The 72,089-nt window shown below is 38.7% G+C and overlaps 3 protein-coding genes and 3 pseudogenes across 3 annotated transcripts; all 6 read left to right on the top strand.

Annotated features, from left to right (window-relative positions):
* The first annotated feature begins 19,356 nt into the window (after window positions 1–19,356).
* LOC131761606 (interferon alpha-2-like) lies at window positions 19,357–19,859 on the top strand (annotated as a pseudogene).
* A 4,922-nt stretch (window positions 19,860–24,781) lies between these two features.
* Window positions 24,782–25,351, top strand: LOC131760810 (interferon alpha-1-like). Its single transcript, XM_067041415.1, has one exon. The coding sequence runs from the start codon at window positions 24,782–24,784 to the stop codon at window positions 25,349–25,351; it is 570 nt and encodes a 189-aa protein (XP_066897516.1).
* A 4,006-nt stretch (window positions 25,352–29,357) lies between these two features.
* Window positions 29,358–29,883, top strand: LOC131760809 (interferon omega-2-like; annotated as a pseudogene).
* A 7,286-nt stretch (window positions 29,884–37,169) lies between these two features.
* LOC131761264 (interferon alpha-1-like) lies at window positions 37,170–37,871 on the top strand. Its single transcript, XM_059071789.2, has one exon. It carries the CDS (start codon window positions 37,302–37,304, stop codon window positions 37,869–37,871), a length of 570 nt encoding a protein of 189 aa, XP_058927772.1. The 5' UTR covers window positions 37,170–37,301.
* Window positions 37,872–49,988: 12,117 nt separating this feature from the next.
* On the top strand, window positions 49,989–50,591 carry LOC131760933 (interferon omega-1-like). The gene has a single exon (XM_059071069.2). The coding sequence runs from the start codon at window positions 50,004–50,006 to the stop codon at window positions 50,589–50,591; it is 588 nt and encodes a 195-aa protein (XP_058927052.1). The 5' UTR covers window positions 49,989–50,003.
* Window positions 50,592–67,771: 17,180 nt separating this feature from the next.
* On the top strand, window positions 67,772–67,895 carry LOC131762071 (U2 spliceosomal RNA; annotated as a pseudogene).
* The last annotated feature ends 4,194 nt before the right edge of the window (window positions 67,896–72,089 follow it).

The raw sequence follows: 72,089 nt of genomic DNA, 5'->3' as shown, positions 1-72,089 counted from the left end.
TTTTAGTTTTTTATGGAACCTCCATACTGTTCTCCATAGTGGCTGTACCAACTTACATTCCTACCAACAGCGTAGGAGGGTTCCCTTTTCTCCATATCCTCTCCAGCATTTATTGTTTGTAGATTTTTTGATGATGGCCATTGTGACCGGTGTGATGTGATACCTCATTGTAGTTTTGATTTGCATTTCTCCAATAATTAATGATGTTGAGCATCTTTTCATGTGTTTGTTGGGCATCTGTATGTCTTTTTTGGAGAAATGTCTATTTAGATCTTCCTCCCACTTTTTGATTGGGTTGTTTTGTTTTTTGTTTTTGATACATTGAGCTGCATGAGCTGTTTGTATATTTTGGAGATTAATCCCTTGTTGGTTGCTTTGTTTGCAAATATCTTCTCCCATTCTGAGGATTTTTAGTTTTGTTTATGTTTTCCTTTGCTATGCAAAAGCTTTTAAGTTTACTTAGATCCCATTTGTTTATTTTTGTTTTAATTTTCATTACTCTAGGAGGTGGATCAAAAAAGATCTTGCTGCGATTTATGTCGAAGAGTATTCTGCCTATGTTTTCCTCAAAGAGTTCTACAGTGTCCGGCCTTACATTTAGGTCTTTGATCCATTTTGAGTTTACTTTTTTTTTTTTTTTTTTTTTTTTTTTTTTTTTTTTTTTTTTTTTTTTTTTTATGCGGGCCTCTCACTGTTGTGGCCTCTCCCGTTGCGGAGCACAGGCTCCGGACGCGCAGGCCTAGCGGCCATGGCTCACGGGCTTAGTTGCTCCGCGGCATGTGGGATCTTCCCGGACCAGGGCACGAACCCGTGTCTCCTACATCAGCAGGCGGATTCTCAACCACTGCGCCACCAGGGAAGCCCTTGAGTTTACTTTTGTGTATGGTGTTGGGGAGTATGGTTCTTATTTTCCAATTTGTATTCCTTTTATTTCTTTTTCTTCTCTGATTGCTGTGTCTAGGACTGCTAAAATTATTTGGAATAACAGTGGCAAGAGTGGATATCCTTGTCTTGTTCCTAATCTGAGAGGAAATGCTTTCAGTTTTTCACCATTGAGAATGATGTTTGCTGTGGGTTTGTCATACATGGCCTTTATTATGTTGAGGTAGGTTCCCTCTATGCCCACTTTCTGGAGAGTTTTTATCATAAATGGGTGTTGAATTTTGCCAAAAGCTTTTTCTTCATCTCTTGAGATGATCATATGGTTTTTATTCTTTACTTTGTTAATATGGTGTATCACATTGATTGACTTGAGTATATTGAAGAATCTTTTTGCATCCCTGGGATAAATCCCACTTGATCATGGTGTGTGAACCTTTACATTTGTTGTTGGATTCTGTTTGCTAGTATTTTGTTGAGGATTTTTGTGTCTATGTTCATCAGTGATATTGGCCTGTAATTTTCTTTTTTTGTGATATCTTTGTCTGGTTTTGGTATCAAGGTGATAGTGGCCTCATAGAATGAGCTTGGGAGCATTCCTTCCTCTGCAATATTTTGGGAGAGTTTGAGAAGGATAGGTGTTAGCTCTTCTCTAAATGTTTGATAGAATTCACGTGTGAAGCCATCTGGTCTTAGACTTTTGTTTGTTGGAAGAATTTTGTTTGTTTGTTTATTTTTTTTTGGCTGCATTGGGTCTTCATTGCTGTGTGGGGGCTTTCTCTAGTTGCAGCAAGTGGGGGCTCCTCTTCCTTGAGGTGCGCGGGCTTCTCATTTCAGTGGTTTCTCCTGTTACAGAGCATGGACTCTAGGCACACAGGCTTCAGTAGTTGCAGCATGCAGGCTGTAGAGTACGTGGACTTCAGTAGTTGCAGCGCACGAGCTCTAGGGTGCACGGTCTTCAGCAGTCATGGCGCATGGGCTCAGTAGTTGTGGTTCGTGGGCTCTAGTGCACAGGCTCAGTAGTTGTGGTGCACCAGTTTAGTTGCTCCACAGCATGTGGAATCTGCCAGGACCAGGGATCAAACTCATGTCCTCTGCATTGGCAGGCTGATTCTTAACCACTGTGCCACCAGGGAAGTCCCTGTTGGAAGATTGTTAATCACAGTTTCAATTTCATTACTTGTGATTGGTCTCTTCATATTTTCTATTTCTTCCTGGTTCAGTCTTAGAAGGTTGTACCTTTCTAAGAATTTATCCATTTCTTTCAGGTAGTCCATATTATTGGCATACAGCTGTTTGTAGTATTCTCTTATGATCCTTTGTCTTCCTGCAGTGTCAGTTGCAACTTCTTTTTCATTTCTAATTTAACTCATTTGAGTCCTCTCCCTTTTTTTCTTGATGAGTCTGGCTAAAGGTTTATCAGTTTTGTTTATCTTCTCTAGGAACCAGCTTTTAGTTTCATTGATCTTTGTTATTGTTTTCTTCATTTCTATTTCATTTATTTCTGTTCTGATCTTTATGATTTCTTTCCTTCTACTAGCTTTGGGTTTTGTTTGTTCTTCTTTCTCTAGTTGCTTTAGGTATAAGGTTAGGTTGCTTATGTGAGATTTTTCTTATTTCTTGACGTGGGATTGTATTGCTATAAACTTCCCTCTAAGAACTGCTTTTGCTTCATCTCATTGGTTTTGGGTCATCATGTTTTCATTATCATTTGTTTCTAGGTATTTTTTGATTTCCTCTTTGATTTCTTCAGTGATCCATTGGTTATTCAGTAGTGTATTGTTTAGCCTCCATGTGTTCATGCTTTTTACTGTTTTTTTTCCTGTAATTGATTTCTTTCTTTCTTTTTTTTTTTTTTTTTTTTTGTGGTACGCAGGTCTCTCACTGTTGTGGCCTCTCCCATTGCGGAGCACAGGCTCTGGATGCACAGGCTCAGCGGCCATGGCTCATGGGCCCAGCTGCTCCACAGCATGTGGGATCTTCCCAGACCGGGGCATGAACCCATGTCCCCTGCATCGGCAGGCGGATTCTCAACCACTGCGCCACCAAGGAAGCCCTCTTTTTCTTTTAATACATCTTTATTGGAGTATAATTGGTTCACAATACCATGTGAGTTTCTGTTGCACAACAAAGTGATTCAGCCATATGCATACACATGTCCCCATATCCCCTCCCTCTTGAGCCTCCCTCCCATCCTCCCTATCCCACCCCTCTAGGTCATCGCAAAGCACCAAGCCAATCTCCCTGTGCTATGCTGCTGTTTCCCACCAGCCAACTATTTTATGTTCAGTAGTGTATATACGTCGATGCTACTCTCACTTTGCCCAGCTTCGCTCTCCCACCCTGTGTCATCAAGTCCATTCTCTATGTCTACCTCTTTATTCCTGCCCTGCAACTAGGTTCATCAGTACCATTTTTTTTTAGATGCCATATATATGCGTTAGCATACAGTATTTTTCTCTTTCTGACTTACTTTACTCTGTATGACAGACTCTAGGTCCATCCACCTCACTATGAATAACTCAATTGCATTTCCTTTTAGGGCTGAGTAATATTCCATTGTATATATGTGCCACATCTTCTTTATCCATTCATCTGTCAATGGATATTTAGGTTAGTTCCATGTCCTGGCTAGTGTAAATAGTGCTGCAATGAACATTGTGGACCATGTCTCTTTTTGAATTATGGTTTTCTCAGGGTATATGCCCAGTAGTGGGATTGCTGGGTCATATGGTAGTTCTATTTTTAGTTTTTTAAGGAACCTACATACTGTTTTCCATAGTGGTTGTATCAATTTACATTCCCACCAGCAGTGTAGGAGGGTTCCCCCTGTAATTGATTTCTAATCTCATAGCATTGTGGTCAGAAAAGATGCTTGATATGATTTCAATTTTCTTAAATTTACCAAGGCTTGATTTATGACCCAAGATGTGGTCTATCCTGGAGAATGGTCCATGAGCACTTGAGAAGAAAGTGTATTCTGCTGCTTTCAGATGGAATGTCCTATAAAAATTAATTCTATCTGGTCTAATGTGTTACTTAAGGCTTGTGTTTCCTTACTAATTTTCTGTCTGGATGATCTTTCCATTGGTGAAGTGGGGTGTTAAAGTCCCCCACCATTATTGTGTTACTGTCAACTTCCCCTTTTTTGGCTGTTAGCCTTTGCCTTATGTATTGAGGTGCTCCTATGTTGGGTACATAAATACTTATAATTGTTATATCTTCTTCTTGGATTGATCCATTGATCATTATGTAGTGTCCTTCCTTGTCTCTTGTAAGAGTCTTTACTTTAAAGTCTATTTTGTCTGACATGAGTATTGCTACTCCAGCTTTCTTTTGATTTCCATTAGCATGGAATATCTTCTGCTCTGTGGCAGAGATTACCACCATTCTGTCTTCCAGGTCACTTATCTGTTTTTCTGCCCCAATTATTCTGCTATTGATTCCTTCTAGTGTATTTTTCAATTTGGCAATTGTCTTGTTTATCTCTGTTTGTATGTTATTTAGTTCTTCTATGTCTTTGTTAAACTTTTCTTTTATGTTCTTGATCCGTGCCTCCATTCTGTTTCAGAGATTTTGGATCACCTTTACTGTCAAGACTCTGAATTCTTTTTCAGATAGATTGCTTATCTCTTCTTCATTTAGTTGTTCTTGTTTTTATCTTGCTCCTTCATCTGCAACATATTTCTTTGTCGCCTCATTCTGTCAAATTTACTGTGTTGTGGTCCCCTTTCCACAGGTTGCAGGACTGCTGTTCCTCTTGCTTCTGGAGTCTTCCCCCTGATGGGTGAGTTTGGTCCAGAGGCTTTGTGCTGTTATCCCCTTGATGGGGGTTTGATTGGTGTTGTGGTGATCAGATCCTGCCCTAGATATGGAGCAGGGCCTCCTCTTTGCTTTGTGGTTGTCACTGCCTTGTCAGGGGTGAGGTCTGCTCCCTAGTTGTTGGAGTAGAGGTCCCCAGATCTGTTTCTTAGCTATGATTCTGATCTGTGGTATGAGGTAGGTGGGATTGGAGTACTCCCACTTGGAGGGAAGCCACTGAGTTTTCCTCCTTTGGAGCTGTTCACCTGTGAATGTGTTCTGTTGTGTCCCCTTTTGCCTGTTGTGTGGGCTCACAAAGTATATTGTTGTTGGCACCGCTCTCAGTCCCGCCTTAACTGTGAGTATGCCAGAAATTGGCCCTGGTGACTCTTAGGCATTGGTTTCACCTGTCCACTGGAGCAGGTCCACTGAGGTTAGGTCCCAGTACTATAGTGGTCATGCACCTGGACCCGCTGTGGGAGCCATGGAGGCAGCTCAAACTCTGGTCTGCCCCTACCCCCAGTGTGTACATGCCCACAGAGCCCACAGCTGCTAACTCCAGACTCATCCTAGCTGCAGGAACACTTGTTGTCCCTTCAGATGTTTTGCAGGTGCTGAATTTAGGAAGCTGGCAGTGGAAGTGTAACTCTGCAGTTCACACAGCCACGAGGAGAGATTTCAGCTCTTCTTCTTTAGTCATATAGCCCCTGGGGCTCAGCTGTGGTTTCAGTCCCTCCTCTGGGCTAATTTCCTAGTGGGAGGAGCTATCTATGCCCTCCTGGGACAGCAGGGTGGGTCCTGGCACCCACTGGCAGATTTCCTAGTAGTGAAGGGTTTCTGTGTGCTCCCGGGATGGCAGGGCAGATCCTGGCACCTGCTGATGAATTTCCTAGTGGGGGGAGCTATGTGTACCTCCCAGGGCAGTGGGGCAGGTCCTAGCACCCACTGACAGATTTCCTAGTAGGGAGAGCTATCCATGCGCTCCTGGGACAGCAGGGTGGGTTCCAGTACCCACTGATGGATTTCCCAGTTGTGGAAGCTTTCTGCACCTTGTCGGGACAGTGGGGGCAGGTTCGGGCACCCACTGACAGCTCTCCTAGCAGGGAGAGCTATCTGTCCCCTCACGGGACAGTCAGGTGGGTTCTGGCACCCAATGATAGATTACCCAGTCACGAAAACTATCCGTGCCCTTGGACAGCGGGCAGGTCCTGGGCCCAGTGGCAGAATTCCCAGTGGCTGGATCTGTCTGTCAGTGGGGACAGCTTATGTGGTCCAATGGCAAAATTCCCAGTGGGGGAACCTATCTGCACCATTCTGGGTCAGTGGAGTGGGTCCTGCGACCCACTGGCAGAATTTCCAGTTTGGGGAACTGTCTGCACCCTTCCAGGTCAGCAGGGGCAGGGCCTGGAAGAGGCAGCCAGTGCCAGCCTCTGAAGCCCAAGATGGTGGCAGAAATTCACTCCCATTCCCAGAGCTCCTGTAGGCGAAGTCCTATTGCCTGCAAGTGCTCACAGGGAAAGGAGCTTTTATGTTGGTCCTGCCCCTCTCCTCATGCCTCTCCCGATAATGGTGCCTTGCCTCTCTGGAGGGCCCAGGCTTCTTCCTAATACACCCTCAGTTGCCACAGCCTGAACTGTTCAGGCTGTTTCCACACCTAATCCTGGTCCTCTCCCTGGGACTGAGCTTTGTAGTGTGAGCTTCAGCATCCGATCCCCACCCTCACCAACAGAGGAGTATTTCAGGTTGGGGAGCACAGGGTGGTGGTGCCAACTCTCTGTGTAGGTTACTCTCTGTTTTGCCTTCCACAGACCAGTTGCTGCTCTACCCTTTTTAGGCTCCAAAACTCCCCCCTCCATCCAGTCTAATTTCTCCGCTGGTGAGGAGCCTTCCGAAGGTTCAGGAATCTTTCCTCCTTCACAGCTCCCTGTCTGGGGCACACGTCCCATCCTGATTCTTTCTTTTTCTTTTTCCTCTTGTCCTACCCGGTCTTTTCAGACATCTGAGGTCTTCTGTTGGTGCTCAGTAGCTGTTCTGTGTGAATTGTTCCACTTGCAGATGTATTTTTAACGTTCCTGTGGAGGACGTTGAACTCTGCTTCCTACTCCTCCACCATCTTGATCCCCCTCTCAACTTGTTATAAAGAAAATTAACCTATTTGATTCTAGGACCTAAATTATCTTCATCTATTTTCCTGTTATTCTTTAATAGGCCAGTAATAAGACATTATAACATTTACAATTAATACACTTAAATGTAATTAATACATTTAACTTACACTTAATACAGGAAAAATATTCTTAAGACAGTTGGCAATTTACCTTTTTTACTAGTAAACCCACATATACTTTAGTCCAAAAGTGGGTGTGTAGGGACTTCCCTGGTGGCACAGTGGTTAAGAATCCGTCTGACAATGCAGGGGACACATGTTCGATCCCTGGTCTGGGAAGATCCCAGATGCCACAGAGCAACCAAGCCCATGAGCCACAACTACTAAGTCTGTACTGTAGAGCCTGTGGGCCACAACTACTGAGTCTGCGTGCCACAACTACTGAACCCTGTACACCTAGAGCCCATGCTCTGCAACAAGAGAAGCCACCGCAATGAGAAGCCCATGCACCACAACTAACAGTAGCCCCCGCTCGCCGCAACTAGAGAAAGCCCACGCACAGCAACAAAGACCCAACACAGCCAAAAGTAAATAAATAAATTTATAAAAAACCAAAAAACAAAAGTGGATGTGTAATATGTACTATGCATATTAATAAAGAAAGGATAGCCTGATGAATGCAGACTCATTAACATTTAAACATTAAGAAAAGTTTATACTTTGTAATATATTGAACTGAAGATCTGTTTCTTAGTACAATATATTTCTGAACATGATTAAAATTAATATAAATGTTCAACCATATAAAGATTTAATCTATATGTGACTGTCCTAGGTATCAAAGAAAAAATCTCTCTTAATTTGTTGTCTGAGTTTACTGTTAAATGACACCAATATTAAATCCTGTCCCCCAATTATGCATAAGTTGTTACAGATAAGACTAGGTAAATTCTATTTTTCCTAAGCCAAACAGTTGTATTTTTTAATTATTTGGAAGTTAATTCACTTTAAAAGTTATCAAAGTCTATTTACATTTTTCATTAAGCAGATTTTTAACACTGTCAACACTGACAACCATGCTGCATAAAATACATCCACCTGAGAAGAGAGATGTACGTTTGGTGCATCTCCATTTCCACTTCCATTCTCACATTTGGAACTTATATCACTTAATAAAAGAAAGTATCTCCTACTCATCCCAAGCCTCCCCATCGTTTACTGCCCCGGGGTGCAAAACCTCTGTGACACCACACAGAGGGATAATTTCAGGAGGTTTAGCTTTTGGGAGAGATTCCCTTGATGCAAAGTTGAGAAGGCCTTAGTACAATAAGATGCTTATGCTTTATCAGTTACTTCCTCTCTCTGCTGTATCAACATCTTCTTTTTCAAAGGCTAGTTTTGATCAACATTAAATGTGCTTAATTTTCATCTTCTTCATCCTAAACATGACCATTCCTTAGCCTTACAACCACCTGTAAGTATTATCTTGTTTCTGTCATTCTGTTCATACACAAAAGTTCTCTGCAATATTTGCCTCTACTTCTTCACATGCACCTCATTCCTCCAATTGCCATAATTTGGCTTCAAGCTCCCTGTTCTCTTAAAATTGCTCAGCCAAAGTTTATAATAAACTAACAGTACATGTTACTGAGATCAGAGATCACTGTCAGGCAGCCTCAGATGACATTTCAGAAGCATCGGACACTTGTTACCACATCCTCCATCTTAAAGTCTGACCTTCATCTGGTCTCTATGTCACCATCATCATCTGCTTTTCTGCTCCTCCTCCTCTCCTTCCTTTGTTGACTACTCCCTCTCATCTTAGGGAATTGGTGTTCCTCAAAATTTGATGTTGTCCCACACTTCACCCTCTCTGCACATACCCTCTCAACCTCCCAAATAGTTCCAAACGTCATCTCTATGATTGTGACCTCCATATGCATGTCTTTACCCAAGTTCACATCTCCAAACAAATGTCATTAGCTCCAACCCTTATATCTACTTGCTTCCCTAGACTATCTCTTCACAACATGTCCAAAATTAACCATGATGCAATTACCTGGCAAACTCCTGCAGACCCTTGGGATGCCAGCTTACCAACTTCTCTTGCAGAAGCTTTCCCTGATCCATGCAAGCCCACATGCTCCCAAGAACCTGTACTTTCCCTGTCACAGCATTAGCATTGCTTTAATTGAACGCCTAGTTACCCATATCCCCACCAGATTGCAAGCTCTGTGATAGTGGGCAATGCATCTACTCTTTTCATTGTACCTGGCACCCATCACAGTACCAACAAATGGAAGACATATTCACTACTTATTTGTTGAAGTTTAAATTCCATGATTCTATAATATACTTCGCTTTAGTTTCTCGAGCCTGCAAATGCTGATGTTGAATTTAAAAAACCATTAGACATGCTTTCTCTGAGTAAGCATAAGTTAAAGAGAAAAGCTCCAACTGCTATAACCTGCAAATTATAGGCTGAGAATTTGAACAGAGTGAACGATAGCAGCCTTTTGTATTAATATAACAAATAGTAACCTGTATAGTCCACCCTTGGCCCAGCCAAGAGAAGCTCTGACTACAGGTCCCTTGACACTGACAGGGGTCTGCATGTTGAGGCCCCCAAATGCAAACTGCAGTTAAGGGATTGCCTGTGGGACTGTAAAGGAGCAGAGCCCATGTTTACACCCTTAGAGCAGTACCTGGTACATTAAGGAGAGAAATCCTACAGCACCCAAATCTCTTTGGAGACAACCAGCATCTAAGAAAGTTTTCTGACCAAAAAATACTATTCACTGCTCTGTGAATAGTATAAGTGAGATAAATAGTCCTTTTCCTCATCTTGATTTTGTTTCAGACCACCTTTGATATTAATGTTTAAGAAACAGATTAAATTATACTTTAAAAACAAACAGAGAGAGGACCTTCAAGATGGCAGAGGAGTAAGACATGATCACCTTCCTCCCCACGAATACATCAAAAAATACATCTACATGTGGAACAACTCCTACAGAACACCTACTGAATGCTGGCAGAAGACCTCAGACTTCCCCAAAGGCAAGAAACTCCCCACGTACCTGCGTTGGGCAAAAGAAAAATGTAAAAACAGAGAAAAAAGAATAGGGATGGGACCTGCACCTCTGGGAGGGAGCTGTGAAGGAGGAAAGGTTTCCACACACTAGGAAGCCCCTTCGCAGGCAGAGACTGCGGGTGGCAGAGGGGGAAGCTTCGGAGCCACGGAGGAGAGTGCAGCCACAGGGGTGCGGAGGCCAAAACGGAGAGATCCCCGCACAGAGGATTGGTGCCGACCAGCACTCACCAGCCTGAGAGGCTTGTCTGCACAACCGCTGGGGCAGGTGGGGGCTGAGAGCTGAGGCTTAGGCTTCGGAGACCTGATCCCAGGGAGAGGACTAGGGTTGGCTGCATGAACACAGCCTGAAGGGGGCTAATGTGCCACAGCTAACCAGGAGGGAGTCCGGGAAAAAGTCTGGATCTGCCTAAGAGTCAGCAGACAATTGTTTTGGGGTGCGTGAGGACAGGGGATTCAGCACACTGCCTAAACAAGCTCCAGAGATGGGCATGAGCTGCGGCTATCAGTGTGGACAAAAGAGACGGGCATGAAATGCTAACGCTGCTGCTTCAGGCACTAAGAAGCCTGTGTGCAAGCACAGGTCACTATCAACACCTCCCCTCCCAAGAGCCTGTGCAGCCTGTCACTGCCAGGGTCCCATGATCCAGGGACAACTTTCCCAGGAGAAGACATGGTGCACCTCAGGCTGTTGCAATGTCATGCCAGCCTCTGCCACAGCAGGCTCGCCCCGCATTCCATACCTCTCCCTCCCCCTGGCCTGGTGAGCCAGAGCCCCCAAACCAGCTGTTCCTTTAACCCCCTCCTGTCCAGGTAAACAACAGATGCCAGAGGGCAACCTACACACAGAGGCAGGGCTAAATCCAAAGCTGAACTCCAGGAGCTGTGCGAACAAAGAAGGGAAAGGGAAATTTCTCCCAGCAGCCTCAGGAGCAGCAGATTAAATCTACACAATCAATTTGATGTACCCTGCATCTGTGGAATACCTGAATAAACGAATCACCCCAAAACTGAGGTGGTAGACTTTGGGAGCATCTGTAGAAATGGGGTTTCCTTTCTGTGTCTAATTTGTTTCTACTTTAACTTAGTTTAGTATTTACAGCTTATTGTCATTGGTAGATTTGCTTATTGATTTGGTTGTGCTCTTCCTTTTTTAAATATATATATATATATTTTTTTTTTTTTTCCTTTTTCTCTTTTTGTAAATGTGTATGTGTATGCTTCTTTGTGTGATTTTGTCTGTATACATTTGCTTTTAACATTTTTTCTAGGGTCCTGTCTGTCAATTATTTTTTAGCATAGATTTTAGCTCTTATTATCATTGGTGGATTTGTTTATTGGTTTAGTTGTTCTCTTCTTTTTTATTCTTTTAAAAATAATTTTTAAAAGTTTTTAATTTTAATAACTTTATTTATTTTATTACTTTTTCTTTCTTTATTTCTGTTTTCTTTTCTCCCTTTTCTTCTGAGCAGTAGCTGACAGGGTCTTGGTGCTCTGGCCAGGTGTCAGGCCTGAATCTCTGAGGTGGGAGAGCCGAGTTCAGGACATTGGACCACCAGAGACCTCCTGGCCACATGTAATATCAATCAGCGAGAGCTCTCCGAGAGATCTCCGTCTCAACGCTAAGACCCAGCTCCACTCAATGACCAGCAAGCTCCAGTGAAGGACACCCCATGCCAAACAACTAGCAAGACAGAAACACAACCCCACCCATTAGCACAGAAGCTGCCTAAAATCATAATAAGTTCACAGATGCCCAAAACACACCACCAGATGCAGTCCTGCCCACAAGAAAGACAAGATCCAACCTCATGCACCAGAACACAGGCACTAGTCCCCTCCACCAGGAAGCCTACACAACTCACTGAACCAACCTCACCCACTGGGGGCAGACCCCCAAAACAACTGGAACTACAAACCTGCAGCCTGTGAAAAGGAGACCTCAAACACAGTAAGTTAAGCAAAATGCGAAGACAGAGAAATACACAGCAGATGAAGGAGAAAGGTAAAAATCCACCAGATCAAACAAATGAAGAGGAAATAGGCAGTCTACCTGAAAAAGAAGTGAGATAATGATACTAAAGATCATCCAAAATCTTGGAAATAGAATGAGAAAACACAAGAAAAGTTTAATAAGACCTAGAAGAACTAAAGAGCAAACAAACAATGATGAACAACACAATAAATGAAATTAAAAATTCTCTACAAGGACTCAATAGCAGAATAACTGAGACAGAAGAACAGATAAGTGACCTGGAAGCCAAATAATGGAAATAACTACCACAGAGCAGAATAAAGAAAAAAGAAAGAAAAGAATTAAGGACAGTCTCGGAGACCTCTGGGACAACATTAAACGCACCAACATTCGAATTATAGGGGTCCCAGAAGAAGAAGAGAAAAAGAAAGGGACTGAGAAAACATTTGAAGAGATTATAGTTGACGACTTCCCTAATACGAGAAAGAAAATAGTCAATCAAGCCCAGGAGGTGCAGAGAGTCCCATACAGGATAAATCCAAGGAGAAACATGCCAAGACACATACTAATCAAACTATCAAAAATTAAATATTAAAGAAAAAATATTAAAAGCAGCAAGGGTAAAGCAACAAATAACATACAAGGGAATCCCCATAAGTTTAACAGCTGATCTTTCAGCAGAAACTCTGCAAGCCAGAAGGGTGTGGCAGGACATATTTAAAGCGATGAAACGGAAAAACCTACAACCAAGATTACTCTACCCAGCAAGCATCTCATTCAGATTCGACGGAGAAATTAAAACCTTTACAGACAAGCAAAAGCTAAGAGAATTCAGCACCACCAAACTAGCTTTACAACAAATGCTAAAGGAACTTCTTTAGGCAGGAAACACAGAGAAGGAAAAGACCACAATAACAAACCAAAAACAATTTTTAAAATGGTAGTAAGAACATACATATCCATAATTACCTTAAATGTAAATGGATTAAATGCTCCCAACAAAACACATAGACAGGCTGAATGGATACAAGAACAAGACCCATATATATTCTGTCTACAAGAGACCCACTTCAGACCTAGGGACACATACAGACTGAAAGTGAGGGGATAGAAAAAGATATTCCATGCAAATGGAAATCAAAAGAAAGCTGGAGTAGCAATTTTCATATCAGATGAAATAGACTTTAAAATAAAGACTATTACAAGAGACAAAGAAGGACACTACATAATGATCAAGGGATCAATTCAAGAAGAAGATATAACAATTGTAAATATTTATGCACACAACATAGGAGCACCTCAATACATAAGGCAAATGCTAACAGCCATAAAAGGGGAAATTGACAGTAATACAATCATAGTAGGGGACTTTAACACCCCACTTTCACCAATGGACAGATCTTCTGAAATGAAAGTAAATAAGGAAACAGAAGCTTTAAATGACACATTAAACAAGATGAACTTAATTGATATTTACAGGACATTGCAACCCAAAACAACAGAATACACTTTCTTCTCAAGTGCTCATGGAACATTCTCCAGGATAAGTCATATCTTAGGTCACAAAACAAGCCTTGGTAAATTTTTAAAAACTCAAATCATATCAAGTATCTTTTCTGACAACAACAGTATGAGACTAGATATCAATTACAGGAAACAAACTGTAAAATATACAAACACATGGGGCTTCCCTGGTGGCGCAGTGGTTGAGAATCCGCCTGCCTATGCAGGGGTCACGGGTTCGTGCCCTGGTCCGGGAAGATCCCACATGCCGCGGAGCAACTAAGCCCGTGAGCCATGGCCGCTAGGCCTGCGTGTCCGGAGCCTGTGCTCCGCAACGGGAGAGGCCACAGCAGTGAGAGGCCCGCATACCGCAAAAAAAAAAAAAAAAAAAAAAAAAAAAAAAAAAAAAAAAAAAAAAAAAAAAAAAATGTTTAAAAAATATACAAACACATGGAAGCTAAACAATACACTACTAAATAACCAAGAGGTCACTGAAGAAATCAAAGAGGAAATAAAAAAATACTTAGAAACAAATGACAATGAAAACATGATGACCCAAAACCAATGGGATGCAGCAAAAGCAGTTCTAAGAGGGAAATTACAGCAATACAATCCTACCTCAAGAAACAAGAAAAATCTCAAATAAACAACCTAACCTTACACCTAAAGCAATTAGAGAAAGAAGAGCAAAAAAAAAAAAAAAAAAAAAAAAACACCCAAATTTAGCAGAACAAAAGAAATCACAAAGATCAGTTCAGAAATAAATGAAAAAGAAATGAAGGAAACAATAGCAAAGGTAAATAAAACTAAAAGCTGGTTCTTTGTGAGAAAATAAATAAAATTGATAAACCATTAGGCATACTCATCAAGAAAAAAAAGGGAAAAGACTCAAATCAATAGAATTAGAAATGAAAAAGGAGACGTAACAACTGACACTGCAGAAATACAAAAGACCATGATTGATTACTACAAGCAACTATATGCCCCCAAAATGGACAACCTGGAAGAAACGAACAAATTCTTAGAAAAGCACAACCTTCCAAGACTGAACCAGGAAGAAATAGAAAATATGAACAGACCAATCACAAGCACTGAAATTGAAACTGTGATTTAAAATCTTCCAACAAACAAAAGCCCAGGACCAGAGAGTTTCACATGCGAATTCTATCAAACACTTAGAGAAGAGCTAACACCTATCCTTCTCAAACTCTTCCAAAATACAGAAGAGGGAGGAACACTCCGAAACTCATTCTACAAGGTCACCATCTCACTGATACCAAAACCAGACAAAGATGTCACAAAAAAAGAAAACTACAGACCAATATCACTGATGAACACAGATGCAAAAATCCTCAACAAAATACTAGCAAAGAGAATCCAACAGCACATTAAAAGGATCATACACCATGATCAAGTGGGATTTACCCCAGGAATGCAAGGATTCTTCAATATATGCAAATCAATCAATGTGATAAACCATATTAACAAATTGAAGGATAAAAACCATATGATCATCTCAATAGATGCAGAAAAAGCTTTCAACAAAATTCAACACCCAATTATGATGAAAACCCTCCAAAAAAGTAGACACAGAGGGAACTTTCCTCAACATAATAAAGGCCATAGATGACAAACCCACAGCCAACATCGTACTCAATGGTGAAAAACTGAAACCATTTCCTCTAATATCAGGAACAAGACAAGGTTGCCCACTCTCACCACTATTATTCAACATAGTTTTGGAAGTTTTAGCCACAGCAATCAGAGAAGAAAAAGAAAGAAAAGGAATCCAATTTGGAAAAGAAGAAGTAAAACTGTCACTGTTTTCAGATGACATGATACTATATAGAGAGAATTCTAAAGATGCTACCAGAAAACTACTAGAGCTAATCAATGAATTTGGTAAAGGTGCAGGATACAAAATTAATGCACAGAAATCTCTTGCATTCCTATACACTTATGGTGAAAAATCTGAAAGAGAAATTAAGGAAACACTCCCATTTTCCACTAGAACAAAAAGAAAAAAATACCTAGGAATAAACCTACCTAAGGAAACAAAAGACCTGTATGCAGAAAACTATAAGACACTGATGAAAGAAATTAAAGATGATACAAACAGATGGAGAGATATACCATGTTCTTGGATTGGAAGAATCAACATTGTGACAATGACTATACTACCCAAAGCAATGTACAGATGCAATGCAATCCCTATCAAACTACCAATGGCATTTTTCACAGAACTAGAACAAAAAAGTTCACAATTTGTATGGAAACACAGAAGACCCTGAAGAGCCAAAGCAATCTTGAGAACGAAAAATGGAGCTGGAGGAATCAGGCTCCCTGACTTCAGACTATACTACAAGGCCACAGTAATCAAGACAGTATGGTACTGGCACAAAAACAGAAATATAGATCAATGGAACAGGATAGAAAGCCCAGAGATAAACCCACACACATATGGTCACCTTATCTTTGATAAAGGTGGCAAGAATATACAATGGAGAAAAGACAGCCACTTCAATAAGTGGTGCTGAGAAAACTGGACAGCTACAAGCAAAAGAATGAAATTAGAACACTCCCTAACACCCTACACAAAAATAGACTCAAAATGGATTAAAGACCTAAATCTAAGGCCAGACACTATCAAACTCTTAGAGGAAAACATAGCCAGAACACTCTATGACATAAATCACAGCAAGATCCTTTTTGACCCATCTCCTAGAGAAAGGGAAATAAAAACAAAAATTAACAAATGGGACCTAATGAAACTTAAAACATTCTGCACAGCAAAGGAAATCATAAACAAGACAAAAGGACAATCCTCAGAATGGGAGAAAATATTTGCAAACGAAGCAACTGACAAAGGATTAATCTCCAAAATATACAATCAGCTCACGCAGCTCAGTATCAAAAAAAGAAACAACTGAATCCAAAAATGGGCAGAAGACCTAAACAGACATTTCTCCCAAGAAGATATATAGATTGCCAACAAACACATGAAAGGATGCTCAACATCACTAATTATTAGAGAAATGCAAGTCAAAACTACAATGAGGTATCACCTCACACAGGTCAGAATGGACAGCATCAAAAAATCTACAAACAATACATGCTGGAGAGGGTGTGGAGAAAAGGGAACCCTCTTGCACTGTTGCTGGGAATGTAAATTGATAAGGCCACTATGGAGAACAGTATGGAGATTCCTTAAAAAACTAAAAATAGAACTACCATATGACCCAGCAACCCCACTACTGGGCACATACCCTGAGAAAACCAAAATTCAAAAAGAGTCATGGGGACTTCCCTGGTGGCACAGTGGTTAAGAATCCGCCTGCCAATGAAGGGGACACGGGTTTGAGCCCTGGTCCGGGAAGATCCCACATGCCACAGAGCAACTGAGCCCGTGCGCCACAACTACTGAGCCTGCACTCTAGAGCCGCAAGCCACAACTGCTGAGCCCATATGCCACAATTACTGAAGCCCTCATGCCTAGAACCCATGTTCCGCAACAAAGAGAAGCCACTGCAGTGAGAAGCCTGCGCACCACAATGAAGAGTAGCCCCCGCTGGCCACAACCAGAGAAAAGCCCACGTGCAGCAACCAAGACCCAACACAGCCTAAAATAAATTTAAAAAAAAAAGTCATGTACCACAATGTTCACTGCAGCACTGTTTAAAATAGCCAGGACATGGAAGCAACCTAAGTGTCCATCGACAGATGAATGGATAAAGAAGATGTGGCACGTGTAGAATGGAACATTACTCAGCCATAAAAGAAACAAAATTGAGTTATTTGTAGTGAGGTGGATCAACCTAGAGTCTGTCATGCAGAATGAAGTAAGTCAGAAAGAGAAAAACAAATACCGTATGTTAACACATATATATGGAATCTTAAAAATAAAAAGCTTCTGAAGAACCTAGGGGCAGCACAAGAATAAAGATGCAGACGTAGAGAATGGACTTGAGGACATGGGGAGGGGGAAGGGTAAGCTGCGACAAAGTGAGATAGTGGCATGGACATATATAAACTACCAAATGTAAAATAGATAGCTAGCCGGAAGCAGCTGCACAGCACAGGGAGATCAAGTCGGTGCTTTGTGACCACCTAGAGGGGTGGGATAGGGAGGGTGGGAGGGAGATGCAAGAGGGAGGAGATATGGGGATATATGTCTATGTGTAGCTGATTCACTTTGTTATACAGCAGAAACTAACACACCATTGTAAAGCAATTATACTCCAATAAAGATGTTTTTTTAAAAAACCCTATTAAAAAAAGAGATCAGATTTGTGGTTACCATAGGCAAGGGGGTGGGGGGAGAGGAAATCAGATGAAGGCAGTAAAAGGGTTTTTTTCTTCCTTAAAAAAAGACATTAAAATAATGTTGTAGAGACCAGGAAAATGGTAAGAAATATATTTATGGATGAGAGGGTGATGAGAAATGAAACAGTCCTAAATTTTCAGCCATGGAACAGCACAATACTCTAATTCAAAAGCTATTTCCTGGGTCAGTGTTAGGGTAAAGTAAGCTAGTAGTACTTCCCTTAAACACAGAATATTAAAGAGGCACCAAATCTAAGTCATCAAGATAAAGAAAGTTTCAATGTAATATTTTTAAATGAAAATTAATACCAAAACATGCACGAGGAACAAAATATCAAAATTTTAAATAAACAAATGAAATCATCCTTCATTTGCAGGTCCCTGAGAGTCTTACAAAGTAAGCCTTCATGATGCAACTGAAATTTGGGCAAATTCCATTTAGTTTATAACATTCTTACTAAAGAAAATGAAAAAGTCTGACCTGCTAAATGTCCTCAGTTGCTTGTACACGGCAACTCTTCTTTCTAACCATATAGTCAAAGTGAGCCCTGGGAAAGACATTTCAGGAACATGAGTTAAAAATCAGTTAAGACTATCACGGGGTCATTAGAAATTGTCAAACATGGTAATTCCCTCAATTACAAACAAGTGAAGAAGTAATCTTGAAAATATCACTGATTTTGCTTCCATTAAATATAGAAAAGTAAAACTATATTAAATACTTGTTTTAGTATAAAGTATAGTTTAAATAAAGCTTAATAAAAACCCACGTTTTAATATTAAAATATATTTTAATATTCTATGCTTACTATTTAAAATATTTTAATATAAATATATTGTAAAAGTATGAAACATTTAAAATATTTAATTTTAATTAAATATAATATGAATTAATTTAAATATAACATTAATTTTAAAATATAAAAAGTAAAATGCTGTGAGTTTTTAAATATTCCTACTTTTCAGATATTCAATACTTTTCTCCCTCACTTTAACGCTGTATCCTTGAAAGACACTGTGAAAGTCCCAGAGCATCTACAGGGGCGCTCAGCTCCCGCGTCCTCGGCCCCGGTGGTGGCCGCGCTCCGACTCACCCCGCAGGGCGTCCCCAACACCGTCCTGTCGTCCCATCGCCGCCGCCGCCGCCGCGTTCCCCTTTCTCTGAACCTTCGCTGTCTCGCGCCAGAAACGAGCCCGAATCTGAAAAATCTGCTCCCCTTTCTCGGAGGCTGGGAATCGCTCTGATTCCCCACCTCAGACCGCTCAGAAAACGTCTTCTTTCCCCAAAAATTGCCTCGCTCAAGTTTCTGTGAGAAAATAAAGCGCAAAACTCAGAGGAAGGCCCGAAAATGCAAGGTTCCGGCTCCCGTCGCTGGCTAGGCCGCGACAAGGCTTCCTCTTCAGCACTCAGCACCGAGAAAACGAAGGTTTTTCGCGCACCATGCTGATTATTAAAGCAGCCTCAGTAACTACGTTTCGCCCTGTCTCGCGAGCTGCAGGAGACAGCTGCAGACGGCAAACTCAATAGTCGGCGTTTCCCAAACAAACCCTGCCCTCTCTACCGGCCGCCTAGGAAAACACGTTGTCCACAGTTCCAGGGAAGGAACCTTCCAGCTACTTGTTTAGCGGTTCCCGCGCGCCCCCTGGCGTCCGTCTAGTGAATCACTCAAATTCTCAATGGCCCAATTCTATTTGCTAGTGGCAGGAGTGATGCTCTGCTCCATCGCTGCTTGCTCTCTTGGCTGGAACTTGCCTAGGAGCCATAGTCGGGACAACAAGGAAGTCTTCCAACCGTTGGAACAGATGCAAAGGATCCCCTCTCAGTAATCCCTAAAGGACAGAGCCGACTTCAAATTTCCTTGGCAAAGAGAGAATATCACCCAAATCCAGATGATTCAAGGCTGTTACCTCTATCTGATGCTCCAGCAGATCTTCCAACTCTTAAACACAGAGGACAGCCGTGCTGCTTGGAACAACACCCTCCTCGATAAACCCTTCCCTAGCCTTGATCAGAGAGGCTGGAGCAGATGGAAGAAGACAATCTGAATTGTCCTGATTGGGGACTTGCTGCCCGGGAGTATTTCCATGGAATCCATGTCTACCTGAAGGCAAAGGAATACAGCCCCTGTGCCCGGGAGGTTGTCAGAGTGGAAACTGAAAAGTGCCTTTCCCTCATGTAAGAATCCTCAAAGAAATGTCAACAAATACAGAATATTTTTTTATACTTGTGACACTTTTTAATTCAATTACATTAATGTTTGCTGAGTGCTCCAAAGTAATCTCAACTTATGTTTCATCACAAGCTGAAAAAGGTCTGAAATGAAAATCTTGATTTTAAAAAAATGTGTAGGCATTTTTTCTTGTATAAATAATTGTACATTATATAAATTATTTCTTGTATAAATAATTTTATAATGTAATTTAAAAGATCACTTTAAGTTTTGGGCTGGTATTTGCTATTTTCAACATATGAAGTTTCTTTTTTTATAGAAAGGTTTTGCAGATAGTGTGGTGTTAGAGATATTTGTCAGTTAACTTAATGCTGGCTGCTGTAACAGGTAAACAGAAAGCTGTCTGGAATTTGATCATAATAGAATTTATCTTTCCCTGGTATAAGAGCACAATGCAGGCATTCCTGATCACATGGATGTTCTGGTTTGCTCTCTTCCAACGAGTGATTCGGAGACATGGGTACCCCCTGTTTTGAGGATTTTTCCATCATCAACAGGTGACTCCAAATTTGCCTGTAGTATTTGAGTCTGCTCCACTCGGTGGTAAAGGGAAAAAGTCTGGTGGATCACATGGGATGTTTTCAAGGGCCAGGGCTATACAGGGTAAGAGCACTTCTGCTCATGTTACATGGCCTGGATTTATCCTTGTAGGAAACTAATTGCAAAGAAGTTGGGAAACTATTGGATGATTAATGGTCAAGGAAACAAGTTCAGTGCATAAGTCCACTTTTCATCTTTACACTATTTGTCCTAATGAAGTTCTGGGTGTGGGTGGAGGGGAACAAGTAATGTTCTTGCTTGCACACACTTCATTAAAAAACAATCTGGGTGGGAGGGAGGTGCAAGAGGGAGGGGATATGGGGATATATGTATAAAATAGCTGATTCACTTTGTTGCACAGCAGAAACTAACACAACATTGTAAAGCAATTATGCTCAATAAAAATGTATAAAAAAAACAGTCTGACCCTCAGAGAAAAAGAAATATATGATATCTCTTGTATGGGAAATCTAAAAACAAATGATACAAATGAACTTACTTACAAAACAGAAACACACTCACAGACTTAGAGACGAACTTATGGTTACCTGGGGGGAAGAGGGAGGGGGAGGGATAGTTGGGGAGTTTGGGATTGACATGTACACACTGCTATATTTGGGATGGAGGCCAACAGGAACATACTGTGTAGCAGGGAATTCTGCTCAACATTATGTGGCAACCTAGATGGGAGGAGAGTTTGAGAAAGAATGGACGCATGTATGCATGTGGCGAATCACTTTGCTGTACACCTGAGGCTAGCACAGCATTGTTAATCAAATATACTCCAATATAAAATAAAAAGTTTAAAAAAATAAATTAAAAAATAAAAAATCTCATTCCCTAGTTCTGCCTTAAAGAAAGAAATCAGTCAAGTTTTGATGTTTATTCTCAGACTTAGTGATATTATGATTTCATGTATTTTTATTGTTCATTGGCTGGAATAAAGAGAAGAAAAAATAACAACCACAATCAGACTCAAATTCTTATTCCACAAGTTCTGCTTGGGGAAGATGACATGGATGTCACTCAGAGTTCACAGCATCATAGACTATTTGAAAGAAGCATTCAAGTTGATGCCCAAAGGCATAGCCTACAATGAAAATATCCACAAGTGTAGACACATTACAAGTTGTTTCCTTATTTCCTGAGGGAAATATGAAAAGTATGATCAGACAGCTCCTTGCAAGTACTTGAGGATAACTGAAGAAAAAGTGGAGAGCAACTCTTCCATTTGTTTCCAAGCCTGTGATTCTCATCCTGATCTTCTAAATATTGGAAATACAAACTTGAAGAAAACATTCCTGCAGACGATCTTCAAAAAATATCTCACACAATATTCCATTATCACTTCCCTTGTAGAACCATGAAGAATTTACAAATTCTCTGTAGATTATTGTCCTCTCACATCATATCTATCTAATATATGTTGGTATTATTTCTTCTCCTATTATTATCATCATGAATATGGATCGAGCTCCAGAAATGATAGGGACTGGACTAGCTATCTAGGAAATGGGGTTGGGTACGATGGTGTCTCTCCCTTTAGATATTTTACAGACTTCGGGAGGTATTCTGAGGATACAATAGATCAGGTCATGTATTAACATTTGGGCTTCTTCAACAAAATAGCATAGACTGGGTAGTTTGTAAAGAGCGGAAATGTACTGCTCACAGTTCTAGACTTTGGAAATCCAAGATCTGGGTGTCCATGTGGTCCAGTTCTGGTGAGAGCCTGCTTCAGTTCTCACACTGCAGAGTCGTCCTTGTTTCATCACAGGGCAGGAGACAGAGGCATTTATCTCAGACCTCTTCTATAAGGGCACTAATTCCATTTGTGAGGCCTCCATCCCCACACCCTAATAAAGTCCCAAAGTGTCCGCCACCTGATACAATCACTTTGGGGGTTAGAACTTCAAATTAATAATTTTGTAGGGACTGAAATATTCAAACAAGAAAGGTCACTGAAAGCTACATGCTTGGCATCTAGAAGAGAGAATATATTCATGCTGAGTAAATAAAGAAGAATGAGCAATTTATCTGGCCAGAAGTGCAGGCCAAAGGACTCAGAATCCAAACTCTTGATTTTTGACCTGCAGTAATGCTTTAATTATTATGTGTCAAATTTTGGAAATAAATCGGGAATGGAGTCTATCATCCCATGGAAGGGAATGAAGATACAGGATGAAAATGATCACTCATCATTCTTTGTGAGAAGCCTCCAAAGAAACTCAGGATATAGGTAGTAATTTTCACATCAGAAAAGATCCACCGAAGAGTAATGTGGCAAATTGTCTGGTTGCTGTGACCTGTGTGAATCAGGGAAAGTTTGACTTCAGATACGTGGCTCTGTATGTGACACTAGGCTAGTTCTTTTCTATCATGACCTAGTAGAGGACAAATTAGAGATGAGGCCATCCTCCTGAGTTTAATAGAGTGCTGGGCAAAGGCTGAAAATTGTGCTGCTCTTACAACTTGAATCCCCAGAGCCATATGCATATTCTCTTTCCTGAAGGAAAGAGAATCCTAGTGGTTTTAGCAACAAACTCAGTAGGCATGACTGATACCAGTAGGAGTAGAGTGGGAATACTAGCCACTGTCTATTATAATCCCAGAAAATATGACCGTGATAAAGAAAAATAGCTTGGTCATTCATAACTGCCTTCCAGTGGGAGAACATCTGAGAAACTGCTTTAGTTAAAAGTACCTGTTGTGTGATTACACTGGGCCTGGTGCCAAGGATACCACAGAGAATATGACAGAGTCCAGTTGCTACAGAGCTGATTTGCCAAAGATGGTCACATACCTATTATTTATTGAAAGATTGGAATTGAAGAGGGCTGAGGCCACAGAACATCCACTGCAAAATAAAAGAATTCATGATCAGAGTTGAAAGTTAATTCTTTCCATGATACCAATCAATATTTATCCAGTTCTCAATTAATTACAAAGATGGTTTCCTTTTGTTTGAAGAGAATAGACTTGGATTGGAACCTTTGACAGTCTTTGGGAAACTTGAAATTTAATGCAAAAATATAGAAAAAGATTCAAATTGGTGATGATTGCTAAATCATGCATTCTCATTGGGGATGATACTGCTTCCATGGGTGCAAACATAGTTTTTAGGAGTATGAACAAACCTTGCTATTACAATGGTTTGTGGCACTCCAAAACTCAACCTGATACTACAAAACCATATTCCTTTGTATTCATTTTTGTCTTTGGGATTTTTTTTGTGTATCATACATGAGAAGTGTTGACATTGACTTCAGGGAAGGTAAACACACTGTATACAAATCAGTGTTACACCCTAAGGTGACTTGATGGTTCATTGGAGGACTTTCTCGCCATCATTTTCTTGATCTCAAAGTCATATTGTGAGAGGTGGCCTTTACTTACTTACGAGCAGCCATTGGCTGCCTTGTGGATGTTGCTTATGTTTGAGGCTCAGCGTGATTTGGGATCGGGAAATTAGATACAAGTCGTAAATTGTATTTGTAAGTAAAATGCAAAAAATATGATATTTTATTGTGTAATTCGACTAAAGTTGTTTAACACATCCATAATTATGGCAAGTGCTAAACAGAAAAAAATGCTGACAATATCTAGATGAATATCTAGCAGTTAGTGTAATTAAAAATTATTTTCTGATATGAAACAAAATTAAAAGTTAAGTACCTAAATATAAATATTAAAGAAATAATTTAGTTTTTCTATGATTTTGAGCAGCTTTGAATGATTTTTAAGTATGTCTGTACATTGGTATTATCATAAAGTATTTATCTAAATTTTATTTGAATATATAATTTGATACATTCCTACTTATATAAGTAAATATATTACATTAAAATCACTTTGAATACTTAGTTATAAAGTTAAATTAAAATTCAATAGCTTTTACATTTAAATTATAGCTTAAAATTTTACGTATTCTTAACCCTGCACTGAACAGAAAGAGTAAGATTTGCACTTCCTTTTTCTATGTATATAGTAAAGACACACATGGAGTACAAAAATAGATACACAGTATATCTGTGGTATCAAAATTTCATGCTGGGGGCAATTAGGAAAAAACTATCTAAAAAGGCTCTGTGGGCAGAGGAAAGAGAGGCAATAATGAAAAAAGAAAAGGTTGAGAAATGTTGCCCTAACCCATCTGGAGAGTGCAAAATGAAAATAACAGAAGTAGAAAGTAAGAGGGAACATTCAGAAAATGGAAACGAATATGTCCCTATTTAAGACCCAGGCCTGAAGGAAGGCCTTCAGAGAACCTAGAGAGCAGGGTTCTCAGAGTCCCCACCTCAGCCATGCCAGCAGCACCTGCAGGGTCCCCGATGGCCCCAACCGTGTCCTTACTCCTGGCCCTGGTGCTGCTCAGCTGCAACTCCACGTGCTCTCTGGGCTGCGACCTGCCTCAGACCCACAGCCTGGCTAACACCAGGGCCCTGAGGCTACTGCAACAAATGAGGAGAATCTCCCCCTTCTCCTGCCTGAAGGACAGAAATGACTTTGGATTCCCCCAGGAGGCATTTGGAGGCAACCAGTTCCAGAAGGCTCAAGCCGTCGCTGTCGTCCATGAGATGATCCAGCAGACCTTCCAGCTCTTCAGCGCCGAGGGCTCGGCGGCCGCTTGGGATGAGACCCTCCTGGACAAGTTCTGCACTGCACTTTTTCAGCAGCTCACTGACCTGCAAGCCTGTCTGATGCAGGAGGCGGGGCTGGAAGGGACTCCCCTGCTGAAGGAGGACTCCATCCTGGCTGTGAGGAAATACTTCCACAGAATCACTGTCTATCTGCAAGAGAAGAAATACAGCCCTTGTGCCTGGGAGATTGTCAGAGCAGAAGTCATGAGATCCTTCTCTTCATCAACAAACTTGCAAGAAAGACTCAGGAGGAAGGAATGACACACACCTGGTTCAACACGGAAATGATTCTCACTGCCTAACGAGACCACACTTCCACCTGTGCTGCCATGTCAAAGACTCTCATTTCTGCTCTCATCATGTCCTGAATTGAATTAATTTGTCAAATGTCTTCAGGAATATTAAGCAACATGATGTTCTACTCTACAGAAACTAGTTCCTCAAAGATGCCCATGCTGATCTATTTATCTATTTAAATATTTATTTATTTAACTATTTACAAAGATTAAAATTATTTTTGTTCATATAATATTATGTGCACGATTACACTGTAGTTTCAGAGAAAAAATACATTCTTTGTATTTAGTCAATTTATTATTTTCTTTGTTCATTAAATTCTTTTTGCTATAGAAAACTTCTTGTATTTGTTTATTATTTTTAAAAAATTACATCTTGGTGTACACACACACACACACACACACACACACACAATGAATACTACTCAGCCATAAAAAAGAATGAAATAATGTCATTTGCAGCAACATGGATGGACCTAGAGACTATCATACTAAGTGAAGTAAGTCAAAGAAAGACAAATACATATCACTTATATGCAGAATTTAAAATATGATACAAATGAACTTATTTACAAAACAGAAACAGAGTCACAGACATAAAAAACAAAACTCATGGTTACCACAGGGGAAAGGGGAGAAGGGATAAATTAGGAGCTTGGGATTAGCAGGTATAAATTACTATATATAAAAAAGATAAACAATAAGGTCCTACTGTATAGCATACAGAAGTATATTCAGTACCTTTTAATAAACCACAATGGAAAAGAATATGAAAAAGAATATAAATATGTATAACAGAATCACCTTGCTGTACACCAGAAACTAACAAAACGTTGTAAATCAACTATACTTCAATAAACAAGCAAACAAAAAAAGAAAGTTAAAACGTTTAGCTTTCCTGACAAAAGAAAAAAAACAGCACATCTGATTGTAACCTGATTAAAGAATGGATAGTACAGTTCACTACCCTTTACTATGTTATTCAAGTTATAAGTAAAAAGAGACTTCCTCTAAGCTAGGTTTTATGCTGCCCTCAGGACACAGAAGTGAACGTAACAATTCAACTGTACTTTCTTGTATTGTTGATTTCTGTAGAGAAACCAGACTAAAAACAATAATCATAATTAATATTAGTTATATAAATGTTATACTGAGAAGAAGTAGAAAAAAATGAATTTCTCAGCAGTAGCTGGAGCAAGGTATGTCAGGAAATAATAACAAAAGCAGTCAATATCCTCTACATTTGAGGGGCCAACATGCAAGTACAAATGTCCTTTGGAGAATGGATTTTTGAGTCTGCAATTTACAAGCAATTCCATGAACTGAAAGCCAAGGAACAGAAGTAGTTATATGTGAAGAGTGAATAGAATGAGAAAAGGACTTAAAATTGATTCATAGAACCTTCAACTAGTAAGAGGAAAGAGCCACCAGGGAAACAGAGGTAGAATGGCCATAAGTTAATAGGATAAAAGGGAACGGTGATAAGAGCCTATTTAAACTGCTTTCAGAATTGCATCATTCCAAACGTGGATTGAAACTGCTAGGAACGTCGGGAAAATAGATGTCATTGGAGATCTTAGTGAGAGCTGATTTGGAGAGTTAATCACCAGAAATCACACTGGAGGAAGGGTGAATAAGAGAAGAGAAGTTAGTGACAATATATATATATCATCTGGGAGATCTGCCTTCTGAAATGCAGGAGAGAAATAAAGTGGGAACTAGAAACAATTGTGGATTTTTTTTCTGCATAATTTTCTCTTTTTAAAGAATATTAATCTCTGGGTAGATTTCATGGGTTTGATATATTGGCAAATCATATTAATATGTCTAATATTTTATTTATTTTAAATCATGACATTTAATTACTTACAATGTTAATTATCATTCTTTTGATTAATAGGATGTCGAATGTCAGTCAGCTGCTCTGTGGATTGAAACCATCCACTAATTGGGGAAACAGATGAGAGGTGATTTGATGGAATTAATCAGCATAAACCATACTGGAGTAGGTGGAAGGGTGACAAGAGAAGATCTCCCATTGTAATTGTTTCACCCTCGGAGTCACTTTACTTCTCTTACTCTCATCATAGTTATATTTACATTTGTTTTCCTTTTGCCTCAGTGCATCCAGTGCAATGACAGCTTTCTAAGAAAGTTGAATGGAGAAGGAAAACAATGAAATATTGAACATTATGGAAAATAATGGTACAGGCCCTCTTTGTTTCCATTTTACCTCCTTATTTTGGAACTAACCTCAAGATAAAAAAGAAAGTAATTCAGAAGATCAAGACAACTGCTGCCCAGAAAAATACTAAATTAAAATGAACATATAAAAATTTAAAGACTCTGAAACTAGTAAGGCAAAGATGGTTAGTTTTCTCTAGCATCATGTACTTGCCTCACTGCCCTGCATTTTCACTGTGAGACAAAAAATGATGAGTAAAGAAGTTCAGCAGAAATGTAGTCACTGAATAATCTAGGGACAGTAATTAAATACTTCAAAATAAGCTTCTAATGGTAGGTAAATCGTCATTGAATTCCTGTGGCTAGCTCAGAAACTTAAGAACATAATGAGTATTCAAGAGTTTAATGAATTAAATTCAATACAGAAATCAACATTTAGCAAAATAAAATTCATTTAAGGTAAAGGTGAAAAAAAAAAAAGGATGAATTACCCAAACCCATGCCCCTTGCGTGAGCGCACACACACACACACACACACACACACACACACACACACACAGTGCATAATGTTTGGCTTGTGTCATCTGGAAGCTGTGGAAATACTTGACACCTGAGTACCCAATGAAAAGAAGAGGGATTGTTCACAGAAACACTGTTGGGTCTAGGGCAGTTGATTGTTTGGGGGACAAAAGCAATTACACTCCAGTAAAGTTTTGCTAAAAGTTGAAACTGTGATGAGCTGACTCAATGGCAGCTTATTTAAAGAGTTAGTGAGAGTCAATTGGACAATGTGTGGCTTGTGTGAGCACTGAGCCAGAAGGTGAAATTAAACATGTGCTAATGGGTGAGGGGAGGTGGTACCACGAAGGATAAACATGTTGTGGGGCTTGGAATTAGAACTGAAATGCCCACGTGCAACTAAAAAAATGAAGAAACCAGCCATGGATATGGGGAACAACCTGAAGAGAAATTAGTAGGAAAATGTTGAAAGAGTGGAAAATGCCAGTTGCATTTCTGGTCTTGAGGCCCTAGCAAAGCACTGCCACCTGGTCATACTTTCTGTACACAAAATCTGAGAGTATTATTCATTAATAATTTTGTCTTGAGTAATTAATATGAACCCTAGATAATAATAAAATTGTGAACAAGAAATAGACCTTTCTCCTAAGGGAGTTACTTGTCAAACAGGTCAAGTAAATCTTTTCTTTTTTCTTTTGGCCGCACTACAGGGCATGTGGGATCTTAGTTCCACGACCAGGGATCAAACCCAGGCCCTTGGCAGTTGAGAGCACAGAGTCCTAACCACTGGACCACCAGGGAATTCCCAAGTAAATCCTTTCTTAAGAGGATAAATCCAGAGGACTGAGGCAGCTTGGCCGACAAAGGAAATAAAGAGGGCAAAACCAGAGCCCAGGATCAGAGGTAAAATTTTGTTCTTAGCAAGGAGAACTGTTCGCATACTTTTGATTTTAACCAAGAGACTTCTCATTTGAAAGCTTTCAATTCATTTATATTGAAACATCTGAAGATTTTTGGCAAATTAAACAGAAATAGTGAAAACAATAATCTAAATGATTGATGTCTTCTAATCTATTCTAATCTATTTAGAGCATACATAAAGGAAAGGAAAAAAAGAATAAACATCCAGAAAATGAAACATTACAATATTATATTCAAGAGACATTTATAGAAAGGACTTCAGAGAAATTAGGAGCCAGGATTCACACAGACACACACCTCATCCAGGCTATCAGCATCCCTAAGATCCTCAATGTCCACCCTGTCTGATGGCCCACTTGGTGGTTAGCTGTAGCAGCATATGTTCCTTGGGCTGTAACCTGTCTCAGAGGCATGGATTGGTTCACAGGAAGACCTGATGCTTCTGAGACAAATGAGGAGGATCTCTCTAATCTCCTGAGTGAAGGACATCTCTGGGAGACAGTGGATGGCAGCCAGCTCCAGAAAGCCCAGGCCATCTCTGTCCTCCACGAGACGCTCCAGCAGACCTTCCACCTCTTCCACACAGAGCGCTCCTCTGCCGCCTGCTGCCTGTTTGTCCTCTTGGACAAACTCTGCACTGAATTCTGTAAGCAGCTGGAAGATCTGGATGCCTGCTCGGTGCAGGTGATGGGAGAGGAAGAATCTGCCCTGGGAGGGGTGGGATCTACACTGGCCATGGAGAGGTACTTCCAGGGAATCCATCTCTACCTGAAAAAGAAAAAAGACAGTGATCTTGACTGGGAAATTGTCAGAGTGGAAATTATGTGCTCATTCTCTTCATATTCAAATTTTCAAGGAAGATTAAGAAGTTAGGTAAGGGACCTGGAGATGATATTTTAATATACTAAGTCACATTCCCATGTGTTCAGTCATTTTACAGAATCTTATTTCTCCTTTAGTCTTAGAATGCATTGGGTTAAATTGCTCAAAATTGTGTTAAAATGTTGTTCTTAAATGATTATCTCTAAGGGCATCATTCCTTGAGAGATACCTACAATGATGCTATGTATGTATGAATGTATTGGGGGAAATTCTGGTTTCCTACTCAACATGCAACCAGGTTGGAAGTCTTCATTCCCCACCTCATATCAACAACAACAAAAATGCAGGACAAACTGAAAAACAGCAACTCTTCTTAGATCCATCAGAGAACTAAGGTCACAGTGCAAGCTGCTGCCCTTATAATTGTGGAGAGAGGAGGATGCAGAGATCATGGCTTACTTGGAGCAGAACTGCAGGACAGGAACCAGAGCTGAAACTAGTATTGGTAGGAACACTTAAACTGTAATTGAAGAATTACTGGAGCATCCACATGGATGAGCTTGAGATTTAAAAACTGACTGTGGGATGCCCAGTTTCTGAGGGCCCTACACGTTTGTGAGTCTTATTTTCAGGACCTCACCAGGTGCTCACTGTGAAGGTCAAAGAAGAACCTCCTGGTGTTTCCAGCAGAGGTAGGAAAAAGGAGATCATTTTGAAGCACTCTCAGTGTTCTGTTCCCCTTAACAAAGGCCTGTCCTCAAGGAAAACTATTTTACCAGAGCCTAACCCACCTCGGGGAAGGGAAATACCCAACTTCAAACCCCTACAACTTCCCTGTCTCATGGGGACAGGAAATAGGATGGTAAAAAATCTGAGAAGCACCTGTGAAGATCACAGCACAGGAGCACAGACTCACTAAAACACTGAGACATAATCGTAGGATTATATAAAACTTCGCCTTTCCCCATACGTATCATCACATCATCTCTGTCCTGTACTATAGGGGATTAAGACTGAAAAGAACTGCAAATATCAGACTTTATTTAAGAGCAAATCTCTAGGGAAATCCAAAGACAAAAGAGGAGAAAAAAGCATGGACAAAAGAAGAAATTTTAGTCTCTGACATCTACAGCTAGAACAAACAGTAAACGTAGGGGTCCTAGCAAGATAAATGCAAAACCTCATTCTAAAGGTCAATTTACCTCAGTTCCTTTTACCCAGTACCTCATGTTCAGCTTTCAACAAAAACTTTCAAGGCACACTAAAAGGCAAAAGACACGGTTTGAGGAGACAAAGCAAGCATCAGAAGTAGACTCAGATATGGCAGAGATTTTGGAATTATCCTACCAGTAATTTAAAATAACTACCATTAATATGCTGAGGGCTCCAATGTATTCATATACTCATTCATTTATTCATTCATCTACTTTATCTATGTCATACTATGTATCGTAGTTAAAATAGGTTTGTTCACATAATACCATGTTTACCTTTATAATATATTAAAATACAACAAAAATATACACTTTTTTGTGAAATTGTTTTCTTATTTGATTTATGAAATTCTTTCCCTGACGACTTCTTGGAATTGTTTATTTTTGAAAAAAAAGGCATAAATTTGCAACTCATATTGAAGAATGGATGATGAATTCAAATTACTCATTCATTTTTTCCAGTTGGTTATATTTAAAACTTCATATTTCTATGCCACATTATGTGGTTATTCTGGGGATATAGAGGAAAATAAAGCAATTGCAAAAATCTATTCTCTTGGAACTTTCAATTTTGAAGAGAAAGAGACATAAAACATTAATCATGCTTAATGAATTTCAATTTTCTATCATCCTACAGTGAGAGGTAAAAGACAAGGGATTTTTTCACCAGAAGCTTGAATGAGTGATATCAAGAAGGAGGAAAAAGTAGGTGTATTCTATAAGTGCCTGAGAAGTATCTAAAGGCAAGACATCCCATTGGTAGATGAATCTGCTGATCTGGAATCTCCAAAAATGTACATTGTTGTTATTAATTTGCAATTGTTTGCTGCAAATTTGCAAATCAGGGCATGATAATTGATGTGTTTACTCATGAGTGTAGAATGAGAAGATGACCTAAAGCTTATGAAGATGTCTAACCTTTAAGGCTAAAAGACAAGGAGAGGCTGCAAAGACCACAAAGATGGAGTAGCCAGTGCAGTCAGGAGACAATCAGGGAAGAATGATCTTCAGAAAGTATTGAAGAAGAAAACAAAGGGTTTGAAAATTGAGCAGTACGTTTAGGGAAGGATAGGGCTAAACTATCCAGTGGATCTGGAAACACAGATGCCTTTGGTGATTTTAGTAAGATCTGGTTTGGTAGAAAAGTAGGCCAGAAACCAGACTGGTGTAGACTGAAGGATGAATAATGGTAGTGTGGTAAATTTTTTCCTCCCTCTTTTTACCTAGATCAGTCTTGCTAGAGTTCTATAAAATTATTAAACATTTAAAACAAATTCTTGGTTTCTTTTATTTTCTTCATAGATTTTCTATTTCCTTGATTTTTGCTATTATCCTTATTGTTTCCTTCTATTTATTTTATGTCTAACTGTTCTTGTGACTGTTCCTTTCTTAATTTCCTGCCTTCTCTTGGATTAATTGACCTTTTTCATATGATTCTATTTTCTGTTTTATCTCCATTATTGGCTTAATAACTATTCCTTTCTGTTTCAATTTTAGTTTTCTCTATACTGTTTACCATATATTATTTCAAGTTATCAAACTCTACCTTTTGTGGAGCTTTCCATATATTGTAAGAATCTTTAGTATGCTTCATTTGTCACCCTTCTCTCCTAGGCTACTGTGCCATACCTATTAATACTACATGTGTTTTGAACTGCTGGATACATTTTTATTATTTTTGTATTAAACTAACACTTTTTCTTATTTTGCATAGCTCAAAGTTTCTGTCTGGTATCATTTTCTCTTTTGAAGAATGTCCTTTAACAATTGTTATAGGACAGGTCTGATCATGATGAATTCTCTCAGCTTCTGTTTCCCTGAAAAAGTCTTTATTTTAGCCTCAGTTGGACGGATAAATTTTCTGGATTTAAAATTCCGTTTTTTTTTTTTTTTCCCCTTCTGCCATTAAATATGCCTTTTAATTGACATCTACCTTGCATAATTTCTGATAAGCTATCCAAAGTATTCTTGTTTTTCTTTCTTTGTAATGTAATGCTCTTTTGATACGTAATTGCTTTAAAGTTTTTTTCTTTATTACTTGTTGTCAGCAATTTTATAATGTTGTGCTTTGCTGTGGCTCTGTGTGTGTGTGTGTGTGTGTGTGTGTGCATGTGTGTGTGCACGCTGCTGGGGATTCACTGAGCTTCTTGTATCCATACATTTGTTGTTTTAATCTAATTCAAAAGATTATCTGCCATTATTTCTTCCAATATTTTGGTTGACTCTTCTCATTCTTTTCCTTCTGGCATTCCAAACATCTGAAGCTCTTATCTCATTCCATGCTTCCTTTTGGACAGATTCTACTGTTGTGTCTTTAAGGTTACTGATCTTTATGTCTATACTTGAATTTTCATTTCAGTTATTATGTTTTTCATCTCTAAAAGTTCATATTGGTTTTTATTTATATCTTCCATTTCTTTCTTTTTTTTTTTTTTTTTTTTTTGCGGTACGCGGGCCTCTCACTGTTGTGGCCTCTCCCGTTGCAGAGCACAGGCTCCGGACGCGCAGGCCCAGCGGCCATGGCTCACGGGCTTAGTTGCTCCGCGGCATGTGGGATCTTCCCGGACCAGGGCACGAACCCGTGTCCCCTGCATCGGCAGGCGGACTCTCAACCACTGCGCCACCAGGGAAGCCCTATATCTTCCATTTCTTTACTTATCTATACCTCCAGGAAGAGAGTCAAGATAATTGTTGAGCTCAAGGAGACATTTTTCTTGTCTCAGCATCACAGCCAGTTTTCTAGATGTTGATGGTAGTAGGACATGTTCAAGCCTTCTTATACATCATGAATGGAACTTGAATTGTCCTAATTCCCTTTAACAAATCTAATTTTATGTCAATTCTGTATTCCATCTGGATTTTATTTTCATCTATCATATAGCATAAGAGTTTACACTGATTTCTGCTTAGATTGCCAGGTAATCATTCTGGAAACATTTTATTGAAAGTTAATTCCACCATTTGAACATCAGATACAGCCTTTATCCTAAATCTAATTGTTACTGACAATATAACAGTCTTAGAATTTATGTGTTTTAGTAATTTGGCTACCTAATTTTTCCCTTTGTTACATAGCTTTTTCTGTTATTATAAAACACATCTTTTTGTGTAGAGATTGATAGCCAAGACTTCTACTCTATTGCTTCCTTTCTTTCTGATAGAAATTAAGATTTGATTTATATGTAGGGCAATGACTTCAGGAAACTCACAAGCTCTTAAGGGATTAATAAGTAGTCAATTTGCAATGGATATAATAGTCAGAGACACTTTCTTCATAAGATGAAAAAATTAAACTGAAAATTTCTCTACCTCAATATCCAAACTTAAGAGCAAAATTAGGTGAAAGCCAGGACAAAACACAATAACATCCATCAACAAAATACAGAGAGCAAGAAAGTGTGTAATTTTGGCATGGAAATATATAAGAATTTCAAGATATAAAACGTAAGTAATTATTTATGATGTGATAATAGGATTATGCATCACATCTAGATTCTGTTAGGAATCGAGATATTTGGTTTTGAGGAATTCATTTAACTTCTCTGACCATCAGTTTTCCCAAATGTAAAGTAGGATGGAAATATTCCTAGAGTTGTTTTGAGTATTAAACAAACAAGGACATTTAAAAGCATTTAGCAGAGTATCTTCCACGGAGTGAGAGCTTAACAGATGGTGGCTATTATGTTTTCATATAGATCTACACGAGAGTAGTGAAACTCCTACCCCTCTCTCTGTAACTGACTGCAAAACACTGACAGTCTAAACAACATATTTAGGAAGTATCATGAAGAAATTAGACACCCTTAATATCAGGAATAAGTCTGAAGTATATGCAATCAGAAATTGGTGGCCTGTGAATATCTGGTACAGAGATCAGTCTCCAAAGGAAAGTTGAAAAAATTACATATATTTGAATAATATATAGTATATAATGTATGATGGCATGTATTATTGTATAGAACATATTAAAAATATATATGATATTTATTTGCTGATTCTGATACCTGGCACACTTCCCCTTTCCTCCCTACTTTCCTGGATCCCATTCTTTCACTCCCATATCGTAATTGTTTCCTTCTTCCCAGTGAAGAAATGCCCAGTGTGCTCTCCTCACTCACTTTGCATTAACCTGTAAAGCCCATTCATACAGCTGTTTCCTATTCCCTTGTGGTTTCTCACTGTCAATTTTACTTGAGTACAGAACCACCAACTGAAAGCGAAAGTTGTGTGAAAGTTCTAGGTTTCTTGGAAACTCCTATATGAGAGGACTTTTTCTTTTCTTTTTCTCATGGTGAATATTTTTGGAAATGAGTGAATGTCCTTGTTACAATGATGTAACAGTAGCTGTAGCAAAAAGGAAATAGAAAGCAGGTTCCATTTCATTCTGTGGACTATTAAAATATTTATGGAGGAGTACCCCCTATTGGCCAGGATGGACAATGACAGCAGCCAATCTGAAGACCTGGCTTCTGTTCTATGCCAAAGTCTAGTCCTCTAGCAGGAGATGTTTCTTCAGAGCTAAAAACACTTTTTCTTGGGAAGAACTGTCTCTAATAGTCTAAGAAGCCTGCTTCCTTAGCCTTTAAATATATACATTTTTGATGATGGATCTTTTTTTATAATTAATTTTTATTGTAGTATAGTTGATTTACAATGTTGCATTAGTTTCTGCTGTACAGAAAAGTGAATTAGTAATACATATACATATATCCACTCTTTTTTAGAATCTTTTCCCATATAGGTCATTACAGAGTATTGAGTACAGTTCCCTGTGCTGTACAGTAGGTTCTTATTAGTTATCTATTTTATATATAGTAGCGTGTATATGTCAATCCCAATCTCCCAATTTATCCCTATCCCACCTTCCCCTTGGTACATCTGTGACTCTATTTCTGTTCTGTAAATAGGTTCATTTGTATCATTTTTTAAGATTCCACATATAAGCAGTAAATATTTTTTAAAATATACTTTTTTTAAAAAAAAAGATTGGTTAGGTTCACAGCCAGGTTGAGCAGAAGGTATAGAGATTTCCCATATATTCCCTGCTCCTATATATGCATAGTCAGACCATCATCAACATTCCTCACCAGATGGAACATTTGTTAATACTGCTTCCAAGAGTGTGAAAATTAGTTCTTGGGGGTGTGAACACATCTTAGACAGTACAATGGTTTGGGGAGCTCCAAAGTTCAACCTTGTCTAACAAAACCTTATTTAGTATTTCTGTTCTCTCATTGTCTTGTGAGATACACAAAATGTATGCAAGATCAGGGCTACAAACCTATAGGTAACAGATGGCTGTGATTGGAGGCTTTCTCTCCATCCTTCCCTGCATCTTAGTCATACTGTGAGAGGTGGCCTGTGCATACTTCTTGCTGCCATTGGCTGTCTTGTGGATGTTGTTTATGTTTAATCCTCATCACTGCTGAGTGTGATGTGGGCCTTGGGAATGAAATACAAATAGTTTCTATTCCATGATTTAATTCTATTAAAGTTATTCAACACACCATTCATTATGTCTAGTGCTAAACAGATAAAAAATGTTGACAATAACTTGAATATCTAGCAGCTGGTGAAATTAATTATTTTCTCATATGAGGTAAAATTAAAAGTTAAATACAAAAATAAATTTAAAAATAATTTAATTTTCAATTGCTCTTAGCAGTTTTAAATAATTTAAAATATTTCATTACATTAAAATTACTGTATTTTTAGAAACTGTTAACTTGCATATGTAATTTTCTATATTACAATTTATATAATTAAACAAACTTATAAGTCACTCAGCAAATTTAGTTATAAAGTTGTGTCAATAGCTTTTAAATTTAACTTGTAGCTTAACATTTTTATTTAGTCATTATTAATCCTGCATTGAATAAAAAGAGTAAACTGCACTTTCTTTTCCTATGTACAGGATAGAGATATCCATGGAATACGTAACTATATACACAGGATATACATGTTATCAAAATATCGTGGGGGGGCAATTAGGAAATAATATCTAAAAAGGCTCTGTAGGTAGGGGAGGAGTCAATAATGGAAAAAAATGGTTGAGAAATGCTGCCCTAACCCATTTGGAGAGTGCAAAATGAAAATAAAAACAGAAGTAGAAAGTAAGAAGAAACATTCAGAAAATGGAAATGAATATGTCCCTATTTAAGACCCAGGCCTGAAGGAAGGCCTTCAGAGAACCTAGAGAGCAGGGTTCTCAGAGTCCCCACCTCAGCCAGGCCAGCAGCACCTGCAGGGTCCCCGATGGCCCCAACCGTGTCCTTACTCCTGGCCCTGGTGCTGCTCAGCTGCAACTCCACGTGCTCTCTGGGCTGCGACCTGCCTCAGACCCACAGCCTGGCTAACACCAGGGCCCTGAGGCTACTGCAACAAATGAGGAGAATCTCCCCCTTCTCCTGCCTCAAGGACAGAAATGACTTTGGATTCCCCCAGGAGGCGTTTGGTGGCAACCAGTTCCAGAAGGCTCAAGCCGTCGCTGTCGTCCATGAGATGATCCAGCAGACCTTCCAGCTCTTCAGCGCCGAGGGCTCGGCTGCCGCTTGGGATGAGACCCTCCTGGACAAGTTCTGCACTGCACTTTTTCAGCAGCTCACTGACCTGCAAGCCTGTCTGATGCAGGAGGCGGGGCTGGAAGGGACTCCCCTGCTGAAGGAGGACTCCATCCTGGCTGTGAGGAAATACTTCCACAGAATCACTGTCTATCTGCAAGAGAAGAAATACAGCCCTTGTGCCTGGGAGATTGTCAGAGCAGAAGTCATGAGATCCTTTTCTTCATCAACAAACTTGCAAGAAAGACTCAGGAGGAAGGAATGACACACACCTGGTTCAACACGGAAATGATTCTCACTGCCTAACGAGACCACACTTCCACCTGTGCTGCCATGTCAAAGACTCTCATTTCTGCTCTCATCATGTCCTGAATTGAATTAATTTGTCAAATGTCTTCAGGAATATTAAGCAACATGATGTTCTACTCTACAGGAACTAGTTCCTCACAGATGCCCATGCTGATATATTTATTTATGTACTTAAATATTTATTTATCTATTTTAATATTTATTTAACTGTTTATAAGATTTAAATTATTTTTATAATATCTTGTCTACCTTTACATTGTGTAATATAATAAAATATGTTCTTTATAATTAGTTTATTTTGTCTTGCTTATTAAATTTTTATTATAGAAAACTTCTTGTATTTATTCTTTAAAAAGAAACACCAAGCCTGATTGTGCAACTTGATTAAAGAAATGGATGTCACAATTCATTTACCCATCACATTATATTCAAATTAAAAGTAATAAGTGACTTTCTGTAAGCCAGGTTGGATGTTGCCCTAAGGATATAAAGGTGAACACAACAAATACAGCTCCTGCCCCCTTGTTTCTTTGATTTTTGAAGAGAAAGAAATCTGAAAATAATAACCATACTTAATGGTATAATGAGAAGAAGGAAAAACAAATGAATTCTCTCACCAGAAGCAAGAGTGGAGAATGTCAGGAAATAAAATAATAGCAGTAGATACCCACTCTAGTTGACTGGAAGACATTTAAGTGCAAATGTCATTTTTAAGTTGGATATGTGAGTTTATAATTTAAAAGGAATGCTGTAGCTGGAGGTACTTTATCTGGCAAATGAAAGCCAGAAATGGAGGTAGTTGTGTGGGGAGATAGTGAAGAGTGAGAAAAAGACTTAAAATTGATTCTGAGGATCTTTCACCTTTAAAGGGAGGGGAGAGAAGAGCCACAAAGGAAACAGAGGTGGAATACATTACAAGGACAATAACAGAGAACAATGATAAGAGTGTATTTAAGAAAATAAAGTGCTTAGAAGAAATCAGTGGATTCATGGAAGATGTGGATTGAAACTACATGCTACATCAGGAATACAGATGGCATTGGCAACCTTAATGAAATTTGGCTTGGTGGAGTGAATAAGCGGAAACCACAATGGAGTAGGTAGAAGCGTAAATCAGAGAAGTTAGTGACTCTGAGGTGGAGAAGGAAATAGTGTGGGATCTGGTAAATAATGTCGGTTAGTTTTTCTGTGCATAGCTTTCCTTTTGATGTAGTATATCTTTTTTCTAAATGATTTTATGTAATCAATGTACTAGCAAATCATATTAATGTGTTTATTATATTTATTTTAAATCATGACTTAATTACTTACAATGACAATTTATCTAAGTTAATACTACTTTGTATATCAGTAAGCTGCTCATCATTTAAAAAAATTCATTAAGCAGGAATAGATAACTAATTCAATCACTCATCAAAAAATCTAATTACTACTGATAATGTAATGTTTCCTGGAATTATTGGCTTTATTAGTTACATTACTTAACTTTCATCATTGTGACACTGGTTACTACGGCAACTTTACACACATTTCATTTTATATTAGAGCTAGGTATGAAAAGAATTCTTTTATATTACTACTTGGTAATTATTCCTAATTTTATGAATATCACAATCTTCTGTGGATTCTAAAATAACAAAGATTATACTGAACATAAAGACTGACAGACTTCCTTCAAAAAAGGAAAGTGGGAAACTGGATCAGGCAACCTCTTCTCAATACTTAAGGTAAAGGAAAAAAAAGAGTCAAAACCATCTGAAAATATAACATGAACCATGGAAATCCATAGAGCAAGAGAGTGTTGCATATAATTCAGGAGTAAAAACAGATTTAACAATGATAACAGAAATCCAGAATACAAAGCTCAAAAAAAATCACCTGTAACTTACAATAAAAAATTTTTCATTGAAATTCCATTCTGCTTGTACACGTGTTATGTCGTGAAACCCACTTAATCTAAGCCTCAGTTTTTCCATAAATAAAATGGGTTCAAAATATTTATATTTTTTATGAATACTAAATGAACTCATGCATTTTAAAGCATTTAGCATCATATATTAGAGTAAGGAATTAAGATATACTAGGTATTTTCCTGTTTTCCTTCAGACAGTTGTATATGAGAATATTATATGTCTCTTTCTATAAAATTCTCAGGAACTGTGACCTACTTTTCGGTAACTGACCTCCAAGGGAGGCAGCCTAAAAAAACAGAATTCTGTCATGAATTTTAGAGAAGGTTGAAAAATTGTCATTTCATTCCTCATTTCAAAGAAGTGTCTTGTTTACATTCAGAGATGAAATGGTGGTTTGTATTGATATCTGAGAGATGGGAATAAATACTTAGATAAAGGACAGTGAACATGCTATCTATTTAATGGTTCTGGCACCTGGCACATTCCCTCCCTCTCAGCATTCCAGGATACACTCCCATATCACAATATTTCCTTCCCCTCCAAGGTAGAAATTCCCACACCATCCTTCTTATTCACTTTTTACCTCTTCACCATTCACCCTTCCGCTGTTTTTTCAGCTTAATGGTTTTCCTAAAAAGCAGAACAACACAAGTAGAAAGCAGAAGTTAAATAAAACTTCTAGGTTTGCAGAAACATCTTCAAGAGAGGCTTTCCTTAATTTCAGCTGAGTATGATGTAATAGTAGCTGTAGCTAAAAGGAAACAAAGCAGAATCCAGCTTATGGGTGGGAAGATGAAACTCCTCTCAGGGAAGACAGCCCTCAGGTGGCTAAGTGCAACAAGAGCAGCGACCAAGACTGGAGGACAGGCCTCTGATCTATGCAGAAATCCTACCACTTCCTGGGGATGTCCTTTCATGCTACAAAAAGGCTTCTTCTTGGTACCAATTAATTCTAATGCTGTCATAAACTTTTTTCTTTACTCTTTGTTACAAAGAGAAAGAGTCTCCAGAGTCTCTGGCTTCAGGCAGGGCATGGACTCTTTGGGATCAGGCAAAGGGACAAAGATGTGTTCCTTGCCTACAACCCACTATGCAGACCAGAACCTCCCTTTGAATTACTCCTTCCATGTACAACAAAACAGGCAGAGCTGCCAATCTGGACATGGAATTCAATGATAACCAGGAAAACCTCAGGTTTATAATGCATTAAACAACTGTCAACAATAAAATTTTAGTTTCACAGATTTATTCCAAATATGAGACTTCAACTATTATTAAATAGAAAAATATTCTCATTGCCACTTTGAATAACAACCTTGACATCTATTGTACTCAGTAGTAAAAATTCTGCCTAGGTAGCAAAAGAGAGAAGCTAAGAAGTGTGAATGAATAGTATCTGAGAGCTTAGTGACATTTTTAAAAATTCAAATGTATCAATTTTGGTGTAAGTTGAGAGAAGTTTCTGTAATGAATATTTTCATTGAGGTATTTCACTGGGGAATATGTGTGAATTGCTAAGGTAGCAGGGAGGGCCTGCAACTGTGTGTGTGTCTCCAATCTTTTCCTGAGGTTACCCACTCAACATTTGGATTTGCTGTTCTCCAACTTGGAGTTGGCCAGGGCCTTAGTAAAATTTCAACAGACTTTTGTCCTTTGCTGTCTTGTTCTCCCCTCTGGAGGAGGGGCAGATGGAAACATTCAGCAGATGGAGAAGGCTTGGAAACATTTGGCTTCCCAGCCTGTATTGGTCAGGGTTTTCCAGAAACAGAACCAGCAGGAACCAGAGAAAGGGAGATATTGATATTTTAAGGAATTTGCTTAAGTGATTGTAGAGGCTTTGCAAATCCAAAATCTGCAGGGTAGGCTGCAGGCTGGAAACCCAGGGAAGAGTTGCTGTTCAAGTCCAAAGGCAGTTATCTGGCAGAATTCCTTCTTATTCCTGGGAGGGTCAGTCTTTTTCTATTAAGGCCTTCAACTGATTGGATGAAGCCCACCTGTAATACGGAAGGTAATATGCTTGACTTAAAGTCTACTGATTTAAATGTCAAATTCCTGTAATCTCATGTAAAACCTACCTTCACAGAAACATCTAGAATAGTGTTTGACCAAGTATCTGGGTGCCATGGTCTAGCCAAGTTGACATATAAAATGAACTATTATATTGTTCCTTCCTAATTCATGTCTTAACATTTTTCAAATATTATTCCTCTTCCATTCTTTGATGGCTGCTTATGTATTTTGTATATTTTACTTAATTTTCCTTATTTTGTTGGTTTCTGGGTGAGGAAATTCTGAGATCAGGCTTCATTTAGCCACCTTGCCAGGCAACTCTCTGTAGCCATGTCCTGTTTCATCTGAAGTTAAAATTTTGTATATATTAAAAAATAACCAACTTTTTTTTATAGGTTAGCTATTTCTCATGAGCTTACAAGGTTACCGTGGGCCTCCTCTCTCCTTTTAAAATCTAACCTTACTGTCAATTCTCCATTCCATCAAGATTTTACTATCACATATGGTATGAGATGAATTTTTTTTTTTTTTTTTTTTTTTTTTTTTTTTTTTTTTTTTTTTTTTTTGCGGTACGCGGGTCTCTCACTGTTGTGGCCTCTCCCGTTGCGGACGGAGCACAGGCTCCGGACGCGCAGGCTCAGCGGCCATGGCTCACGAGCCTAGCCGCTCCGCGGCATGTGGGATCTTCCCAGACCAGGGCACGAACCCGTGTCCCCTGCATCGGCAGGCGGACTCTCAACCACTGTGCCACCAGGGAAGCCCGAGATGAGATTTTATTTTGATTTCTTCCTAGATTGCTAACTAATCATCCTAGAACCATTTATTGAAATGTTTTTCCATCATGTTAACATCAGATATATCTTTGATCTTAAATCGAATTAATACTGATAATTCAATTTCAGAATTGAAATTTAATAATCTGTTTACCTAATTTCTCCCTTTATCACACTGTTTTTAGTATTACTACTATAATCTCATTTCATTTTCTAGAAAAGATAGGTATGCTAAGAATTCTTCTATTCTTTAACATTATTTGCATTCTTCCTGATTACATTTATATTTCATCCTCAATGTGGAGCATCAATTTTATGAAAATCACAGGCTCCTGGGGATGCACAGATAACCAAACTGCAATGCGTATAATAGCCTGGGACAATTCCTTCATAAGATGGAAGACTGAAACTTGATCAAGGAAGTTCTCTTCCACAATATCTAAGGTAAAGAATAGGTGGAAACCAGCAAAAATAAAATAAAATAGTATGCACCAATAAAAAGAAAACAACGGAGCAAGACATTTATTTAATTTTGGGATCAAAGTATATTTAAAAACTTAATAGAATTCTAAAACATGAAACGTTTTCAACTGCCTATAATATGCAATATAGGGTTCTGTATTGAATCTTGACTCTGCCAGTAATTACGTGTGATCCTAGAAAATTCACCTAACTTCTCTGAGTCTCAGTTTTCTCAAATGTACAATAAGGTGAAAATATTCTAAGAATTATTGTACTAAACTAACACATTTTAAAACACTTAGTAGGCTATTTTCCACAGAGTTAGGGCTTAAATATGCTATTTTCTTATTTTTTCATTTAGATATCCATCAGAATAGTGAAGTCTCCCACCTCTTTCTCAACACCTGCAAAAACATGACAGTCTGAAAACGTAATTCTGTGAAGTGTTCTGGAGAAGACTGAAATATAGTCACTCTTCACATCTAAGGTAACTGATTTGTTTTTCAGTTCCAAAATGGCGGCCTGCATAAACATCTGGAAGAAAAGTTAGTTTTCTAAACTGAAGTGAAATATGTATAGTATTAATTTGCAGATTTTGATATCTGGCTCCTTTTGCCCTCCCCTCCTTGCTTTTCTGAATCATATTCTTATATTTTCATACATACCACAGTTACTTACAGGCATAGCTCAGAGTATTGTCGGTTCAGTTCCAGACCACCACAATAAATCTAGACCTCAATTAGCAGAACTAGAATTTAAATCCACTGAAACATATATTTTTCTCTCTAAAATTACCCTCATCTCCACTAAACACAGCCAAATCAAGACTAATTTGTCTGCAAAACCTGGTCAATTGATCATATAGACTCCTCCAAACTGGCTGAGGTAGAACTCCTCAGAAGGAGTCTCAGACTGAATTCCCAACAGGCCTCTCAAGGCCAGGAAAGTCATGCCCAAGGCATCAGGCTCTGCCTCAGTGGATTTCTTAGTCCCCCAAATATTGAGACTTTTGCAAATACCAGGAAACAGTCTTTCCATTCACCTGATAAGTCTGCTCAGAACCCAAGAGTCCCCAATTTCTGGAGGGACTGGGCAGAGAGAAATGTTTTAATTCTACCCACAGGTGTAGTTTACCAAAATTGCTGTAAATCATAACAAACTTGAGGGGAAGGGCTTCCCTCTATCTGGAAAACACAGATAAAAACCAGTAACTTTCCAGACAAAACCCATAAAAATTATAACCACATTCACCAGTTCACTCAGTAACCAATGTTTTTGTTTCCTTTTTATGAAGCCATCAGGTTTTCCATTAGGATACCTTAATTTCTTACCCTGTTCAGCAGTATAATCTGACATTTATCAGAGACCTGTTATTGTCAAAAGGTCCTTCCTATGAATCTTCTTGAAGATGAAGTACTTTTGCAAACGCATCACAGTACAACATTGTCTATAAATGACAGAAGACTTAAAAAGCCATGTTTAAGCACCTGATTACAATGTAATCCATAAAGAAACTTGGTTACAATAACTAGAATTATAACCCATTATAATCTTAACCCTTAAAAACCTTAATTTCTGGCAAAAACGAAGAAGCAAGTAATTGTGCATTTCCTGATTGGAAACTTACACTTTAGTCTTTCTCTCCTAAGAAGGCAAGGGTAGGTAATCTTAGGCCCGCCAGCAATTAATGTTTCAATATTTTATCCTATTTGAAATGACCCAGATAGTCAATGAATTCTCTTCATTTAACTTCATTTAGTTTCAAGTTACCAAAATCTGGAGAGACTATTTTACATAGACATTCCCCGAACATAATTTATTTCTACAGAGTTTACCTAAAAGCTCTTCTTTCTCCTTTACTCTTAGAGATCACATAAGATTAAGTTCCAGAGAGCCCAGGTAGTCATTTACATCTCAAAGACATAAGAGAAATACCAATTCCTTCTAGAAAGCTGGCTTAACCAATTACAAAAGGCTTACTTTGATACAACAGCGGAGCCATTAGAGACCATTGTTCTCTCTATCTCTTGGCAGCCCCCATTAACCAAGGACAGCCACCACAAACTAGTAGACAGCCACCACACCATTACCCCTGCAACTTTCGGGCCCCGCATGCTAGTGAACAGCCTCTGCAACTTTCCATTACCCTTCCTGTATTTTCCAACATCTCTGTGCTCATGGCAGTTTCCTTGGGCTCCTGGCTGCTCCGCCAATTGTTGGGCTGCACCCCACAGGCCTACAAGTCCTGTGCTTGCCCAGCTTCAAGACTGAAGAGCCCAGAGTCAGCAACAGAGACATCAATGGTTTAATGGAAAGGGGAGCTTACACTTCTGAAGCAAGGTCCTGGAGTGACACCCCACCATGTGCGGTGTGCAGTGGGCCAGACTTGGTGGCAGTCTTCGATCCTGGTGGGGGAAGGTGTTGCAGGAAGGGGGACCCCTTCCAGGGTCTGAGAGTGGGCTCTTGTCTAACACTTGGAAGTGAATTGTCCAAGGAGACACACGTGCTGACAAAGCAAGAGACTTTATTGGGGAGGGGTGCTCAGAAGGAGAGCAGCAAGGTAAGGGAACCCAGGAGAACTGCCACATGGCTCACAGTCTCAGGTTTTATGGTAACGGGGTTAGTTTCCGGGTTGTCTGAGCAATCATTCTGACTCAGGGTTCTTCCTGGTGGCGCGCCCATCATTCAGCCAAGATGGATTCCAGTAAGGATTCTGGGAGGTCAGGAGGACATATGGACTGGCGTTTCCTCTCTCTTTGACCTTTCCGGAAATCTTCTGGTTGGTGGTAGCTTGTTAGTTCCACGTTCCTTACCAGGACCTGCTGTTGTAATATAACTCATGCAAGTGGCTACTATCTTGCCTGGCCAGGGTGAGCAGTTTTGGTCAGTGGTTCCACTAACAAAGTGGAGATTGCCAGTTCTAGGGGTATTGACAGCAGGTGGGCTCATTAGTTACCAGGGAAACCAGTAGAGGGGCATACCCCTCACCGCCCCTTTGATAAGATAACTAACTAGCTGGGGCCTGGTGCAAGTACATAAGAAGGTAAGTCATGTGCATAGGGTGTAGGTGAAGAAGCAGGCACTGGTGGGGCAGGGGATGTACAGAAAGCAAGAGAGCAGCCATCTTGAGTGGCCTGCCACACATACGTACATACGTTAATTTAAAAAATACTTTATTGCTATAAACTACTAATGGTCATCTGGGCCTTCGGCAAGTCAGAATTTTTTTGCCGGTGAAGGTTTGAACAATCCTGAAAATTAAGGCGATGTGACACAGTGACATGGAGTATGCAAAAGCTGTTAGAAAATGGCACCAATAGACTTGCTTGACGTAGGGTTGTCATAAACCTTCAATTAGTAAAAAGTGCAATTATCTGTGAAGTGCGATAAAGCAAAGTATGCCTGTACTTCCTCTCCAATGTAGAAATTCGCAGTATGCTCCCCTCATTCACTCCTGCTTCACCTGCACCAGCCATTCATACAGCTGTTTCCTGTTCCTTTGTGGTTCTGGCCACCAATTTCCCCTTAAGAGTACAAAGCCACAAATTAAAAGCAAATGTTGAGTGAAAGTTCTGGACTTTTCAGAAACCCCTATATAAGAGATTATTGTTTTTCTTTTGATGAATATTTTTGGGAATGAGGGGATGTCCTTGTTACAATATTGTAACAGTAGCTGTAGCAAAAATGAACTGGAAAGCAGGATCCATTTTACTCTGGAGGCTATTAAAACACTTATGGAGGAAGAGTGCCACTTACTGGCCAAGATGGACTAGGACATTGACCAAGTCTGCAGAGCAGGATTCTTTCTGTTCTAGGCAGAAGTCTGTCTTCTTCCACTAGCATTTTCTTTGGAGCTAAAAGAGGATCTTTCCTGGAAAGTACTGACACTGATAACTTGGCTAAGCCTGCTTCCTTAGCTTTGCATCTCAAAGAGGGAAAATACTCCCAGCTTCAGGCAGGACATGTCTTTGGGCTAAGGCAGCTGTGTGGAGAGAAGGGTCAGAATGTGTTCCTTGCCTCCAGGCTGCTCAGCTGGCCAAGGCTCCTGAATCATTATTTGCTTTACATACTGTAGGACTCTTGGAGGCTTAGAGCCTGCCATTCTGGGTGTGGAAATGCGAGGGGAATCAGAGAAATAGCTCCTGTTTGAAGGTGCATTAACTCTTTCTTAAGAGTATGTTGTCAGTTTTTCAAATCCATTCCCAGTATGAGATCATGTTGCTTGACTTTACAGTTAGGAGAAAATTGTCAATGTCCCTTTGAATAATGACTGCACTTGCATCCCTTCCACATTGACTCAGTAGTAAGAGTGAACACAGACATACATAAAGGAATTTCAGAGAATACAATTGTTGCCAACTGACAGCCTGAGTGAGGTATGTCTATTTGCGTAGAATTGAGAACTATTAAGGTAATCCAACATTGTAATTGGCGAAATTAACCAGGAAGCGTGCATGCGTGCATGCATGTGTGTGTGTGTGTATGTGTGTGTGAATTGCTCAGGTAGCAGGGAAGGGCTTCAATTTAGCCTAGATCTCTCAAATCTCTGCCTTAGGTTACAGACTTCGTAACCAATTGACAGATGAGAGGGCTCTCTAATTTACATGTTAAATATTTTTTTCCCTTTGTCTTTCTATCTTCCTTCACCACTTTGGGAGCCCATTTCAGGGCAGGACAACATGGACATTTTTTGGACTCACATGGCTCTGTCTTTGTGGTTGCTTAACATCTTTCAAATACGATGATTCCTTCTATTCTTTGGTTGATGCTTTTTTTAGGTTTAATTTACACTTTGTCATTTTGTCAGCAGAAACGTCACTTCTCTTTTTCACTTTCATGACTTTCAGAATTACCTTTGTTTTATTTTTGCCCACAAACAGCTCTCAAGTTTTGCTTTCTAGGAAAGTTGAAATGAGAAACAAAAAAATCTCAAGTCTTGAAGATCATAGAAAATAAGGTGAAACCCCTTTGCCATTCTTTTACTTCCCATTTTATTAACCTCAGGATGAAATGGAAAGTAACTATGGCCAGTAAATCACCATGTAAAAAATAAGTTCCTAATTTTTTTTGGTTGTTATTTAAATTTAAAACAAAACATCATGAATAAGTAAAGGAAACCAGGCTATTTCTCTCTGACATAATCTGGGCCTCATTGCTCTGCGTTCTGAGCACGAGGCAGAGATGAACAAACAAGCCCAGTAGAAATACGTAGACTGAATGAACAACTGAAGGTCGCTAGTTTCTGTGATGTAAACTTCTAATGAGAGAGAGCATCATCACTGAATTCCCTATAGCCAACTCAGAAATTCTGAGCGTAACAAAAGTTCAACAGTTTAAAAGAGTCGAACAATAAAAGCTGTACTGTCAAAATAAAAATTGTCTACTAAAGGTGAATTGCAATTGCAATTGAATAATTCCTCCACCTACTTAGACAAAACAAACTTTTGCTCTCAGCATCTGCGGGCTGCTGATACTTTCGATACCTGGGGACACAGGTAAGGAAAGGAGGAGGTCCCCACTGAGAACGAGGGTCCTTCACACTAACACTCCAGGGGCAAGGGTGCGGGTCCTGGAAGATGAGTTATTTTGCAAACAAAGAAACAAGCCCCCCCACAGTAGAATTCTGAAGTCCTCGGGATGTGGTGAGCCTGCCCTCAGGGAGTGAGCCCCAGAGAGTTTGTGTTGAGGACACTCTGTCATTCCAGGAAAGTGCTACTAGATGTGATAACTACCTTGTGAGTGAGGCGGTGCTGGAAAATACAATTAATTATCTTGGAATTAGAATCTGCATACCTACATTCACCAGAAGAGAACCAAGATTCCTGTGGAGGGTATTGGCACAGCCTGTGGAGCACTATAGGTCTCCTGTAAGAAAATGGTTGAAAGAAAGGGCGATGTCTAGTATATTAGTCCTGACCTTGTGGCCCCAGTGAAGAATAACCTCAGGAACTTGAATGAATGCCTTCTAGAAAGAAGAGAAACACCTGAGAAGCTCGTTCACTAGTAATCATAAGCCTCTGCTCTGAATAAAACAGAAAACAAAACCAGGCTTTGGTTCTAAACATCTTATTTACCATGCATGGTCTGGTAATTACTTAACAAAATACAGAAACCTATAGGGGTGAGGGACCCCAACTTCCTATGTATAAAGTAAGGATGGTAAAAATGTAGTCCAGAATCAAGGACAAATTTTGTTCCTAACATAGAGAACAGCAATATTTATACATACTGAAATGTGTACAGGGACTTCCCTGGTGACGCAGTGGTTAAGAACCCGCCTGCCAAAGCAATGGACACGGGTTCAAGCCCTGGTCTGGGAAGATCCCACATGCCGCGGAGCAACTAAGCCCGCGAGCCACAACTACTGAGCCAGCATGCCACAACTACTGAAGCCTGCATGCCTAGAGTCCGTGCTCTGCAACAAGAGAAGCTACCTCAGTGAGAAGCCCGCATATTGCAACGAAGAGTAGCCCCCTTTTGCTGCAACTAGAGAAAGCCCATGCGCAGCAACAAAGACCCAACGCAGCCAAAAATAAATAAATAAATAAATTTTAAAAAGAAAAAATAATAAAATAAAATAAAATGTGCACATAAGTATGTGCACGAATCTTTACATACCTACATATACTTCAGCCTTTAATTAGTTTCTCATTTAATATCCTTTTGGATTGACAACATCCAAAGTTTACTGGGAAACTTAAACTTCTATTGTAAATTAAGAGTTTAGATTGATTACATCTTCTTAGGTCAAAAGAAAATATCTAAATGAAAACACAAATTGGAAGTGAAAGTAGAGAGAAATTTTCAGAAAATGGAAACTGTCTTCCCTATTTAAAAGCCATACTTAGAAAGGATGTTATCAGAGAACCTACCCCCAAGGTTCCCCCAGATGCGTGTCTCAGCCAGGCCAGCAGCAGCCTCATTTGCCCCATGGCCTTCGTGCTCTCTCTACTGACTGCCCTGGTGATGTTTAGCTACGGCCCTGGTGGATCTCTGGGCTGCTACCTGTCTCAGAACCACGTGCGGATTAGCAGGAAGAACTTCATGGTTCTGGGCCAGATGAGGAGAATCTCCCCTCGTTTCTGTCTGAAGGACAGAAAAGACTTCGGTTTCTCCCAGGACATGGTGGATGGCAGCCAGCTCCCGAAGGCCCAGGCCACCTCTGTCCTCCACGAGATGCTCCAGCAGACCTTCCGCCTCTTCCACACAGAGCGCTCCTCTGCCGCCTGGGACACCTCCCTCCTGGACAAACTCCGCACTGGACTCCATCAGCAGCTGGAGGACCTGGACTCCTGCTTGGTGCAGGCGATGGGAGATGAAGAATCTGCCCTGGGAGTGACGGGCCCTACACTGGCCATGAAGAGGTACTTCCAGGGAATCCATCTCTACCTGAAAGAGAAGAAATACAGTGACTGTGCCTGGGAAATTGTCAGAGTGGAAATCATGAGAGCCTTGTCTTCATCAACCAACTTGCAAGAAAGGTTAAGAATTATGAATGCAGACCTGGGATCATCTTGAAATGATTCTCATTGACTAAGATGCCACATCACCCTTGCACATTCATCTTTGGTCATTTCAAAAGACTTATTTCTGCTTTAGCCACAAAATTTATTGCATTAATTCAGCCATTACTTGTCAGTAGTAATAAGCAAGTATATATAAAAGTATTCAGCTACAGGGTCATCAGTCCCTAAGCGATGACTGCCCTGATGTTATTTATTTATTGTTCATTTGTTTATCTATTCCTTCTTACATCTCTCATATTTATAATGTTTAGAAATTATTTATAAAATTACATTTCATCTGTACATTGTATTAAAATTTTTAAAACATGTTTTTCATTATATGTTATTAATTTGCACTTTGTTTTATTTATTAAATTCTTAACAAAGAAAATTTGAGTTTGTTTACTCTAAATTCAAACCCTCATTTGGTAAATGATATTGAAGAATGGATGGTAACATTTATTTACTCATTGATTCCATTCAGATTATACATATAAATTGAGTACCTAAATGACAGATTGTGTAATTGCTATCAAGAAATACAAGCGAATAAAGCACATGCAGTTTTTACTGTGTTGAAACTCTCAGTCTTACAGGGAAGAGAACATAAAACAGTATTATTGTTTATTTTATTTCAAGTATATTAAACACTACAAAGAGAAGTAAAGGAAAATAATTTTCTCACACTGGAAGTTTTAGGTACAAATGATGCTGGAAAGGAAAAATAATATTATACAGTATATCCTTTTGAAGCTGCCTGGAAGACATATAAATGCAGAGTGTTATTGACAGCTGGAAATATGGGTCTTGAATCAAAAAAAAATGCCAAGGGGGAGGTATTAATTTGAAATTATTGTGTATCTGGTAATGAGGGCATGGGGATGGATGTGGTCACTTATAAATAGAATGGACAACGAGAAGAGGACCTAAACCTAATCCTGCAGACCCTCAGCATTAAAGGTTGAACAGAGGAGAGTCTGCAACAGGCACTAAGGCAGAGTGGCAGTGCAGTTAGAAGGACACAAGAATGAACAGGGGAGGGAAAATTGAAGGGAAGAAGTGTGTTTAAAAGAAGGAGGGGTGCTTGCAGGGCAGGTGAGGACTGAACTATATCAGCGGACCTGTAAACAAAGGCTACTGTGACCTTAGCAGGATCTGATTTAGTAGAATTAATGAGACAAAAACTAGATGGGAGTAGGTTGAAAAGCAAACACAAGAAAGAGAATTAGGGGCATTGTGTATAGATAATTACCTTCACAATTTTGTTTGTGAAGTGGAGAAGTGAAATAAGATGGTACGTGGAGGAGACTGGCTTAACATGCCCATGCACATTTTTCTTCATGTTTTTCGAGAATCATTTTCAAAGAATGGATGAATTGCCACAAAACAGAATGGTTTTAATATCTAACATTCGATTTAAACAATTGCTTAGTTAGGTATTTAATACATTGTTTATTTGGCTAAAAATTAATTTAGCATTGTTCTAATTAATATCACTTTGTAGTGAATTTCAATGGTAACCCATTTGCTTGCTAATTTAATTTCTTTTTTCAATCAAGTTTTATAATCAAGCTTCATTTTCTTTTATCTGCTACTTCCTTTAATTTTATATTGTTAATTTACATTATTTATCATTTTATATCTCTAATCATTGACACATACATTTTCTATAAATTATAGCTATATTCTTTTTTTTTTTTTTTTTAATTGTACGCGGGCCTCTCACTGTTGTGGCCTCTCCCGTTGTGGAGCACAGGCTCTGGACGCACAGGCTCAGCAGCCATGGCTCATGGGCCCAGCCGCTCCACGGCATGTGGGGTCTTCCCAGACCGGGGAACGAACCCTAGTCCCCTGCATCGGCAGGTGGATTCTCAACCACTGTGCCATCAGAGAAGCCGTAGCCATATTCTTTTGATGGACACTTGTTTTTAATTATTCCTGTGTACAAAGATCTGGACAGTTCCTTGTATATTTCTCGAAGGGCTGTTTAGGACATAGAACCAATGCTCTCCCTAGTCACATTCATTCCTCTTTTGAGTTTACATGTATTCAGTGCCCTTTCTTGTCCACCTGTTTTTATATTAAATTCAGTATTTCATTAGCAGTTTTTTTTCCTTTTTTGATCTATGATATGAGAATCTAAATTGTTTTCTGTTAGAGTGCAAGGCAATTTTTCTAGAACATTTTATTGAAATATTCTTTCCTTATTAACAATAGGTACATCTTTAGCATAAATCTAATTAATTCTGATTATACAACTATTTTTGAGATTTTCTTTGCTTTATTAATATGATTACTGAACTTTACTCATTGCTACACTTGTTTTACTACAGCTACTTTAAAACTCATTTAATACTTCTGGGTGAGGTAGCAAACCAAGGTCAACAATTCCTTTCGGCTTTTAAATATTATTGCTTGCATTATTTCCTGACTAGTTTTAGAATTGTTCTAAGGTTAAGAGCATTGGCTTAATGAGAATCACAAACATTTGTGGATCCCCAAATGGCTAATTATAACAAAGAAGAGACATCCAATAAAAATGAATGAAAGAAATGGTATCAGAGAATCTTTCTCCCAAAACTTAAGGCTAAGAACAATTACTAAGTAATATATGGGAAAAGTTATAACATTAACCAGGAAAAAAAGAACAGAGAGCAAGAGAGAGTTTAAGGATTGAATATATTCAAATTTAAGAAATGATGACAGAAATCCATAGTATGAAACTTAAGGAGTCATACGTACCTCACAATATAGGATGTAGTGTTGACCCACCCATTTGGCCAGTTGGTATACATATATGTGTATAATTTTACTTTTCATTCATTTTGTTACATTGTTATATTGAATGTGAAAAACTTGTCCTAGCTAGTTCCGTACTATCACTTTGCCCTGAAAATCTCTTGCAGTCATATCCTGTTTAATATTCAGAAGTTATTAACTTGTATGTTCCAAATTATTGGAGAAACAAGAAGCTGGGTTGGCAAAGCAGAGCTAGGGATGACTGAGCTGCTGCCAGCACTGTGCTGCCAGCCAACCGTGCACAGGTCCTGCCCAGGCTCTGGACTTTAGCAGCTCAAGACACACGTGGTCAACTGGGGAAAGGATGAGGGAAGACAGGGTTGCAGCTATGGTGGCCATGAGCTTCTGCAGGGGATCATAGTGCGTTGTCAGTGAGAGGTAGCTGAGATTTGTTGGCTGCTGGAGTGAGAGTAGGAACATGGCCACGACTCAACCCTCTCCATCTGCCAAGATGCTCCTGATATCCAGCAATGCACAGAAATGCAGTAAATAGAGGTAGGTGCAAGCACCAACACTGCCCACATGTCTACATGAAACAAGCTGGTCAAGAACCCAGGAGCTCATTGCATCAATGTTTAGGTGCATTTAAGTTCTGATTCCACTAGAAGAATAATGCACCAGTCATGTAATGCTCAATTGCTCAGTAAACAAAGCATCAAGAACTATGAAATACTTGTAGGAGCCAGCAGCCCCTCAAGAATTTGAACCGCCACTCCCCGCCCCACAACCAGCTGCCCTGGGACCAGGCCCCACCTACCAGCGGGCCAGCAGCCACCACACAAGGCAGGGCCTGGCAGCCAACTGGGCCAGGGGCCAGCCCACCTACCAGTGTGCCCACAGTAGTCAGCCCCACCAAAACAGAAGGGCCCACACAGCCCACACAGAGGGCACCCCTAGAGCATACAGCCTGGTGATCAGAGGAGAGTGTGCTTCTGGGCCCCTAGGACATCTCCTGAATAAGATCACTTCTCTAATATCCAGAACTATAGCTGATCTACCTAATATGTAGAAATAAACACAGAGAATTAGGTAAAATGAGGAGACAGAGGAATATATTCCAAACAAAAGAAGAGCCAAAACCTCAGAAAAAGAACTAACTGAAGTGAAGATAAGGAATCTACCCAATAAGAGTTCAAAGTAATGATCATAAAGATGCTCAGCAAACTCAGGAGAAGGATGCATCAACACAGTGAGAATTTTAACAAAGGCTTAGAAAATATAAAGAAGAACCAAACAGAGCTGAAGTATACAATAACTGGAATAAAAAATACATTAGAAAGAATCAACAGTAGATTAGATGATACAGAGGAATGGATCTGTGAACTGGAACCCAGAGCAGTGGAAATCACCCAAGCTAAACAGAAAAAAGACTTTTAAAAAATGAGGGTAGGGCTTCCCTGGTGGTGCAGTGGTTGAGAATCCGCCTGCCAATGCAGGGGCCACGGGTTCGTGCCCCGGTCCGGGAAGATCCCACATGCCGCGGAGCGGCTGGGCCCGTGAGCCATGGCCACTGAGCCTGCGCGTCCGGAGCCTGTGCTCCGCAACGGGAGAGGCCACGACAGTGAGAGGCCCGCGTACCACAAAAAAAAAAAAAAAAAAAAAAAAAAAAAAAAAAAAAAAAAAAATGAGGGTAGTTTAAGAGGCCACACTTACATGATCAACTAATCTATGACAAAAAAGGCAAGAATATTACAATGGGGAAAACACAGTCTCTTCAATAAATGGTTGGGAGAACTACACAGCTATATGTGAAAGAATGAAACAACTATTTTCTCACACTATATACAAAAATAAACTTAAAATAGATTATAGACTTAAGTGTAAGACCTGAAACAATAAAACTCCTAGAAGAAAACATAAGCAGTATGCTCTTTGACACAGCAATATCTTTTTTGGATCTGTCTCCTCAGGCAAGGGAAACAAAAGCAAAAATAAACAAATGGGACTACACCAACCTAAAAAGCTTTTGCACAGTGAAGAAAACTATCAACAAAATGAAAAGGCCTTCTGCTGAATGGGAGAAAATACTTGCAAACAATATATTCAACAAGGGAAAAAATGCAAAATATACAAAGGACATATACAACTCAACATCAATAAAACAAACAACCTGATTAAAAATGGGCAAAGGATACGAATAGACATTTTTCTAATGAAAATATACAGATGCCCAACAGACACATGAAAAGATCTTCAACACCACTAATCATCAGGGAAATACAGTTGAAAAACACAATTAGACACCACCTTACACCTGTCAGAATGGCTATTATTAAAAGGACAACACATAACAAGTGTTGGCGAGGATATTGAAAAAAGGGGACCCTTGTGCACTGTTGATGGGATTGTAAATTGCTGCAGCCACTATGGAAAACAGTCTGGACATTTTCCAAAAAATTAAAAATACAACTGCCATATGATCCAGCAATTTCACTCCTGCGTATTTACCAGAAGGAAAGAAAAACCCTAATTTGGAAAGATATATGCACTTTAATGTTCACTGCAGTATTATTTATAATAGTCAAGATATGGAAGCAACCTAAATGTCCATTCATATTTGAAAAAAGAAAATATAGTATACACACATGATGGAATATTAGCCATAAAAAGAAAAATAAATCCTGCTGTTTGCAACAACATGGATAGATCTAGAGCAGGGGTCCCCCACCCCCAGGCCATGGACTGGTTTATGGTTTTCTGTCTACATTTATGGTTTTCTGTCTCCAGATGTATTTTCAGACAAGTTGCAGAATGGCTGGCTGTTGGAGGCAATCAGAGCCTGATTGGAAATTCAATAAAGGCAGAAAATAAATACTTCATATAATGCAGCATGTATATATCACCCAAATTCAGTTTTTAGATAACACTGCTGGTCAAACACACAAATATTCTCAGGATGCCAAGGCTCGTTTGTAACAGGTATAAGGAAAGTGATGACCAAATTAATGGTACCATAAAAAGTCTGTCACAAGGGAATGGTGCCTATTATGACTGGGACAAATGGGAATTGGGGAGAAAGAACTTATCATTATTTATCTATTTAAGATTGTCCTGGAGAAAGAATGCTCAGATTCCTGGCAGTCTTTCTCATCCTTGTGGACTTTGATATTCCCCAAATTGGTAAAGAGCTCAAGCTGTGCATTCAGAGGGCCCGGATTCTAAAATGAGGCCAGGACCTTGGGAACGTTATTAATCTCTCTATGGCTCTGTTTTCTTCTCTATAAAAGTGAGAATAATGAAAGAAACTACATCAGCCTGTTTTGTTAACAGATGCAAAGGTCTGAGAAACTTGAGATACAGCAACGATAAAGGAATAGAGCAACGCATTTTAACACATTAATTTTTTAAAAGTCTGTTTAGCAAAACATTGTAAAATTTTAAAACCCATGGTATTGAAAAACCTTATAATGTATAATAGAGTATTAACATTTTTACTAATAGGAAGAGCTCAAGAAAGTTTAGGAATCCAAAAAAAATCTAGGCAAAAGAATATAAAAAGGCGATTTACAGAAGCAGAAATGACTGAGTGGGTAACATACATATGCTAAATAATCAGTCTCCTAGTGATCACAGATTTTGTAAATGAAATTTCAAATGAAAAATTTGATGAACAGCAACAACAAAAAGATTGCTTGGTGGTAGTTGGGGTAAAAGTGCACAGTTACAGAGTTGGTAGAAGTGTAAAAATTTCAAACATTATTGATCATTAGTTTAGTAATATCTATCAAAAATTCTAAAGCATCAGACCCAGCAAATATAGCAGTATGTGTCTATCTTACAGAAATACTAAGTGAATGCTCAAATTTGCTCATTGTGTAGCATTATTTATATGAACAGTAATTGAAATCAACTTAATGTGTGACAGTACAGATGAATGGTTAAGTAAATCATGATTCCTTCACAGAATATTGTGCAGCCACATTAACTTAAATAAGGTGGACCAATACTCACCAGCATCCAAGGATGTTCATGATATTCTGAGTGACTTCTCGAGTGAAAAAGCAAGTTAAGGGACAAGAGTAAACACACTGGTGAAAATTGATATCTAGCTATTCCTAAAGATTAGGATTTTAGGAAATAAAGGGTAGAGATAAGATCATTTGACTTCCTTTTGTTTTCTGGAACCTATAGATCGCTTTTTGTTTACTTAAAAAAAATAAGCTATATACTTAGAATTGATTTTTTAATATTGTTTCCAACATTTCTATTAGATTGAAGCAAGGGATGTCCACCTTAGCTTAGTATCCCAAACGTTTGATACTGAAAAAAGAGCACTATATTTGTATCACCAGGAGAAAACATGGGGGAAAATGGTTGACTGGACTCATTAAAAGGCAAAGGTAGAACAGACAGCACTGACCACTTAAAACTTTAGATAGCAGTAAGAGTTGTCTACCAATACAGAAAGAAGAGAATGCTAGTGATGTTTCTCATTTAATAAATAAAAACTTTGAGATAATTTTATACAAAAGTAATGTTTTCAATCTTGGAAGTTTATTTCTTCAACATTTGAGTTTTCTTAGTATGAATGAATAAAAAGCACCTCTTGGCTTTTTTCTCCAGACTCTTCTAGGTCTTACAGCTATGTTTCTGCTCCTCTTGGTAGTGGTTTGTTTCCTCTATAGAGCCACAGCTTGCACCAAAAGGACTCTTTTGATTCAATATCCTGCTTCAAATTTACCTTTAGCTGTTCCATCAGCTGAGAAATCCTTCATGGGTCTCTATTCCAATCCTTAGGTACACTCTTGGCAGAAAATAGCAGGCAGGGTCTGCTGGAACGTGCCTTATGGAAGAAAAAAACATTGAACAAGGTCTTCTGGTACAGACATAGCAAAGATCTCCTAACTGCAGAGAATATAAATCTAAATCATGTTTTGATATTTATATATATAGCCATAAAACCATTACAATTAAGATAATGAAGATGCCTGTCACCCTCCAAAAGCTTCTTCATGTACCTTTGTAATCCCTTTCCCTTTCCAACCTCACCTCTCACCCTGCCATCAGCCCTTTCTGTCCCTAAAGACAAGTTTGCATTTCCTACAATTTTATGTAAATGGAATAACACAGTATGTGCTCTTTTTCTTTTCATCCGGCTTCAACATTTTAAGATTCACCCATATTTTACCATGTTTCAATAGTTGATTGTTTTTATGGCTGAATAATAATCCATTTTATGGATCTATGATAATTCCTTGTTTCACTTGTTGATGGACATTTTTTTCCCCAGAGTTTTTAAATGGGAATAAAGCTGCTCAGAACATTCATGTATAAGTCTTTATGACGACATGTACTTTCATTTCACTCAGGTAAATATCTAAGAGTAGAACAGCTATATCGTATGAAAGGTATATGTTTTACATTTTAGGAAACTGCCAAACCATTTTCCAAAGTGGTTGTACCATTTGACATTTCCACCAGCAATGGAGGAGAACTCCAGTGATGTGACATTCTCTGTAGTACTAGTTATGGACAATCTTTTTAATTTTAGCCACTTCCATAAATAGGAAGTGGTATTTAATTGTGCTTTTAATTTGTATCTCCCTGGTGACTAATAACGTTGAGCATCTTTTCACATCTTTGACATTTACACATGCACATTTTCCTTGGGAACATGCCTGTAAAAGTCTATCAAATCAGTTCAAAATACTTTACAGAAAAAAATTTAAAGAATTTAAAGAACTTCCATTCTTCTGCCCCAAATTTTGCCCAAGTTGTGAGGTGACTCAGGTCATGGTCTGGACACGAGGCACATCTTAATGTTTCTCCAACAAAAAGCAAGTGCTTCCCATCTGTTATTTCTGGAAAACAGATCTGACTGATCTCTGAGATCCAGGGGATGCTGGGCAGTTTCAAGGAGTCCACATCACGCTGTCTTCCCTGAGATTTCTCTGTAGCATCTTTAGTACAAAGGGCCCAGGATGTTTGGGATGAGACTCTCTTGGAGAAATTCCACATTGGACATCATCAGTAGCAGAACAGCTGGAGATATGTTTGGGACAAGAGAGAGATTTAGACGAGAACTTGCTAAAAGTGAGGATTCAAGACTGGTTATGAAGAGTTACTTTCAAGGAATGAACCTTTCCCTAAAGGGGGAAGAATACAGACCCCATGTTTAACAAACTGTCGCAGTGGGAATCAACAGGTGCTATCTCTTCATTAACAAACTTGTAAAACAAATTAAAGAAAAAAAGGAAGAAAACTAAGCTTTCACAAAACGGTGACAAAATGATCCTTACAAAGTTCAGGTTTTCATGCATTTTAGAAGTTCCTTTACGAACTGAAAACTGAAGCCTAGAATCAACAATGGTGACCTTAAAAGCAGAGAAATATGAATTATATTCAATGATCATAAGGCTGACATTTAAATTTATCACATATTTATTTTCTACATGTTATTTGTATCTTATAGAACAAAATGTTCTCATTACAATGTGTAAAACTTTATTTTGTAAACATATATGCAATTTCTCAAAAGTTATGTGCTCATGTGTTCAATTTTTATATCTAAATCAATGCACACAGAAACTGCAATGGAGTTGATGTTTTCCCATGTGAGACCTACACTGGAAACAAGAATACCTATATTTCCCAGGATGATTTTGGGGCTGAATCTCAGTGAAGCATCTTTGTTCAGGACCAATGGACATATTAAGTTCTTGGGATGAGGGAGAATCTGTAGGCACCTGACGTAAGTCAAAGAATGTTAAGTCCACACTTTTATGGTAACAAATTTGAGGATATGGACCAATCAAGAGCTGGACATGCTTTTATAGACAAGAACTAGGAATGGAGACTGCAACAATAAAACAGCAGTGCTTGAGTCACAGACCTGGGGAGCTCTCATCCACGGTATATTGATTCTGTTCTGATATTGCCTCTTATCTAAATTTATGCCTTTGGTTATATCTATAAAAGAAAGATGAAAATATGTGCAGTCAAGCTGCAGTTTAGAAAGCGCCATTGAAAAGCACATGTGTTTTATAGCCACATCCATCCCAAGAGGAAAATGCTTAGTATAGGAGAACATCCTGCAGAGATAATGGCTGGAGAGTGGGGGAATGCAGTCAGTGCCACCTGACTATTCAGATGGTCAACAAATAACCTGGGCAGAAACAGGCATGAGAATCTGGAGAATTTGGGTTAGCTGGTCTGGAAGCCAGTCTGTATCATTCACACATGGGTGCCTGTATATGTGTGTGTGTGTTGGAGGGTAGGGGGGTGGTTCATGCGTGTGCCTTTGTTCTTGTGTGTGTGTTGAAAGATATTCGGCTACAGCAGCAAAAAACCTAGTGCCTACAAGGAAAGAGTGTATACACTTAGAATATTAAGAATTTGTCAGGTTTTTTTTTTATGTCTGAATATGTTGTATGTTCCATTTCTGGCTTTGAGAAATGTTACTCTCTTAAGGCTTGAAGATAAGTTTCTCTGCTCAAAAAATGGTATGGGGAAGCTATTGTTGAGCTCTACTGTTGAAGCTATTGTTGGTTGTGAAAGCTTAAAACTGAGTTGAAATACTATAGTTTTGAAAGCTTTTGAACAACATAATGTGCTAAGCAATGTAAATCTGAAATCTTACATGGATGAAAATATTTCTGCTCTGATTATTTGATGATGTACATACATCAAATTTTCCATATTGTTTTATTTTTTGCTTGTTTTTTTTTCATGATTTTTTAAAAACTATTTTATATCAGAGTCTAGCTGACTAACAATGTTGTGATAGTTTCAGGTGCACAGCAAAGGGACTCAGCCATACATATGCATGTATCCATTCTCCTCCAGACTCCCCTCCCACCCAGGATGCCACATAACATGGAGCAGAGTTCCCTGTGCTATACAGTAGGTCCTTGTTTGTTATCCATTTTATTTTTTTTAAGGGTTTTTAAAATAGGACTTGAGTGAAAGCACTTAATTTTTTTATACAGCAGATTCTTATTAGTTATCTATTTTATACATATTAGTATATACATGTCAATCCCAATCTCCCAATTCATCCCCCCACCCCACCCCCCACCTGCTTTCCCACGTTGGTGTCCCTACATTTGTTCTCTACATCTGCGTCTCTATTTCTGCCTTGCAAACCGGGTCACCTGTACCATTTTTCTAGATTCCACAGCGTTAATGTACGATATCTGTTTTTCTCTGTCTGACTTACTTCACTCAATATGACAATCTCTAGGTCCACCCATGTTGCTGCAAATGGCATTATTTCATTCTTTTTAATAGCTGAGTAATATTCCATTGTATGTATATACCACATCTTCTTTATCCATCCCTCAGTCGATGGACATTTAGGTTGCTTCCATGTCTTCGGTATTGTCAACAGTGCTGCAATGAACATGGGGGTGCATGTATCCTTTTGGGCCATGCTTTTCTCCAGATATGTGCCAGGGTCATATGGTAGCTCTATTTTTAGTTTTTTAAGGAACTTCCATACTGTTCTCCATAGTGGCTGTACCAATTTACATTCCCACCAACAGTGTAGAAGGGTTCCCTTCTCTCCACACCCTCTCCAGCATTTATTGTTTGTGGATTTTTTGATGATAGCCATTTTGACTGGTGTGAGGTGATATCTCATTGTAGTTTGGATTTGTAGTTCTCTAATGATTAGTGATGTTGAACATCTTTTCATGTGCCTCTTGGCCATCTGTATGTCTTCTTTGGAGAAATGTCTATTTAGGTCTTCTGCCATTTTTTGATTGGGTTCCTTGTTTTGATGATATTAAGCCTCATGAGCTGTTTGGAAATTTTGGACACTAATCCCTTGTCAGTCACATCATTTGCAAATACTTTGTCCTAATCTTGGGTTGTCTTTTCATTTTGTTTATGGTTTCCTTTGCTGTGAAAAAGCTTTTGAGTTTAATTAGGTCCCATTTATTTTTGTTTTTATTTCCATTATTCTGGGAGATGGACTGAAAAAGATATTGCTGAGATTTATATCAAAGAGAGTTCTACCTATGTTTTCCTCTAGGAGTTTTATAGTGTCCAGTCTCACATTTAGGTATTTAATCCATCTTGAGCTTATTTTTGTGTATGGTGTTAAAGAATGATCTAATTTCATTTTTTTACATATAGCTGTCCAGTTTTCCCAGCACTATTTGTTGAAGAGACTATTTTTCCACCATTGTGTAGTCTTGCCTCCTTTGTCATAGCTTAATTGGTCATAGGTGCATGGGTGTATTTCTGGGCTTTCTATCTTGTTCCATTCATCTATATTTCTATTTTTGTGCCAGTACCATACTATTTTGATGACTATAGCTTTGTAGTATAGTCTGAAGTCAGGGAGCATGATTCTTCCAGCTCTACTTTGCTTTCTCAAGATTGCTTTGGCTATTTGGGGTCTTTTGTGTCTCCACACAAATTTCAAGATTTTTTTGTTCTAGTTCTATGAAAAATGCCATTGGTAATTTGATAGGGATTACATTGAATCTGTAGATTGCCTTCGGTAGTATAGTCATTTTGACAATATTGATTCTTCCAATCCACAAGCATGGTATATCTTCCATCTGTTAGTGTCTTCTTTGATTTCTTTCATCAGCTTCTTATAGTTTTCAGAGTATAGGTCTTTTGTTTCCTTAGGTAGGTTTATTCCTAGGTATTTTATTCTTTTTGATGCAATAGTAAATGGGATTGTTTCTTGAATTTCTCTTTCTGATCTTTTGTTGTTAGAGTATAGAAATGCAACAGATTTCTGTGTATTAATTTTGTAACCTGCAACTTTACCAAATTCATTGATGAGCTCTAGTGGTTTTCTGGTAGCATCTTTAGGACCTTCTATGTATAGTATCATGTAATCTGGAAACAGTGACAGTTTAACTTCTTCTTTTCCAATTTGGATTCCTTTTATTTCTCTTTCTTCTCTGATTGCCATAGCTAGAACTTTCAAAACTATGTTGAATAAAAGTGGCGAAGGTGGACATCCTTGTCTTGCTCCTGATCTTACAGAAAATGCCTTCAGCTTTTCACCATTGAGTATGATGTTGGCTGTAGGTTTGTCATATATGACCTTTATTATGTTGAGGTAGATTCCCTCTATGCCCACTTTCTGGAGAGTTTTTATCATAAACCGGTGCTGAATTTTGTCAAAAGATTTTTCTGCATCTATTGAGATGATCATATGGTTTTTATTCTTCAATTTGTTGATGTGGGGTATCATACTTATTGATTTGAGAATATTGAAAAATCCTTGCATCCCTGGGATAAATCCCACTTGATCATGGTGTATGATCCTTTTAATGTATTGTTGGATTTGGATTGCTAGTATTTGTTGAGGGTTTTTGCATCTATGTTAATCAGTGATATTGCTCTGTAATTTTCTTTTATTTTGTGGTATCTTTATCTGGTTTTGGTATCAGAATGATGGTGGCCTCATAGAATGAGTTTGGGAGTTTTCCTTCCTCTGCAATTTTTTGGAACAGTTTCAGAAGGGTAGGTGTTAGCTCTCCTCTAAATGTTTGATAGAATTTGCCTGTGAAGCCATCAGGTCTGGTACTTCTGTTTTCTGGGAGTTTTAAAAATCACAGGTTCAATTTCAGTGCTTCTGATTGGTCTGTTCATATTTTCTCTTTCTTCCTGGTTCAGTATTGGGAGACTGTACCTTTGTAAAAATTTGTCCATTTCTTCCAGGTTGTCCGTTTTATTGGTATACAGTTGCTTGTAGTATTCTCTTATGATCCTTTGTATTTCTGTAGTGTCAGTTGTAACTTCTCCTTTTTCATTTCATTTTACTGATTTGAGTTCTCTCCCTTTTTACTTTTTTTATTTTTTTTATTTTTTTGTGGTACGCAGGCCTCTCACTGCTGTGGCCTCTCCCATTGCGGAGCACAGGCTCAGCGGCCATGGCTCACAGGCCCAGCCACTCCGTGGCACTTGGGATCCTCCCAGACCGGGGCACGAACTCGCGTCCCCTGCAACGGCAGGCGGACCCCCAACCACTGCGCCACCAGGGAAGCCCTCTCCCTTTTTTCTTGATGAGTCTGGTTAAAGGTTTATCAATTTTGTTTATTTTTTCAAAAAACCAGCTTTTCGTTTCATTGATCTGTGTTATTGTTTTCTTTGTCTCTATTTCATTTACTTCTGTTCTGATCTTCATGACTTCTTTCCTTCTACTAACTTTAGGTTTTGTTTGTTCTTCTTTCTCTAGTTGCTTTAGGTGTTAAGTTGAGGTTATTATTTGAGATTCTTTTTTTAAAATTTATTTATTTTTGGCTGTGTTGGGTCTTTGTTCTGTGCGAGGGCTTTCTCTAGTTGTGGCAAGCAGGGGCCACTCTTCATTGCTTTGTGCGGGCTTCTCACTATCGCGGCCTCTCTGTTGCGGAGCACAGGCTCCAGACGTGCAGGCTCAGTAGTTGTGGCTCATGGGCCTAGTTGCTTCGCAGCATGTGGGATCTTCCCAGACCAGGGCTCGAACCCGTGTTCCCTGCATTAGCAGGCAGATTCTCAACCACTGTGCCACCAAGGAAGCCCTGAGATTCTTCTCATTTCCTGAGGTAAGCCTGTATTGCTATAAACTTCCTTCTTAGAACACTTTTGCTGCATCCCATAGGTTTTGGATCATTGTGCTTCCATTTTCACTCGTGTCTAGGAATTTAGGATTTCCTCTTCAATTTCTTCAGTGATCCTTTGGTTGTTTAGTAGCATATTGTTTAGTCTCCATGTGTTTGTGTCTTTATAGTTTTTTTCTTGTAGTTTATTTCTAACCTCATAGTGTTGTGATCAGAAAAGATGCTTGATATGATTTCAATTTTCTTAAATTTACTGAGGCTTGCCTTGTGGCCCAGCATGTGGAGAGTGTTCCATGTGCACTTGAGAAAGCAGTCTGCTGCTTTTGGATGGAATACTCTGTAAATATCAATTAAGTCCATTTGGTCTAATGTGTCATTTAAGGCCTGTGTTTCCTTATTGATTTTCTGTCTGGATGATTTGTCCATTGATGAAAGTGGGGTGTTACAGTCCCCCACTATTATTGTGCTACTGTCGATTTCTCCCATTTTAGATGTTAGTACTTGTCTTATATATTGAGGTGCTCCTATGCTGGATGCATATATATTTACAATTGTTATATCGTCTTTTTGGATTGATCCCTTGATCATTATGTAGTGTCCTTCTTTGTCTCTTACAGCAGTCTTTATTTTAAAGTCTATTTCGTCTGAAATGAGCATTGCTACTCCACCTTTCCTATGATTTCCATTTGCATGGAATGCCTTCTTCCATCTCCTCATTTTCAGTCTGTATGTGTCTCTAGGTCTGAGGTGGGTCTCTTGTAGGCAGCATATATACAGGTTTTCTCTGTGTATCCACTCAGCCAGTCTATGTCTTTTGGTTGGAGCATTTAATCCATCTACATTTAAGGTAATTATTGATATGTATGCTCCTATTACCATTTTCTAATTGTTTTGGGTTTGTTCTCATAGGTCTTTTTCTTCTCTTGTGTTTCCTGCCTTGAGAAATTCCTTTACTATTTGTTGCAAAGCTGGTCTGGTGTTGCTGAATTCTCTTAGCTTTTGCTTGTCTGTAAAGCTTTTGATTTCTCCATCAAATCTGAATGAGAGCCTTGCTGGGTAGAATATTCTTGGTTGTAGGTTCTTTCCTTTCATCACTTTAAATATATGGTGCCACTCCTTTCTGGTTTGCAGAGTTTCTGCTGAGAAATTAGCTGATAACCTTATGGGAGTTCCCTTGTATGTTATTTGTTGTTCTTCCCTTGTTGCTTTCAGTATTTTTTCTTTGTCTTTAATTTTTGCCAGTTTGATTACTGTGTGTCTTGGCATGTTCCTCCTTGGGTTTATCATGCCTGGGAATCTCTGCACTTCCTGGACTTGGCTGACTGTTTCCTTTCTCATGTTAGGGAGGAGTTCAGCTATTATCTCTTCAAATACTTTCTCAGGTCCTTTCTCTCTTCTCCTTCTGGGACTCCTACAATGAGAATGTTGTTGCATTTAATGTTGTCCTAGACGTCTCTTAGGCTGTCTTCATTTCTTTTCATTCTTTTTTCTTTATTCTGTTCCATGGCAGTGATTTCCACCATTCTGTCTTCCAGGTCATTTACCTGTTCTTCTGCCTCAGTTATTCTGCTATTGATTCCTTCTAGTGTATTTTTCATTTCAGTTCATCTCTGTTTGTTCTTTAGTTCTTCTAGTTCTTTGTTAAACATTCCCTGCCTCTTCTCAATCACTGCCTCCATTCTTTTTCCAAGATCATGGATCATCTTCACTATCATTATTCTGAATTCCTTTTCTGGAAGGTTGCCTATCTCCACTTCATTTAGTTGTTTTTCTGGGGTTTTATCTTGTTCCTTCATCTGGGACATAATCCTTTGCCTTTTCATTTTTTCTAACTTTCTGTGATTGTTGTTTTCGTTCTGCAGGTTGCAGGATTATAGTTCTTCTTGCTTCTGCTGTCTACCCTCTGGTGGATGAGACTATCCAAGAGGCTTGTGCAAGCTTCCTGATGGGAGGGGCCAGTGGTGGGTATAGCTGGGTCTTGCTCTGGTAGGCAGGGCTATGCTCAGTGAAACTTTAATCCACTTGTCTGCTGATGGGTGGGGCTGTTTTTCCTCCCTGTTAGTTCTTTGGCCTGAGGTGACCCAGCACTGGAGCCTACAGGCTATATGGTGGGGCTAGTGGTGGCCTCTGGGAGGGCTCATGCCAATGGGTACTTCCCAGAACTGCTGCTGCCAGTGTCCTTGTCCCTGCAATGAGCCACAGCCACCTGCTGCCTATGCAGGAGACCCTCCAACACTAGCAGGTAGGTTTGATTCAGTCTCCTATGGGGTCACTGCTCCTTTCCCTTGGTCCTGGTGCACACAGGACTTTGTATGTGCCCTCCAAGAGTGGAGTCTCTGTTTCCCCAAGTCCTGTGCAAGTTCTGCAGTCAACTCCCACTGACCTTCAAAGTCAGATTCCCTGGGGACTCCTAGTCCCCTTGCCAGACTCCTAAGCTGGGAATCCTGACGAGGGGCTCAGAACCTTCACTCCAGTGGGAGAACTTCTGTGGTATAATTGTTCTCCAATTTGTGGGTCGCCCACCCAGGGGGTAAGGGGTTTGATTTTATAGTGATTGCACCCCTCCTACTGTCTCACTGCAGCTTCTCCTTTGTCTTTGGATGTGGGGTATCTTCCTGTTGATGCTTGTTCAGCCGTTAGCTGTGATTTTGGTGCTCTTACAAGAGGAGGTGAGCACACATCCTTCTACTCCGCCATCTTGAACCAATCTCCTCTGCTTGTTTTTAAGGGGAATATTTCATTAAAATTCTACCTTAAAGCTGTTTTCCTGGAATGTATCTAAATTGGGGGTTTCAATTTGAACCAGTAGAGGGCAGAATAACATTAGTCATAGAAGGCACTTGCTTACCGTGTCAACAGTAAGCAAATAAATTAAGTCCAGGTATTCATCGCTTCTCGGCCTTTTGGCTAAGATCAAGTGAAGTCCAGGTATTCATATGTCTTAGTGCATTTGGTTAGTTAACCTAACACCATGTTATGTTCATCTTTAATCAACACAATTAAGACTTTTTTTTTTACCAGCAGTCAGCCATCCAAATATACTTCTTAGCAAAGAGAAACCAGAGGACAAAGATATGTTATTAAAATCAGAATGGAAAAAATTCCAGAACTTCCCTTAAATTATATTGGATGCCTGATATGGTCAGATTACATAGTATATAACAACACAGGCTGACATAGCCATTTTAAAGCTTACCTTTTCCTCTTCATTTTTATATTATTTACTTATTCTAGATTTCTGTAAATATATTTAATTTTTTAATACAATGGCACTTGGAAGATTTTTGTACAATTTTTTTCTAAGTTGGTTACCATAATTGATAAGGCAACCAGTAACATGGATTTTTGATCCAACTACTGGGAACAATTCAAAACAATCTATTCATCAGTATTTAACATGAGAAAAATAAACTTTCATCTCAAATATTTTGATGTGATATTTGTAAAAAAAAAGAAAAAGAAATTATATGCATCTTTAAAAATCCCAACCTATGAGAAATAAACAGAAACATGAGAATAATATCAAGCAGCTTTCTTTATAAACAGGAGAAATGATAAACTGGAATACAGGCATACCTCAGAGATCTTGCAGGTTCAGTTTCAGACCACTGCAATAAAGTCAATATTGCAATAAAGTCAATATTGCAATAAAGTGAGTCACACAAATTTTTTGGTTTCCCAGTGCATCTAAGTTATGTTTATATTATACTGTAGTCTATTAAGTGTGCAATAACATTTTATGTCTAAGAAAATGATGCACATACCTAAATTAAAAAATACTTTATTGCTAAAAATGCTAACCATCATCTGAGCCTTCAGTAAGTCATAATTTGTGCAATAATTTGTGTAACATCAAAGATCACTGATCATGAATCACCATAACAAATATAATAATAATGAAAAAGTTTGAAATATTGTGAGAATTACCAAAATATGACACAGAGACACAAAGTTTGAAAAATGGTGCTGACAGACTTGCTCAACACCGGGTTGTCACAAATCTTCCATTTGTAAAAAATGCATTATCTGTGAAGCACAATAAAAAAGATATGCCTGTATTCTTCCTAAAACTTAGGTAAAAGACAACAATGACTACCTCCCTTCTAGTATTTAACATTGTGGTGGAATAATAATGATAAATATGAAGCAAACAAAAGGAAGCAAAATTATTATAGTAAGTAGAAAATACAGTTCCTTAAGGTAAAAGATTACTTTGAGCCCTATTAATGAACACTCCACCATAAGTCTAACCACTCTGAGTCCTCTATCACCATGGATTTGTTTTGCCAATTTCTCAACTTCTTATAAATGAAAATACACTTCAGATACTTTATTTATATCTAGCTTTTTCACTCAATGCTATGCCTGTGAAATCATCCATATTGGTTTTGTGTATCAATAATTCATTGTTTTCATTGTTATGTACTATGTTTTTTAAATAGATCAATATATATGTGACAATTTAGTATTAATGTATTTTTGCTTTCTTTGGCATGTGTAGGGGCTACTATGATTACGGCTTCTGTGAGCATACTTGTACATTTCTTTTGGTGGATCTAAGCAATAATTTCTATTGGATATATGCCCAGGAGTGGAGTGGCTTTGTCACAGGGTATATACATGCTTATCTTTATAGAATCTACCAAACACTTTTCAAAAGTTTTAATAATTTATACTCCCATCATCAACAATTGTATGTCAGTATTTTAAATTTTTTAATTTAATATTTTTAGTTTTAGCTGTTCTGGTGTGTGTGTTGTGGTATGAGATTCTGGCTTTAATCTACCTCCCATGAGCAGTCACGATGTTGATCACTTTTTTCAAGTTTATCGATGGTTTGGATATCTTCTTCTGTGAAGTACAGTTTATATCTTCTTCTGTGAAGTGCAGTTTCACAAAGTGTGAAGATACTTTCTCATTTTCTTGTTGATACTGAAATATGTATTTTAAAAATTTGCAAGAAAGCTACAGATGTAAATAAGCTAGAGATGCAAGTAAATTCATAATCTTCTGAGTTTTTTTAACCTGGTTAGTCTGGCAACATCACAATGGTCTTTTGGATTGCTGCAGGATCCTTCTGAGTTAATAAGAGTTTTGTTGTAGGTTCATACTTCCTTCAGGTAAGAGATCTTGGCTAATTCTGTACCAGAAGCCCTTTTCTCAATGTCTTTCTTCCCTAACTTGCATCCCAGAAGTTCTTCCTTCATGTTAATTTCATCCAAGAGCATCCCTTCTGATTGGAACAGATACATGTAGAGACATTTCTGCTGTAACTTATTCAACAATTGCTGGAAGTGCTAAAGGTAAGTTTGAAGCAAGATATTGAGTTAGAGAAATCCTTTTTAGTGAAAATATTTGCTCTAAAGAGAAAATAAGTTAATACCAAGAGGTGCAGAAATATAGATCCAAGATCTAGAATAGTGCTGGAGGAAACAATCAGGATGTACTTTATTAATCCATAAACTACTATGAAAAACCATATAGTAAAGAAAAAAATCAGCATTCAGAAGTCAGTTACTTACTCTTATTTAAAGCTATATCAATGGTTTTATTCATTAAATGAGAAACATATTAAATTTTTCATATTTATATATTATCAGGAAAATATTTTTATCCAAATTCTGTCTGTTCCACCTTCACCTTTTAATAGAGTCCAGTGAAGTGGTTCCTCCATACTGTCCCTGGTGATACAAAGTCAGGAGTCATCTTCATGTACCAACTTTGGGAGACTGAGCTAAGACAAGCCCCTTTTTTTTCAGAAAAACAGAAATACTGGACACAATTTAAAAGAGTCAATTTTAAACACATAGCTAAGAAAAAAAAAGGGGAAAGATACCTAGGTTCCAAAAATTAAAATGGAGTTTACAGATCTCATTTCTACCCTCCATTCCATCATATCCCACTCTCTAGGAATAATGAGACATTAGTTTTCCCCAGTGTAATCATTCTTATTCCTTAATTAGCTTTTTCATTCAACATCATTCAATATGTTATGAACAAGCTTGGATTTAGGTGACTATTCTTTACCTAAATGAATTTAATTGCTGTGTAGTATTCCATAATATGAGGGGATCAGTGTTTACTTAACCAATCCTCTATAATAGCACATTAATTTGACTACAATTCCCTTTTATATAAATAGGGCTGCTATAAATAAATTCATATTCATATTTGGGCAGGGGTATGGACAGAATATTTCTGTAATATAAGTACCTAGAAATGCACTTGGTGAGTACAGTGGTTCAAAAATTTTGGTAATTTTTACCAAATTAATTACTGATTTTTTAAAAATTTTATGTTTCTACTGTGTATAGGTGTGGGCTCTTACCCCAACCATCACCAAGCTATCTTGTTCTTTATCATATTTTTCATTTATATGAAAAATCCATGAGCACTAGGAAGGCTCATTATTTGGCAAATGTATATTATCTACTTGTAGCTATTACTGCTTTTGAAAATTACCTCAATATTTCTTGCTTACGTTGCTGTTGGTTTAAACTTTTGAGCTCTTTTTATATTGAAAATATTATTCTATTGCATGTTTTAAGATTTTTTAAAGTCTTTAAATTTTCTTGATAGTTCTGTATTGAAGAGACTTTTGTTTTTAATTCACGTATTAAAATGTGTTGCTCATTTCCTTTTAGCCTTGTGTTTCACATCACTCAGGAAGAGCTTTCCTATCTGAAAATTTAAAAACTTTTTATATACACATTTCTTTTAGTATTTAATAGGTTTGTTTTTGTTTCATATATTTATAACCATAACCATTCAGTGATTTATTATACTAACTTAACAGCTGGATGACCTGAGACACAGAGATGCAGAGTAATATGCTCATGGCCACAAAGCAGTGTATGGCAAAGCTGGTATTGAAACCCAGGTGATCTGCCTTCAGAGCCAACCCTCTTATTGCCTCTTATTCTGTATACATCAAATTTCATTTTGTGTACTGTGGGAGATTTGCAATCTAATTTTTCCCCCAGATATCCTATTTTCCCAACAATATTTATTGCATCAGTCAAGCTTTCCCCATTTAGTTTAAAAACAACCATTATTCAATGATCAGTTCTCATATATACATGAGTATGCAAGGAATCTTAAAGCAGTTTTGTTTATTTTTGTGCCAGTATCAACTTTAAAAATTCCAATTAAAAACATTTTCTTTCTCTTTAAATAAAAAGTTACATATGTCTCAACAAAAAAAA

Source organism: Kogia breviceps, chromosome 8 (assembly GCF_026419965.1).
Source record: "Kogia breviceps isolate mKogBre1 chromosome 8, mKogBre1 haplotype 1, whole genome shotgun sequence".
In the NCBI taxonomy this organism is placed as follows: domain Eukaryota; kingdom Metazoa; phylum Chordata; class Mammalia; order Artiodactyla; family Physeteridae; genus Kogia; species Kogia breviceps.
This window is presented reverse-complemented; position numbering and strand designations above follow the sequence as displayed.

Bases quoted from the DNA above. Each gene is read 5' to 3' on its own strand.
- LOC131760933 (XM_059071069.2), top strand. From the start codon at position 50,004: ATGGCCTTCGTGCTCTCTCTACTGACTGCCCTGGTGATGTTTAGCTAC.
- LOC131761264 (XM_059071789.2), top strand. From the start codon at position 37,302: ATGGCCCCAACCGTGTCCTTACTCCTGGCCCTGGTGCTGCTCAGCTGC.
- LOC131760810 (XM_067041415.1), top strand. From the start codon at position 24,782: ATGGCCCCAACCGTGTCCTTACTCCTGGCCCTGGTGCTGCTCAGCTGC.